The sequence below is a fragment of the Equus asinus genome, chromosome 25 (assembly GCF_041296235.1).
Source record: "Equus asinus isolate D_3611 breed Donkey chromosome 25, EquAss-T2T_v2, whole genome shotgun sequence".
Classification (NCBI taxonomy): Eukaryota; Metazoa; Chordata; class Mammalia; order Perissodactyla; family Equidae; genus Equus; species Equus asinus.
Window position 1 is genome coordinate 24,046,939 of NC_091814.1, and position 51,771 is coordinate 24,098,709.

At 50.6% G+C, this 51,771-nt stretch overlaps 2 protein-coding genes and 1 long non-coding RNA gene across 25 annotated transcripts; all 3 read left to right on the forward strand.

Moving 5' to 3' along the window:
* The first annotated feature begins 10,730 nt into the window (after nt 1–10,730).
* LOC123275621 (low affinity immunoglobulin gamma Fc region receptor III-like) lies at nt 10,731–23,073 on the forward strand. 21 transcript variants are annotated; one of them, XM_070497838.1, is made up of 8 exons: nt 10,758–10,913; nt 11,724–11,876; nt 15,338–15,482; nt 17,534–17,659; nt 18,113–18,133; nt 18,473–18,730; nt 20,769–21,023; nt 22,120–23,073. In XM_070497838.1, exons 3-8 carry the CDS (start codon nt 15,350–15,352, stop codon nt 22,296–22,298), a joined length of 972 nt encoding a protein of 323 aa, XP_070353939.1. In that variant the 5' UTR covers nt 10,758–10,913; nt 11,724–11,876; nt 15,338–15,349; the 3' UTR covers nt 22,299–23,073. The 21 variants fall into 21 exon arrangements, with proteins under 21 accessions (XP_070353957.1, XP_070353951.1, XP_070353939.1 ...); XM_070497855.1 differs by lacking the exon at nt 11,724–11,876 and adding an exon at nt 16,912–16,967 and having other exon boundaries at nt 10,761–10,913; XM_070497852.1 differs by lacking the exon at nt 10,758–10,913 and adding an exon at nt 11,193–11,294 and having other exon boundaries at nt 11,724–11,976.
* A 4,833-nt stretch (nt 23,074–27,906) lies between these two features.
* On the forward strand, nt 27,907–48,041 carry LOC123280557 (low affinity immunoglobulin gamma Fc region receptor III-like). Of its 2 annotated transcripts, none has more exons than XM_070497861.1 (6): nt 27,907–28,204; nt 41,726–41,851; nt 42,305–42,325; nt 42,665–42,922; nt 44,944–45,198; nt 46,299–48,041. In XM_070497861.1, the coding sequence occupies exons 1-6, from the start codon at nt 27,922–27,924 to the stop codon at nt 46,475–46,477; spliced, it is 1,122 nt and encodes a 373-aa protein (XP_070353962.1). In that variant the 5' UTR covers nt 27,907–27,921; the 3' UTR covers nt 46,478–48,041. The 2 variants fall into 2 exon arrangements, with proteins under 2 accessions (XP_070353962.1, XP_070353963.1); XM_070497862.1 differs by having other exon boundaries at nt 42,668–42,922.
* LOC139042078 (uncharacterized) lies at nt 28,358–35,829 on the forward strand. Of its 2 annotated transcripts, XR_011498299.1 has the most exons (5): nt 28,437–28,587; nt 29,995–30,053; nt 32,876–32,975; nt 34,556–34,716; nt 34,836–35,829. It is a non-coding gene; the product is annotated as an uncharacterized lncRNA (long non-coding RNA). The 2 variants fall into 2 exon arrangements; XR_011498298.1 differs by lacking the exons at nt 32,876–32,975; nt 34,556–34,716 and having other exon boundaries at nt 28,358–28,587.
* Nucleotides 48,042–51,771: the final 3,730 nt, after the last annotated feature.

Sequence of the window (51,771 nt, forward strand, 5' to 3'; positions counted from 1 at the left end):
GATCCCCGGCCGGGAAGGATTTGGAAAGTGGGGGCGCGGGGAGGAGGGGCCTGACAGGCGTCGGGGTGTTGGAGCAGTAGGGGGGTGGGGAGGGTGGAGGTGGAGGGGTTGGGGCTGGGGTGCGGCTTGGGGCTTGCAGGCTGGGGTGGCGGCGGCGGGCTTGGCAGTGTCCTCGGGGCGTCCTGGGGGCGGGGGTGGCGGCGAGGATTCGTCGTGGTGCCGGTGCTGACGCGTGGTGGACTTGGTGCTGGCGCCGGGGGAAGGGGGGGAGGGGCGGGGTGGGTGGACTGGGTGGCAGTGGCGGCGCAGGTGGTTTCGGTGGTGGAGGGCCCGGCGAGCGTTGGCAACCGATGGCGGCCGAGCGGGATCAGGTGAACACACGGCGGGCGTGCATGGTGACGATCTCGCGGAACTCTTTGGAAAGACTCGAGGGCGCGCCATCAGGACACGGGGACCCTCCGGGAGAAGGCGGTGGGTCACCCGTAGGAGCGGCACGTTCCTTCCTGCCGGCAGTGCCAACGCCGCGTAACTTGCCGGCCGGGGTCAGAGCGAGCCAGAGAGCGGGGAAAGGTGGCGGAGCGTGAGGAGGTGGGGCGTGCATGGGCCCGCGTGTGCTGCGGGAGAGTGTCCCTCGAAGGGAAACGCGTGACTCGAGCGGGGTCACGGGAAGGAAAAGAAGAGGGACAAGGAAGGAAGGTGCGCGGGCACGAGAGTGGCTGGGCCGTGAATGTGTCAGGGCACGGGGGTTTGGGGGGCGGGCGTTTGGTTCCCGGGGTGCGTGTTTGGGGGCGGAGGGGGGGGGGACTTTTGTCTCCAGGGCGAGAGCGAGGGCCCGGGGCGGGCGGAAGGTGTTGGTGTGTGGGGGCGGCCTCGAGCGCAGGAGAGAGGCAGCCTAAGCTGGACGTCGGGGCCGCGGGACCAAAAGGGGACGGGGTGCTGCATGGGCCGGGAATCGAACCCGGGCCTCCCGCGTGGCAGGCGAGAATTCTACCACTGAACCACCCATGCACCGGTGGCCGGCGCCACCAGGCGCCGCCCCAGCGGCGCTCGCCACCAGCCGCCCGACACTGGTCACGGCCCTGCGGGGCCATCTCCTCCATCCGAGCCAGTCGGCGGACGGGGCAGCTGGAAGAGAGGCTGCGGGGCCCTGGAGGGCGCTCGGGGGCGGGCGCGGTAGGAGGGGGGTGCGGAGCAGGGAGACCCGGAGGCGCGGTGGCACCTGTGCGCCGAGGCGCGGAGGAGCCGCGACAGAGCGGGGCGGCCTCGGCCCATCCCGCGCCTTGTGTCCGGCCCAGGGCCGCCGCGACCCTGCCGGCGTCGCCGGAGGAAGCCAGGAGCCGCGCCCAGCCTGGCCCGCGCTCGAGTGCCAACGAGGGGCGGCGATCTGTGGCGGGCGACGTTCCCTTCGACGACCCACGGGCCCGTGCCCAAGTCCCCTGGGCGGCGGGCTTCCCCGCGGGTGCGCTGGGCGCGTGGCCGTGCGCGGGCGCCAACGGCGCGGCCTGCCGGACGAGAGCAGGGCAGGGCAGGGCAGGGCAGGGCAGGGCAGGGCAGGGCAGGGCTGGGCAGGGCTGGGCAGGGCTGGGCTGGGCGGGAGGGCCGTGGCGTGGGGGCGGCCGTGGGAGCCGCAGGCTGGGGAGCGCCGCCTCGGCCGCCCGCCGCTGAGCGGCGCTCAGGCCAAGAGACCCGAGGGGCCTGAGCCTGGCGCCTGCGCTCTGGCCGACGGCTCGCCCGCAAGGGTCCGGCTCCGGGGTGCGTTGGTGGCGAGGCAGGAGCGCGGTCTTGGATGGCGGGCGCGCTTTGGCAGAGTGGCTGCCGGCCGGCGGGCCGCCCGCGGAGGAGGCGCGCCGTCGTGTCGTCGTGGGTTTGGGCCCCCGAGGCGCCTTCGCGCGTGCAGACGGGGCTTGGCCCCGGCCGTGGGCCCGACGTGGCGTGTGGGCGACGGGGATCCAGGGCTTCGGCTCGCTGCTCCCCGGAGCCAGCTTGCCGGGTTGGGCCCGCGTGCCAGGCAGGCCCCGTGCAGGGAGGGCGCTGTGGTGGGCTGGCGAGCAGAAGGCCGGGCTGCGTGGGGCCCGGGAGGCAGGCATGTGTGGCCCGGGCGAGGCCCCGAGGTGAAAAGTCGTGGTGGGCACCACAGGCCACCGAGATGGGGACGGCGACCTGAGCAGGGTGTGGAGAGGATGGGCGGGCCGGGCGGCCGGGGGCTGTGGGAAAGGACAGCGTGTTGGACGGTGTGCCGCCCGTTGCGCAGGCGTGGCGCTCCAAGAGCGAGGCGCTGTGCGCCAGGCAGAAGTCGGAGGGTGACCCGTGGAGGGCTTTGCTCACGCAGGGTCGGGTGGGGTGGGGTGGGGTGGGGTGGGGTGGGGTGGGGGAGGGGGAGTGGGAGTGGGAGTGGGAGCGCGAGTGGGAGGGAGGGCTACACAACCCCCCTAATGGGGGGGCTCGTGTGCGGAGGGGGAAGGGGAGAGCAGGCGAGGAACGATGGGGCGCGAAGTCCTGAAGCCCCCGCGTGTGGGGTCCGGTGGGAAGGGTGTGTGAGTGAGTGGGCGGGGGCGCGCGCGCTGTGTCGGGAAGGCCGGTTGCCAGTGGGTTCGAGGCGCTGGGGCAGCCTCCTGGGCTGAGTGCGCCAGGCCCGCGCAGCGGCGGGCGTGAGAAGCGGGTGGGGTGGAGAGGCGTGCGTGTAGGGGCCTGGAGTTTGGCGCGGCGGCCACAGGCCGGAGCGCCAGCCCGGGCCGGCCAGGAAGGCGGCCAAGGGCGGCGCTCGGGTGTGCGGGAGGCCCGGGTAGGCGGGCGTTGGTTGGGCGGGCCAAAAGGTCGGCGTGTCAGGAGTGGGATTCGAACCCACGCCTCCAGGGGAGACTGCGACCTGAACGCAGCGCCTTAGACCGCTCGGCCATCCTGACGGCGGGCCTGGGCGCGTGGCCGCTCGCCTGGCTGGGAGCCGACGCGGCCGGCGGGGCCCTTGGCCGCCCGCGGCGCCTGGCGGGCGTCTTTGTGGGCGCGCCACGGACGGGACGCGCGCGCCGGCCGACGGGGAGCAAGGCCAGCGGACTCGCCCGGCTCCACCGCCGCCGCCGCCCCGTCGCCCACCCCGGGCGCCGGCCGGGACAAGGCCGCGGCCCGGCGCGCGCCCCCCTTCTCCTCGCCGCCTCGCTGGCCCTCTCGAGAGGGCCTCTTCCTCGCGGCGCGATCTCCGCACGGGAGGCAAGAGGCGGCGCAGACTCGGCATTTCCAGCCGCCGCCGCCAAGGCCGGGAGCGCGGTCGGTGTCGGGGTGGTGTGCCGTTCCGGGTGCGTGTCGCGGTCCGCTTTGTTGTATGACCCGGTCGTTTGGCTGTCGGGTCGCCTGGGGCACATGTGCCGGGCACCGGTGGCGGGCAGGTCCTCGTGGGCGGGGTCGGCAGCCGCAGCCGTCGTCATTAGTATCGTGTTTAGTCGTGTGCATCAAGGCTGCCCCAGGTAGAAAAGCCCATGGTTACCTGGGCTATGTCCCCAAGTATATCACTCGATGGATTTTATGTTGTGGATTAAGGCTGCCCCCGGGGGTGAAGCCCAGGGCGTTCTCGCCTACATGTGGTCTATATGACCAGATTCATATTTAAAGTTAAACGACCACACAATAACCAGACCCCATCTGCACTGAAACCATTTAATGACTTTTTACATCATCTTTTCTTTTTCCAGTAAAAATAAGTCACATACCCATGCTTTATAAATTTAGCCCTACTCTCAACCCATGTTTTCAGCAGCAGCTCTGACTGCCCATGGGTCTTGTTCCCATGTTATTCCACATTATTCTCTAAAGAAAAGCACACTACTGCCAGACCTTGAGAGTCCAAGGAATCTTTCTTTTCCACTCTTCTGCTCGCCAACCCCGCATCATTTCTGGTGGCCCGTTCGTGGATCTTGCTTCATTGGCTTGTGAGCTCAAGTTCTGGTAAGTGCCCTTTTTTTCCCCTTGTGTCTTTCTCTTTTTTAAGGATGGATCTAAATTCACTTCTCCATGGGGAACCTTCTTGGTCAGCTGTATGAATCCACATTTGCTGCCCTGGCTACTCTATGGGGCAAATCATGGCATTCAGCTTGAAGAGAATCAGTACCTTAAGCCTCAGGGTGATGTAGAATGAATTAATCCATTCTTTCCTAATCCCATCTGTAATATATAAATTTTATGTGGGCACAGGTCAACCACTTAAGTTATTAGGACGGTCGCCAATCTCCAAGACTCCTGTGGAAGGTTTCTTTTCCTAAGGCTGGATTGGGATGCCTCCCTATGGCTCCTGACCACACTCGGAACTGCGGGAAAGTCCCAATCGGGATTCCGGTTCAAGGAAAGTACCAGACTCTAACATTTGGTTGAGTATGGGAACCCCTTCTTTGGAGAAGGGCTCCAGGATGCAATTGGGTAGAATGTACCCCAGACCGGCAGAAAATTCCTCACTGTTTTTCTCTATCCTTTTCTCTCGGGGACCATTCACCAGGCACCTATTGCTGCCAGGCATAATAGGGAAGATACACAAGGGTTGCCCTCATCATCCCTTGCTACAGGAACCCCAACAGGGGGGATCTTCAAGGTAATGGCTCCTTTTCTCTCGGGTGCCGTTCACCAGGCACCTGTTACTGCCAGGCATAATAGGGAAGGTATACAAGGGATGCAATGCTGGGGGACGCCCCCATCACCCCTTGCTATAGGAACCCCACAGGAGGAACAACGGGCAGGATGCTGCCCTAGGTTCAGGGGGTATTTTCAAGGTAATGGATCCATTTCTTTCCTCTCTCTTAGAGTTGCAGTGGCCATTTTGGTCTCCTTTTGAGCTTTGCAACCAGGAAACAAAGAAATCTTTAGAGTCAAAGGCTCCACCCCTGGGAGCCCCTCCCGCACTCTGGTTTCCTGGCCTGATCACCCCAGGGACCCCAAGTGGGGTGCCCTCTCTTGACGGTTGATTCATTGAGTATTTTAGTCACCTACTGAGTCGGCTATGAGGGTAGGAGACCTGTGATTCATTCTGTGAGCTGTCCTGCTGGGGTTGTGTGCCCTGGCACGGGAACTGTTGTGTGACTCTTATCTTGATGACCCTCAGGAAAAGGCCATGAGGGCGAGGTCTGATCTCTTCTCTTCCTTTCTTTGTCTGTCTTGTTCATCATCTCCCCTGTTGTCACCAAGTCGAGGTTAAGTTCAGGCTGGCCCTGAGTAGAACCTGGACCTTGTGTAAAATTGAAAACTTGAAATGCTTTTGCCAGGGACTTAACTCTCAACCCTGGTGCTGGGAGCCCCAGCCTCCAGCCAGTAGTGAGTTTCAGGCCTTTGCTTCCTGCTTCCCTGGCTCCCCTTGTACTGGCTCAGGGACAAAATGCCCAGGCTGAGAGGGACTTGACTAAATCTTACAACTATGTTGACACCTGCAATCAGCTTCTGCACCCTTTCTCCAGCTGCTGTTAGTTGGACACCGGCTTTACCACCATGGGGAATACCCTAAGCATCCCCGGAGACTGACCAGACTGACTGCTCAGGTGCATTTTAACTAATTTGAAACACTTTCAATTGGATGGGTTATGCCCCAGAAACTCCATCTTGGAGAAAACTTGAAGGGTTTCTCTGTGCCTTTATGATATAGTTGGACAGGTAGATCAACCTAGAATGTCATTCAAGTTACAATCCAGTTTCTGGGAAATCAAGAGCAACTGTCCTTAGAAAATCCTTGCAAGAGTGGAAATACAGCTCTAGAGGCAGTTCAGATTCCGCTCAGTTCCTTTATCTCAAAAAGGATTATCATCTCCCCTCTCCAGGAACTACTATCTAGCCCATCACTAATTCCTAAGACTGAAGAAAAAAAGGAGGGGGGGAATGGCCATAAGCATGCCCTTGCAAAAAATCTAGCATCTTGAGTGTCTTCTCCACAAATATTGGTAAAAAAAACAATAGCTGTGGAGATTCTGTGTATGTGTGTCTGTGTGTATGTAATATATGTATGGTATTTTACCTCCGGATGGTATCCCCAAAATTAAGAGCTCTGTTTAATTGGCTTAAAGTAAGCGCTTACATGAATTCTAAATGTAGTAGAAATTAATCCAATGTCTTTCAAGTTAACGTGATGTGAATTAATCTTTGGTAAATGAAAGCTTGTTTAAGTTTGATGGTTTGATTGAAAATAGTCTTGTTGTCAGAGTTGTCGGTATTTGCATACGATGCATGCATGCAGCCTGGGTTTACTAGTCAAATAAGTTAATGTCGTCTCTTAGAAATTCATCAGCAAAATAATAGCTTTAAATGATGACCAGTTTTGTCTAATGTCTCATGAGGTTTTCGTAGGTAATCTGAACTTAATTGTTGGAAACAAATAATTTAAATAGATAAAAGTGGGTACAATAACTGTTTTATGGTCTGTGTACATGGAGAAAAAAAAAGCTTCCAAATTCTTTTTGATAACAATCTTGAGTTTTGTCAAGTTAAGTTAAATGATAAAAATCTGAGTATCTGGGTCATTTTTGTATTGGATAGAACACAAACATTATTGCTAAACATATCTAAGTTATCTACTTTTGGCTTCTTATTGCAGAGGGGTTAAAAGTCTTTGGGTCTGTTACTGTAAAGCGGCGTATTTCTAGAAACTATGAAGTGTGTAGAATGCTGACATAAAAGACAATTCATAATTGCTTACCTTTTTAGCGTTTACTAGGGTCTGTTAATGGTTAAAAGTTCTAATTAACATATATAATTAAAGCTTCTGGAAATTAATAAGGAAAACAGCTCTGTATTCAAGGAAAGTTAAAATGTATGTTTTCAGTAAAGAGGGTATAAAGAATGGAAGTATTTTTGTTTGTTTGGTTAAGACAGATAAATTTGTCCTAATGTACTAGAAGGGAAGAAAGCAAGCATGGGACAAATTCTGAATATAAAAAGAAAGTTGTAGAAGGTTTGTGAAAGAGAAATTCAGAAAGGAGTTTTATGCCTGGTCAAGTAGAATAAGATTAAAGTAAGTCCAATTAAGTAAATGAATTTTAATGTTAAAAGTAAGCTGATGCAGAAATTAAAATTTGGTTTTCTCTCAAAGGATAAGTTTCTTGAACTTTTGGCCTGCTCTAACTCTACCTCAAAGACAGAAAATCTATGTTTTGTTAAAATAATTTCCTATGTTCAGAAAGCAAGAGGTCTCTTCTAAAATTTTTTGACTGTGTTGTTTGCTCTTGACTGTTTCTGTTGTCACTTTGAATGGATACCTGAGCATTGTTTCACAGTGAGCATTGTTTCCTATTTGAACAAGTACTTTAAAAACTTTTGATATTTTTGACAAGCTTCTCCCTCAAAAATATTCAAATCCTGAATAAAGGCTTTCTTTTGACCTCGTAGAAGGAAGAAAAATTTCTCTGAGGATTTTCAGAGGGCCCGAGACTTCTCAAAGAAATTTGTTCTCTCTCTTCCTATAAGGAGGAAAATACTAAACTAATTAGGCTTATTTGGTCTATTAAACTACATGGGAAGTATTGTCAAATAAGCGACGATAAACTTTCTTACGTGGTATTATGTGGGTGAATGTTATTAATATAAGTGTCTTAAAATTATATAACATTCCTAAAATTCTGATCTGCCCTGGTTATCAGTCATAATTCTAGTTATTATCTGGAAGTGTTGTATGTCCCAGAAGTAGCCAAGTTTCTTTGTGAATTGCCCTTTTGAGTCTTTTGTCCATTTACAGATAGTTGCTGTTTTGCTGTGATGCATTTTGCTTTTGCAAATATGTTTCATCTTCAGAGAAATTCCTGGAAAGGATTCTGACACAAGGGTTCTAAACTACAGGTTTCTGATAAACTTTCAGATTGTAAAACTGGACTGGGTAAGAAATTATAGAATTCTAATGGAGAAACTGAGCTCATAGATCTGCTAACAGAAGATTAAGCTCAAGAATTGATTATACAGGACTGTGTGAACTGATGAGGATGATTATAATTTTTTTATGACTTCTGTTTGAAATATTGTTGAGTTTTGATGTGTTGTTTTACTTTCTCAGATTTAAGGAAATCTTTTCTCTTATGCTAACTATGATTTACAGCAATTTAGTGAAATTATACCTTTATGAGCAAGACTGAAACATTTATCTTTTTCTCCCTACTTGATCCCTCCAGAATTTGGAAACTCTTTATGAGTATGGTTATTTCATGGCAATATAGTTATTTGCATAAGCTCACTAAGAATTTGGTCTCCTTATAACAGGACACATTGGTTATCTTACCAAAGCCTTGACTGGAATGTCATATTTGAGAGAAACATACAGGCTCAGATATGACAAGACAGCTTTTCAGGAACAAAGATTGGACTTTCTGGAAATAAAGCCACTTGGAAATATGGGCCTGGTACATTGTTTACAGAGATTCTGGCACTCTTACCTGGTAAGTAAGGAAGCTTGCTTATCTGGCAGGTGCAAGGAACCTCAGAATATTTTGGGGGACCTCGAGAAGAGAGAAGTCCACCCAAACCTGTAGGTATTGCAGGCAAAATCTGATGGCAAGTCCTTGGCTTGGCTTTTCTGACCTCGAGAGGCCTTTACAGTTCAATCTGAGATTCCTCATAAAACAAATTCCAGCAAAGCAGATGTAAGAGAGCCTGTATAATTAATTGGTATTCTTGCTGCATTTATGTAAATAATTGGACCAAGTTGTATTGAAACTACACTTTATTTGCAAACCAGTTAATCTTAATTTATCTACATTGTAAAAATGAGGGTGACTTTAGAGAGAAAAAAATATGTTTCAGTAGAAACTATGGTACGCATTCATGGATATTATATCCTAGCTCTTCTCTTTTACAAGATTCATCTACTACTAATCATAATGTCTCCTTGTGGCCATCCATCTCTGATACCTGGGAGCTCCCTGGCTGCAATGAAACCTTTTCCTTCAGCTCTACTGCCCAAATACTAACGAGATTTGCCTTGTCACAGGTGGACCATAAACAATGAGTTCCTAAGTTAAAGTCCCCAACTTATTGATCCACACAGGATGGACTATAGCAAATTTGGGATGAATATGTTTGCCTCACTCCTACTAGTGGTCAACTCAGTCAAAAGGCCACTCTATGTTGGGAACAAACTGGTCACACCTGTGATACATGGCCTAATAGCACCCGACATATGGGATAAATTCCCCATTACATGTGTTCTCATATCATAGCCTTAAAAAAATACTGATTGGTTTGGCACTGACTGGGATAGACGGCCCAGCATACATTGCTTAGCCCTTAATGGCACTCAGTGGTTATGTGGCTCCAACTTACGGCCTTGGCTGCCACCTGGATGGATTGGACGATGCACCCTAGGCTTTGTCTGGATGCAAGGTAGAACTACATTTACGATATCTCCTCCTGCTAACCTACCCAACCTGCAACAGCGCTGGACCTGCTGTGTCTTCCACTGGTATGACCATGTTGCCTCAATTTTCCTTCCCCAATTAGGAATCAAAAGTGTCATCTTGCACATGGAAGTCCTAAACAAATTCACTATGAAGGCATTAAATGATACACAACATAGCCTTTTGCTGCTCGATTTAGAAGTATCCCAAATGCCCAAGGCAGTCCTCCAAAACCAAATGGCACTGGATGTCTTGACAGCAGCACACGGGGGCACTTGCACCATTATAAAAACCGAATGTTGTGTCTATATTCCTGACTACCATCAAAATATCTCTGGCTTCCTATCTGATATGAGCCACCAAATTAAATCCATGTCTGACCCTACCCTACCTCTAAATGATTGGTTGAACTCTTGGTCAGGACCAGGTTTCTGGACTACTATCAAAACCTTATTCGTTGGGTTAATCATATCGCTTGTATTTCTTATTATAATTTGTTGTCTATTTCATTGTTTGTCTTCTGCATGTCAACAAAGTTTCACCTTCTGGACCACCTCTCGTCAAATGATTCTCTCATCTCCAGAGGATCTGTATACCTTGTCAGCCTTGGGCTCCACGGGTGCAACCTTCTGGTCCGCTGAACTGCCTACCTGTACCTATGGCCCCATTTAGGGACAGCTCTATGACCTTGTACAGCCAGAAGTAGTTACAGAATATTGACCATCGTCCATATCCGCAAAAGATTTCGGGACCAAATGGGTTCGGGGGGATTTTATGATGTGGATCAAGGCTGCCCCAGGGAGAGAAGCCCAAGGTGACCTGGCCTACATGCGAATCTATATGACCAGATTCATATCTAAAGTTATACGACCACACAATAACCAGACCCCATCTGCACTGAAACCGTTTAATGACTTTTTACATCATCTTTTCTTTTTCCAGTAAAAAGTCACGTACCCATGCCTTATAAATTTAGCCCTATTCTCAACGCATGTTTTCAGCAGCAGCTCTGACTGCCCATGGGTCCTGTCCCCATGCAGCAGCTCTTTACTGCCCACGGGTCCTGTCCCCATGCTATTCCACACTATTCTCTAAAGAGCTCTACTGCCAGACCTTGAGAGTCCAAGAAATCTTTCTTTTCCACTCTTCGGCTTGCCGACCCCGCCAGTGAGTATCCCTGCCTGTCACGCGGAACACCCGGGTTCGATTCCCCGATGGGGAGGCAAGACGTCCCTTTTTGGTGGCTGGCGCCGCTCTGCTTCCGGCCGCTTGCCCCTGAGGGCCCTTCTTCGCCCTGCCGCGCCCCGCCCTCCAGCCCCCGAGGGCGCTTCTTCGCCCTGCCCCGCCCTCCAGCCAGGCGCAGGCCGCCAATCCGTGCCGGGCCTGCCCACGGGGAGCCCTCCCCGAGGCCCCCTCGTCGTCGGGCGCTCCTTCGGCACGGCCGAGCCAAGGCTTCCTCTGCTCCCCGCCGCGCCCGACGAGCGGCACGCCCCAAGCGGTTGGCGCACTAGGCTCCGGGCGACGCGACGCGCAGCTGCACAGCTGCCTTTTCGTTCGTGGTTTTTGGGGCGGGTGGGTCCCCTCTTGGCGCGTGAAGCTGCCTCGCCGAGCAGCCGGTGGAGAAGGGCTGGGGCGAGCCGGCCGGTGGAGGACGTGTGCCCGGCCGCGGGTTTGGCGGGGCGGTCGGCGTCGGGGTCCGCTTTGTGGAATGGCAGCGAGGGCGCCCCCCAGAGGCGGTCCGTCCCGGCGGACGAGGGCTGCCGCGCCGGGCGCGACGCTGGGGGGGCGCGGGGCGGCGGTTGGTGGGGCCGGTGGCAGCGCCGCGCTGTGGGCGGGCGGGGCCTCTGAGCAGGGCTGCGCCAGGCGGCAGCGGCGGCGGCGAGTCGGCTGTGGCTGGAGCCCCGGGTCGGCATCTCGGGACAGTCCGGGCCGTGCGGCGTTGGTGGTATAGTGGTGAGCATAGCTGCCTTCCAAGCAGTTGACCCGGGTTCGATTCCCGGCCAACGCAGCGGGCCGACCTTTTGCCGAGCTGCGGGGCCCTCCTGCCCCCGGAGGCGGGCGGCGGGAGGCATTCATGCGGCTGTGTGTGCGTGTCCGGGCAGGAGGCGCGCGCAGCGTTTTGAGGACGCGGCGAGCAGGAAGCAGGCGAGGGCGCGTGCCTGGGCCTGGGCGGCGGGCGGCTGGCCTGCGCAAGGCAGGGGGCCGGCGGCGAGGGAGCGGCGAGCGGGCGGGCTACGGGCCCCGGGTCCAGGAGGCACAGACAAGGCGGAAGGCCTGACGCTCCCTGGTGGTCTAGTGGTTAGGATTCGGCGCTCTCACCGCCGCGGCCCGGGTTCGATTCCCGGTCAGGGAAGCAACTTTTTTTTTCTTCCTCTCTGCCAGCCGGCCGACCGACCTCCCGATCCCTGGCGTGGTGCGGGCGGCCGCGACCCCTCCCCCCCACCACACACACTTTTAGCCTACGCCAGAGGTCGCATTCTTGTTGCTTTTACCCTGTGTCCTGGCACTCCGACAAGGCCGCCTGGCACCCTCCACGTACGTTACTCGCCCTGCCACTCCGGCTCTAGGCATTTCAGTTGGGTTTTTAAGAGACCCTTCATTTTCTCAATAAGAACAGCAGCTTCTGGATCATAAGGTATATAATATATCCACTGAATATCATGTGTTAGCCAAACACTGAACTAACTCACCTCTAAAGTGGGTACCGTTATCACTTTGGATCTGCTGAGGAGTGCCAAAATAGAGTTGTATAATTCCCAAAATTTTAGGAGTTCTCTATCCGGTAGCCCGCCTATGTGAGTGGGCCACCCAAAACCCAGAAAATGTATCTACTACAGTACAAATGTAAATCTTTCCATGATGTGAGGGCAAAGGTCCAATATAGTATATTTAACATATTTGTGCAGGATAAAGCCCATGCTTGATTTGCCCTATTTGGGGGTGGGGAATTGTTTTTTTATTCTGAATTTGGCAAGTAGGGCATTGATGAGGCACTCTCGAGCTGATCCCATGTTACAGGTAACCCACGCTGCTGTGCCCACTTGGAAGCAGTTTCTGCTCCCAAGTGACTGCTTTTCTGGTGGACCCATTGGGCTAGTTCTGAAGAAGAAGCTGTTGTAACGACTGATGTGGTTGTAGCCAGATGATCCGCATGCTGATTATATAGGTGTTCTGTAGAGGTAGGCAACACATGAGCATCAACACGGAACACAGTAATAATCATTGAGGAACTCCACAGCCAGATGTCTTGCCATAATGGCATTTCCCAAATTTCTCCGTTACCAAGCATCCATTCATGTTTATCCTATCTTGGCGTCCAGACTACTGACCATGAGTCAGTGTATAAATAACATTGTCCTCCTAGCTCTTGCTTGATGGCCTGGTAAACTGCATACAGCTCTGCATATTGGCTACTCATTCCCTTTCCCTGGGTTTCTAAAGTTTTCTGGGATGCGGGGTTATAAGTGACCGCTTTCCAGCACCGAGCTCCAGCTACCACTCGTGCTGAACCATCTGTAAACCAAGCATGCCGTTGCTGTTCTGCCGTTAATTGCTGAAAGGGTAGTCCCCATCCAATGGGGGACTCTTGTTCCTGAGGGCTTTCCTTATTAATTTCTGGGGAGCCTTGGAGTGTGGGATCAAATACTTGTTCATGCAACAATGCTTGTCCCTTGGGCCCTGGTTTCATTCTATCTTGAATATACCATTTCCATTTAATTACACTAGCTTCTTGAGCATGCTCAGTTCGGTGGGATGCAGGTGTCCCTTGGATCCAATAAGTATTTGGGGTCATAATATAACTTCATGTCCTATACTCAGTGCTTCACTTTCCAAGAACCCCCAATAACGTGATAATAACTTGCTCAAAAGGGGTATAACATTTGGCAGCCTCCAGTAGCTTCCGAGTCCAGAACCCCAAAGGTACCTTTATCCATCCTGTTTTTGCCAAGTACTCCAATTTGCATATCCACCTGCTGTGTGGACTTGCAATTCAATAGGCCAGGCGGATCTCTCATACTGGCCATAAATCTAAAGCCATTTGTATGGCCTGCTTAGCATTTTCAAAAGCATCCTTTTCTTGCTGGTCCCATTGAAATTGATATTTTTTCCGGGTAACTGGATATAGAGGGGCTAAAATTTAACTTAAATGTGGAATGTGTTGCCACCAGAAACCAAACAGACCGATAAATTTTTGAGCCTCCTTTTTGTTTCAAGGAGGGGCAAAGCTCAAGATCTTTTGCTTCACTTTTGATAAAGTTTCTTGCTGTCCTTTATTCCAAACTATCCCCAGGAAGGTAACAGTTTGTGCCAGTTCTTGGATTTGGGCGGGATTCGTCTTCCATCCTTCCTCCCGTAGGACTTCTAACACTGATTGTAAAGCACAAGTTACCCTTTCGTGACTTAATCCCTGAATTAAAATGTCATCAGTGTAATGTATTAACTGTGTACTTGAATCTACTGAAGTGTGAGACAGTGTTTCCGTCACCTCTCTCTGACAGATAGTTGGACTATGTATATATCCTTGTGGCAATCTAGTAAACGTATATTGTCATCCCAACCAGGTGAAAGCAAACTGTGATTGAACTGCCTTAGCAATAGGTATAGAAAAGAAAGCGTTTGGGGCTGCCTGGTGGCTCAGCGGTTAAGTGCGCACGTTCTGCTTTGGCGGCCCGGGGTTCGCTGGTTTGGATCCTGGGTGCGGACATGGCACTGCTTGGCAAGCCATGCTGTGGTAGGCGTCCCACATATAAAGTGGAGGAAGATTGGCGTGGATGTTAGCTCAGGGCCAGCCTTCCTCAGCAAAAAGAGGAGGATTGGCAGCAGATGTTAGCTCAGGACTAATCTTCCTCAAAAAAAAAAAAAAAAGAGAAGAAAAGAAAGCATTTGGTAAATCAATTACTGCTTACCACACACCAGGATGTCTTTGTATTTTTTCTATTAAGGTGACCACATCAGGCACAGCAGCAATTAAGGGAGGAGTCACCTTGTTTAGTTCTCAATAATCTACTGTCATGTATCAGAAGCCATCACTTTTTTTAACATGCCAAATAGGATTATTCCATTCTGTGGTTATGGGTATCAATACTTTAGTGTTAAGATATTCTTGAATAGTATCTGAAATTTCCTCTTGACCCCCTGGAATTTTATATTGCCGCATATGTACAACTGAGGTGGCAGGGGGTAGTTCCACCTTGTGTTTAATACATCCAATGATGACAGAAAGGGTAGAGTATGTCAAGGAACGTATCCCAAATTGATATTGTCCATCTGTTAACTGTGATGTTAATCCCTTTAAAATGTCGATGCCAATTATATATTCTGGAATTGGAGCTATCATCACCAGATACGTTTGCTTTGGTAGCTGTCTTATCTGTATGGTCAAACGTGTGCCTACTGCAGAAATTTCTTTTCCTTCTAAACCTGTAATACGAATTTTTTGACCTCTAAATTTTATAGGATTGCCATAAATCAGGGTGGCCTCTGCCCCCATATTCACCAATGCTCGGGTCACTGTTGTTGAACCATTCTTCCAAAAAATTGTTAGAGCTCCATGAGGATGGGCATCCGTTTTAACAGCAGCCCTAACCTCCTGTACAGCGGTTTGGCCCTCATGTCAAGCTAATAAATCAGCAAAAAGAGGGTCAGCCGAGGGGGTTATATTTCGTTTACTTGGGGGTACCTCCTTTTTCTCCGGTGGAATTCCTCCTGAGGCTTTTCATACATGCAAACCCTTTTCCTTGAACAAACGCCACAGATCCCTAGTTTCTGCCCCATCAACCTGTTCTTTAGGAACCCCTGCCTGTAGAAGGGCTGACAACATATCCTTCTGAGAAATTCCTTCCTTTCGCTTTTGCAAGTCCTCTTGGCGACTGCCAACTTCCTCAGAAGCGTTTGCTCAATCTCCGAAATCTCCTAATTGTGAAATCTTTTCCAATACCTCTGAAATAAGGGTATCAGTTTCCTTTAACAATAGTGTCATAATGACTTGTTTATAGGTGTTTATAGGCATGTGGAGCTGTTTTGATGATACGATTACGTATTTGGACACTAAAAGGCATATTTGCCAATGCATCCGCCACTCCCAGAAAAAAAGGTCACTTCATCGCCTCTTCCTTGATCCGTTGACAACAATCCCTCAAGGTATGCCGAGGCTGATCAGCATCTGGCCACACGTCATCAGTGGGATATTTGTCCTGGGCCCCCCGAACAGACAAGGATAACAAAGTAATGCCATCAGCTGCTCGATTGTCTTGAACATCATGGGGCACTACACCCCGGTCTCTAAAAGCACTATGCACTGTAGGCTCTGTGGAAACAGTAACAAATTTATAGGCATCTCCTGAATCCAGTTGTATTCGGATATCGGAAATTTCTTACTGGGTAAAGTCTTCTACTACGTCTCACCACACTTCCCAATCTCCCTGTTGTTCTAGGTGGTGGCGTCGTGGGGGTCTAGCAGGGATGGTCCTGGCCGGCAAAGCCTCCTCATCTGAGGAGGGATTCTCATCATCATCCCAGATGTCGCCATCCTAATATCAGGGTCTCAATCAGGGCCAGCCAGGGCAATTGCCATATGAACCTTTTTTACATTCACTTGCCCCTGGCAGTGGTGGTGCTTATACTTTGCCAGACTCACAGCCGCCTTTTTGGCAACATGTTGATAGGTCCTAGCTTGATCCCCTCACACATACTTCTGACATTGCATCATGGCTAGCCGAGACTGGCAACCAGACAGCTCTTTCTCCAGTAATACTTTTTCTTTCAATATGTGGTCCCAATCTTCTATGGCCCTACGGAAGGCGTGTAACAGGCACCACCCTCTTCTAGCCGAGAAGGCAGTGTCATCTTTTCCTTTTACTGTCTGCAATGCCTTCATTATATGAATAGGCTCCCACATAGGGAGCTTATTATCCCATGCCTCACACAGTACTGATCTATGACCCCATTCCTGGGCCAATGCAGAAAACTAGGGGTGCTCCCATCCCAGGACCTCAATAGGAGCTTTAATGATCTCTGATTTCTTAAACAAGAAGGCCATAAGTGCAGATCCTGCTGACTACCCCAAAAAATGTTTCCCACAACAGTAGGGGATAAGAAATGACAGGTACTGCCGAAGCTACTTCGTTGTTTAAGCAATCAGAGTTTGTTTGTGAGGGGAATAAAGTGGGGAAAAGAAGGCAGAGAGCTACAAATCAGTACTTACAACATCCACACCACAATCAGCTGGGCAAGTCCCAAAAGGTTTACAGCAGGCGGGAGTGCCGATTATTCAGGTCTGGGGCACAGCATCCTCTCCTCAGTGAGACTCTCGTTTGTTCTGTGCATGTTACTCCCTTTGATCCTAAGGTTATCTGGGTTCTAACTCAGGGTTTCAGGTATTTGGATACTTTGAGTGATTTCTTCTTGTTCCCACTGATGGGATGTTTCTATAGTCCAGTCAGGTGTCCCTCAGGGTGGCCAGCCCAGACAAGAAACATGACGCACGACACGTTCTTATTAACTTGAGCCTTGGGGTCACGGTCGAAGTGGCCATCTCTGGCCCTAAGCATAGACACATTCTCTCATGTAGGGCCCAGGGCCCAGTGTCTCCGGAAGATGGGGAAGTCAATGAACTCTGCACACCAGGTATACTACACTTTATGGCTTTCTTAGCAAAATTATTTCTCACACTTGAAAACTTTCTTTTGGCTTAGAGGGGCCAGGGGTGAAGGGCAGGTGAAAGAAAGATAGCCCTGCCTGCAGGGTACTTAGAGACTTCCTTGGATGGAGTCTTTCCTGCAGATAACTGCTCCACTGTGTTGTGGTCATTTAACATTGATTCTTATTGGTTGCACAGTTAATGGGTTTCTTCATCTTGCCTGTGTTGAAATTCATTTAAAACTTCCTGTCTACTGGCCAGAGAGGCAGCACAGGGAGTGTGGTCGGAAGGGGCTGAACTGAGAACCCAAGACAAGGGCTCCATTGTCAGCTCTGCTTCCTGGTGTTTCCCCTCGTCAATTTCCTCACCAGCACAAGAACCCCTGCCCAGGGTTTTCACAGGACCAAACAAGGTGATACATGAAAGAAAGATTTGTCTGTAAAGCAGACTCAACTGCTCCTCTGATTTGTTACTGACTGATTAGCAGAAATGGAGTCTGGTGACTTATGAAACTGAATGAAAGGATGTAACAATTTCCTTCCTCTTTTCTAAGTTCATCTCCCAAACGCCACTGGACTCAGGCCCAGTTCTGGGATGACTATGGAGATCCCAATGGTTACAAATGTACATCCTGGTAACCTGTGGCTGCTTCAACCACTGCCTGTTTTGCTGCTGCTGGGTGAGTGAGGGTCATCGTGGAACAGGGCAGTTTCAGTCACTTCTGTGAGGGCGCCAGGGGTCAGTGTGATGAGGGGCAGCCCTGGGCCCTGGAAGCGGGGGACAGATTGAAAAGGGGCAAAAGAACCCTGAATTCTTACCATTCCACTGGTTCCTCAGATTGGAATTCAGAGGTTCTTTCACAGTCCCTGCCCCACACATTCATGTTTCCTTTGTAGCCATGTGGAGAGACAGGGCTGAGGTGAGGAGGAGGTGAGAAATGAGTACTCTTATAAGAGGACTGGAAACAGGCTGGAAACTGGAAACAACGTGACTAGAAACAGGCTCTGAGATGGGTCCTGGGGAAGAAGGAGCCCAACATCACCTCCCTCTCCCTCTCTCCACACCCACCCTGCTACATTTGCTCCCCTCATCCTTCCTGCTCTACACTGATCCATTGTCTTCTCTTTTATAGCTTCTGCAGACAGAGGATCTGGTGAGTTTGCTCTTTGTTTCCTTGGGTTTGTGGTGTTATTGCCTCACAATGTGAGGCTCTATTTCCCATGTAGGGAAATGTCTGTTCCACCAAGAACCAGGCTTGGGTTCAGCAGGGGTGGTTCCCCCATTTTAGTGGGACCTGGGATTTGATTCTTGGTCGGATTCCCATTGGATCCACCAAAGATCTAAAGGGAATGAGGCTGCTGGAAGTACACAGATCTTTAATTGGGTCTGCAGTAGGACTCTCTGGCCCCTGGTCTCCCCTGGGAACTCCTTTGGAATCTGTGGTCCCTCCAAGGTTATTTATTCCCATCCCTTTCTGCTCTCTGTCCCTCAGCAGGTCTCCCGAAGGCTGTGGTGAGCCTTGAGCCCCCATGGAACAACGTGCTCCGGGAGGATTCTGTGACTCTGAAGTGCCAGGGGGCCCACACCCCTGAGGACAACCCCACTCAGTGGTTCCATAATGGGAGCCCCATCCCGACCCAGGTCCAGCCCAGCTACAGCTTTAAGGCCCAAGAGAATGACAGTGGAGACTACAGGTGCCAAACGGGCCAGACGAGCCTCAGTGACCCTGTGCATCTGGATGTGATTTCTGGTCAGTGGAGGAAGGTCTGGGGAAGGTCTGGGAGGACAAGGAGAGATGAAATCTGTTGATGTGGTAGAAATTTTTAGGAAACAGGTGTGGCCTGTTTACTGGAAACCATCGCTGTGAATGGTTTGACGTAGTTCTTGCCCACCCATTTCCCTTTTCACCAACCCCCTTTGCTTGGTGTGTGTGGTCGGGGTGGAAGTTCCTAAGAGATTCCTCAGAACATGTTAGGCTGTTTGGCCTCAGTCCTGATTGAGTAGGAAGGTTACTCGGCCATAAACAAGCAGCCGGAGGTGAGAGAAGCAGAAGGAAATTTCTGCTCCATAAAACCATCCTACCCTCATGGCAGTGTGGTAAAACTCAGGGATTGAAGGCAACCAGACTGCAAAGGTCCTAAGCTGAGAGTGTGCCTGGCAGCTGAGGAGGTCGTTCTGCCCATGCTGCAGGAGACCAGAGGGAGATATGGAATCTGGAAGATGAGGTCAGAGGGGAGGGGGCTGGGAAGGGGCCAACCATGTGGCAGCTGGTAGTCTGGTATGATGACTTGGACTGATATTCCTGAAGGAGATGAGAATTCATTAGATGGGTTTAATTAAGGGAGTCACAGGATCTGACTTAGGTTTATGTAAATATCTGACAGTGTTCAGTTTAATAGACTCTGTAGGGAAATGCTCCTACACACTGTATTACCCCCCTTCCAATGTCTGAAATATGAGCCATTTATATTGTAGTTGACTTCAGCTGCATCTTGGTGCATAAACCCTGAAGATGGTCACATGTGAGCTTTCAGTGTATTAATTCTGTTTCACATCAGGAGGGTGATTTTCTGGTAGTCTTTTAAGGTCCTGTGCCAGAGATGCTGGTGGTGGAGTCACTTTCTGTTGATGGTGCTCAATGGAAAGGGAAATAAATATTGACTCAACCTCACACACCTGACCAATGACATCACAGCTACCCAACTCTTCTCTTGGTGCATTGCCACCTCAGAAACAGCTGGTTGTACTTCTGAGTCTTCCTACAAAAATGTAAAAGTATAAATTTAGCAAAACTTGGTTCTGAAAGGTCATTAGAGGGAAACCACCTCGTCCCATCCTCCATTGTGCAAAGAGATTAAGCCCGTGAGCCCTAGGAGCCCAGCGAGAATCAATCGGGCCACAATCAGAATCCTGAGTTCAGATTTCTGTCTCACGCTGTCTCAACCACAGTACCTTGCCTTTTGTATACAGGATACTGTTTTCTTAAATGAGTTTTCATTTAAATATGATGTAATAAATTCTAGTATTTCTTTTTATAATAAATAGAGTAATTTGATTTTCTTCTCTATTTGGTTTATTGAAACACTCTCTGTAGCCCTCCAAGGTAGCCACATTTCAGAATCTGATTCCTGTGCCCTCACTGAAGGGAGGCCTTGGTTGGGAGTGGGACTGTTTGTAAGGAGGGAGGAAAAGTGATTTTAAGTTAAAAAGCTTTCTTTAATGCTCCTCTTGTTCAGAGTCACAACTGAATACTGAATTCGTAAGGTCACACGTTTCCATTTTAATGTGGATGGAAGATTCCATTCAGGGTTGGTGAGGCATTATTAAAGCTCTGCTTCCTTGCTAATATGGTTAATGGCTGCTCACCTTCGTTTTCCAAAAGAGTTCAAAAGTTACCATTAAATTAGTAATCCCCTGACCACAAATGCTGTATCCACGGAAACTGAAGGTTTCAGGTCCTGTTCAGCAACCTCTACAGTTACTGAAATGCACTCATTTCCTTATCCTGTACAGTGTTTTTAATTCCTCAAAATCACCCCACACCCCTGGCCCTGGGATTGGGGTTCCTACTATTCATCTTTGGAACTTCTGAAAACTATCCTTTAGAGGTCCCACAGATAATACCATATCTTCCCTGTAAGAGAGCACTAACTCTTGCCATGAAGAATCTTCAGTTCCTCTGCTCAACATCTTTTCAAATTCTGTAAGTAATGTCACCCCACGCATGAGGCTCCAAGGGCCTTGGTATCCAGCCTTAGAACTTTTCCTTCCCATATTGTGTCTTTCAGACTGGTTGCTGCTCCAGACCCCTCGCCTGGTGTTCCAAGAGGGGGAGCCCATCCACCTGAGGTGCCACAGCTTGCAAAACAGGCCTCTGTTGAGCATCACATTCTACCAGAATGGAAAATCCCTGACGTTTTTCCATAACACTTCCACCTTCTCCATCCTACAAGCAAACCGCAACCACAGTGGCAAGTACCACTGCTCAGGAACTATAGAGAGGATGCAGCACTCGTCACAGCCTGTGAACATCACTGTCCAAGGTGAGAACCAAGGCTGTTCTAGGAGCTTACAGCCTTGGAAGGATGCGTAGGGAGAGGATCACTCATCTTTTTTGAATTTCAGTACCTGCCTCCTCCTGAGTGGGCCTCTTTGATGTCAACAGGAACCCTAAAAGTCCTAGCTGGACCTGATGGCTGTGTGGCTTTGCAGCTCTGTCTCAGCTCATTCCTCAGGGATTACAGAAACAGGTGTGATTCACCTGAAGTTTTAACTTTCAGGGGACAGAAGCCACCTTTTCATCCCCCCAAATGCATCCACCAGACATAACCACTCTCCCTGTTCCCACCTCATTCAAACCACTCCACTTTGCCATATGGCCCTCTTGTCTCTAGGATTCTGAAGCTTCTTGTGCCTCCCTGCTCACCCTCTCAGCCTATGCTCCCATCTAAGCTCCGGGCATCCATGTCGGCATGAGGATCTCTCTCCACAAGCAAAGAACTAGGCTTCTGTCTGCTCCTGAGAAACTGTGTGTTGTGAAATCCATATGATGCCCTTTCAGGAGGCATCACAAGCTATAGTCTTGATCCGTGAATACCACCCAGTCCTGGGCTCAGAGGAGGTGGCAAGTGACAATGTGTTGATGTGGTCTGTGGATTCCCCAGTTCAATATTTCCCAAAATAAACTCCTTGAGAGGCTTTTCAGAATGAATGATTGTGTGGTCCTTAATGCAGAAGATGCTGAGTACTCTGTTCCTCCCATTTATATTCATAATGCTTGTTAAAGACTTCTAGAAGTCGTATTGTAAAAAAAAAAACTTTTTTAACTTAAGTTTTATAAGGCATCTACCCAACCTAGGTGACCACAAAACCTTTTTCCTGTTTAACTTCTATTAATGTCCCTCAGAACACATGTGCAAGGTCACCCTTTGGGAAATGCTGATCCAGAGCTTTATTTGGGAAGGCTAGACATGAAGAGATCCTAGGAAGACTTCCTGGGCTCCTGTCTGCTCTTGGCCTTGGCCTTAGCCCCTGGCTTGGGTGACTTCACAAAGGCTCCCCAACAGGGACCTGACTGTTTATTCCAAATTACTGCCTTAACAACTGTCAATCATCTCATCCCTCTGCCTCTCTTATTAGGTCCGGCAACTGTATTCTTCTTTCTCCATTGGTTTCAAATCGCTTTCTGCCTGGTGATGGGACTCCTGTTTGCAGTGGATACAGGGCTGTATGTTTCTGTGCAGAGAGACCTTCCAAGATCAGTGGGAGATGGGAAGAATTGCAACGTGAGATGGAGCCAGAGCCCTGAAAACAAATGAGGTCTGGGCCAAGGAGACTCCAACCACCCTTGTGACCTGTGATCTTCAGAGCTAAATGCCAACAGGCCACACCCTCACTGAGCTCCTGAAGGTCAAGGCACAGTCCAGCCCACCTAGCTTGACAAGGACTCACAGCAAATGTGTTTTCATAGCCCCTAGACAGAGGCTCCTCAAATCTAGAAAAACTCAGTAAATCCTGCCTCTCCTTTCAATCAATCCAGCAATCTGAGCGCTTCTCAGGACTGTACTACCAGCACCTCGGTCCAAGCCAGCATCATGTCTCACTTGGGTTACTGCAGTAGCTCCCTGACGGGTCTCCCTACACTCACCCTGCCACCCTACAGTCGATTCTCACCACACCGGCCAAAGTGATCTTTTTAAGATGTGTGTTGTCTCTTTCCCTTCCTTGCTCAAAGCCATGCCAGAGCTCCCCCTTGCAATTAAGAGGAAAGCTAAAGCCTTTGGAACGTTCTACTAGGCGCTACATGATCTTGCTCCTCACTGCCTCTCTGACCTCATCTCCTGCTCTTCCTTGCTTCCTTTAACACACCAATTCTACTTCTGCCTAGGGCTTATGTTATTTCCTGTTTCTGGAAGGTTCTTTCTTACAGATATCTACATCGCACTTCATTATGATCTTTCCTCAAGTGTCACCTTATCAGTGAGGTCTCCTTGATCCTTTAGTATAACCCCAGTCTCCCACCATCTCCTAATCCCCTTGTTTAATTGTTTAATTGACAATTGTTTAATAAACAATCTCTTGTGTAATTGTTTACTGTGTGACTCCTCCTCCCATCAGCCTGTGAGCTCCGGGAGAGCAGGCCCTGTGTCTATTTTGTTCACGACCGTATTCCTGAGTCCGGGTCAGTGTCTGGCACATGATAAAGGAGTCAATAAATATTTGTGGAATGAGGAAATTCTTCAGCATTTGAAATCAGAGAATTTTAAACCTAGAAAGTCCTTGGAAATGACACAGTCCAATCTCCTCAATTTAAAACTGAGTGAGCTGAGGCCCAGATAGTTGAAATGACTTCTTCAAGGATAGACAGGTAGTTGGTGTCACAGACCATCATATACGCAGTTTTGGGTCATACTACACATCTTGTTCTGCAGCTTGCTTTTCATACTCAGTCTTGGGTCATGAGCATGCCTCCACTTCACAGTGTCTATTTCAGTCATCACTTTAATGTCTGTTCTACTTTTAAAGATAAATGGATACATGGAAGCATGTTGTAAAGTTAGCACTGCATATATAAGCTCCCCTATACTCCAACCTCTCTGACTTACAAAGTAAAGAAGTGAACGAGATCGGAAGAATGCCTGTGTGATGCTGTGGTTGATGTGCAGGCACGGAGGTGCTTGCTTTAGGGCTTTTCCTGGAACTCTTGGTGCTGGGTGGGTAGGTGGGGTTTTGAGGCTGCTGAGGGCTAGGAGCAAAGGTTAGAGGAGCTTGGACAAAGCAGTCCCTGAACAGAGCAGGGCACAGACCCACGGCCAGACCACCTTTTCCCTTCTGAGGGGAGGACCCTTCTCTTGCAGGTCCTTGGACAAAATGTCTGGACTCTGACATCCAGGCCTGTCTGGCCTACACTGTGAGAGTGAATGAATTGCAAGCTGGCAGCTTCTCTTGTTCCTGGAGTTATGAAAGAGAATAGGTTCCTTCTTTTTGATGATGGTTTCATTTTCCACTCTGGAAGTCATTCACTGCACTCTTCTTCATGTATTCCCTTTTTTCGTGGACTGATCACCTTCCAGTACAGCTGATGTCTGTAGCAGAAGACTTTGCCAGCTCTTTCTCAGTGGTACACTGGGAGAGGGTTGACCAAGAAACCCAGTCCAGAAGGGGGACTGACCTCTGTATCCTCACCCCCTCCTCCCTCTTCAAAGGCCCCGGGAACTTTCCAAAGGGTTCTGAGCCATTTGAGGAGAAAAGAGCCATTATCGAGCATGGGTTTTTAGTTTCTCTTTTTAAAAATTAGTTTCCCTTGAATCAGGCAAATAACGATATATTATAACAAATACACTGTTAAAGTTCACCATTAGAAAGTATCACGTTCCCGTTAGATCCCATCCTCGTCAGTACAGTGGAAGCCCCGCCTGTCAGCTGGGAGACAGGAGCTTACAGAGACCTTTTGCTTCTCTTTCCTCCATTTCCACATTCACGTCTCCGGAAAGGCTCCTCCTTTTGGCTTCTCAGCAGAAGTCCACGCCCGGTAGAAACACCAGAAAGCTCAAATAGGATGTTCTGGATTAAAGAAAGTGAGATACGGTGGAGACCGCAGGACCGACGGGAGCTAGGTGGCTTCGCAGAGCAGCGAACTCACTCACCCTCTGGCTTTCAGGGCATAGGATGGACTGTGGCCTGCAGGAGGTAACTCCCCACCTGAATCCTGGCCACAGGGAAAAATGCACACGGTGCCTTCCAACCTGCCTCTGGGTACGATGCTCCTCGGGTCTGGACAACAGGAGGGACATTTCACCACAGTTCATCTGCGTCTTCCTTCTCTGATTGCCGAGTTCTCTCCCAGGAGGGGGCAGGGGGACGAGGTCACCCCGGAGTCGGTGCGCCGTGGCGCCAGGTCTCTGCTGCCTTCAAGAAACCCACTTCGTAAATCAGGAGGAGACTAATCAAAAGAACCCAGCCTTCAGCTAACGGCTTTCGTTTGTTTCAGCGTTATAAATGCTGCAATGGAAAAAGAAAGAAACAATTAGAATAGCGGATTGAAAGAAAACATTGAGATGCATTGGCCAGCAATCGAACCCCAGCCGTGACCCCTGGCAAACAATTGTACCACTGAACCACCCCTGCGCAGATGACCGCCACCACCAGACGCCAGGCCAGCAGCGCTCCCCACCAGCCGCCCGACACTGATCACTGCGCTCTGTGGCCAAATGCTCCAACTGAGCCAAGCGGTGGACAAGGGAGCTGAAACAGGCTCCAGGGATTAGGAGGGCGCTCGGACTGGGGACAGGCGCTGAGGCCCCAGGGCACTCAGGCACCGAGACAGAGCAGGGCTGTCCGGCCCATCCCGCGCCTTCTCTCTGGACCAGGCCGCCGCGACCCTGCCGGCGTCGCTAGAGGAAGCCAGGAGCCGCGCCCAGCCTGGCACGCACTCGAATGCCAACGAGGGGCGGCGATCGGTGGCGGGCGACGTTCCCTTCGACGACCCACGGGCCCGTGCCCAAGTCCCCTGGGCGGCGGGCTTCCCCGCGGGTGCGCTGGGCGCGTGGCCGTGCGCGGGCGCGAACAGCGCGGCCTGCCGGGCGAGGGCAGGGCAGTGCAGGACAGGGCAGGGCAGGGCTGGGTGCGAGGGCCGTGGCGTGGGGGCGGCCGTGGGAGCCGCAGGCTGGGGAGCGCCGCCTCGGCCGTCCGCCGCTGAGCGGCGCTCAGGCCAAGAGACCCGAGGGGCCTGAGCCTGGCCCCTGTGTTCTGGCCGATGGCTCGCCCGCAAGGGTTCGGCTCTGGGGTGCCTTGGTGGAGAGGCAGGAGCGCGGTCTTGGATGGCGGGCGCGCTTTGGCAGAGTGGTTGCACGCTGGAGGGCCGCCCGCGGAGGAGGTGCGCCGTCCTCGTGAGTTGGGCCCCCTAGGCGCCTTCGCGCGTGCAGACGGGGCTTGGCCCGGGCCAAGTGTGCATGTGGGCGACGGGGATCCAGGGCTTCGGCTCGCTGCTCCCCGGAGCCAGCTTGCCGGGTTGTGCTCACGTGCTAGGCAGGCCCCGTACAAGGAGGGCGCTGTGGTGGGCTGGCGAGCAGAAGGCGGGGCTGCGTGGGGCCCCGGCGAGGCCCCGACGTGAAAAGTCGTGGTGGGCACCACAGGCCAGCGAGATGGGAAGGGCGACCTGAGCAGGGTGTGGAGAGAATGGACGGGCCGGGCGGCAGGGGGCTGTGGGAAAGGACAGCGTGTTGGACGGTGTGCCGCCTGTTGCGCAGGCGTGGCGCTCCAAGAGCGAGGCGCTGTGCATCAGGCAGAAGTCAGAAGGTGACCCGTGGAGGGCTTTGCTAACGCAGGGTGGGGTGAGGGAGGGGAAGTGGGAGTGGGAACGGGAGTGGGAGTCGGAGTGCGAGTAGGTGGGAGGGCTACACAACCCACAAAGTAGGTGGGTGTGCGGAGGGGTAAGGCGAGAGCAGGCGAGGAACGATGTGGCTCGAAGTCCTGAAGCCCCCGCGAGTGGGGTCTGGTGGGAAGGGTGTGTGAGTGAGTGGGTGAGGGCGCGCGCGGTGTTTCGGGAAGGACCGTTGCCAGTGGGTTCGAGGCGCTCGGGCAGCCTCCTGTGGTGAGTGCGCCAGGCCCGCGCAGCGGTGGACGTGAGAAGGTGGTGGGGTCCGGAGAAGTGCGTGTACGGGCCTGGAGTTTCGCGTGGCGGCCACAGGCCGGAGCCCCAGCACGGGCTGGCCAGGAAGGTGGTTGGGCGTGCGGGAGGCCCCGGAGGCTGACGTTGGTTGGGCGGGCCAAAAGGTCAGCGTGTCAGGAGTGGGATTCGAACCCACGCCTCCAGGGGAGACTGCGACCTGAACGCAGCGCCTTAGACCGCTCGGCCATCCTGACGGCGGGCCTGGGCGCGTGGCCGCTCGCCTGGCTGGGTGCCGACGCGGCCGGCGGGGCCCTTGGCCGCCCGCGGCGCCTGGCGGGCGTCTTTGTGGGCGCGCCACGGACGGGACGCGCGCGCCGGCCGACGGGGAGCAAGGCCAGCGGACTCGCCCGGTTCCGCCGCCACTGCTCCGTCGCCCACCCCGGGCGCCGGCCGGGACAAGGACGCGGCCCGGCGCGCGCCCCCCTTCTCCTCGCCGCCTCGCTGGCTCTCTCGAGAGGGCCTCTTCCTCGCGGCGCAATCTCCGCACGGGAGGCAAGAGGCGGCGCAGACTCCGCATTTCCAGCCGCCGCCGCCGCCGCCGCCGCCGCCAGGGCCGGGCGCGCGGTCGGGGTCGCGGTCCGCTTTGCTGGATGAGGCGGTCGTTTGGCTGTCGGGTCGGATGGGGCACACGTGCCGGGCACCGGTGGCGGGCAGGGCCTCGAGGGCGGGGGTCGGCGTCGGCAGGCAGCCGGAGAGCGGTCGGGCGCCGGGGCGGCCGCCGCCGTCCTCGTTAGTATAGTGGTGAGTATCCCCGCCTGTCACGCGGGAGACCGGGGTTCGATTCCCCGACGGGGAGGCAAGACGTCCCTTTTTGGTGGCTGGCGCCGCTCTGCGTCCGGCCGCTTGCCCCCGAGGGCCCTTCTTCGCCCTGCCGCGCCCCGCCCTCCAGCCCCCGAGGGCGCTTCTTCGCCCTGCCCCGCCCTCCAGCCAGGCGCAGGCCGCCAACCCGTGCCCGGCCTGCCCACGGGGACCCCTCCCCGAGGCCCCCTCGCCGTCGGGCGGCGGTCGTTCGGCACGGCCGAGCCAAGGCTTCCTCTGCTCCCCGCAGCGCCCGACGAGCGGCCCGCCCCCAGCGGCTGGCGCACGGGGCTCCCTGCGACGCGACGCGACGCGCGACGCGCGCTGCACAGCTGCCGGGACGGGCGGCGGGTGGGTCCTCTCTCGGTGCGCGCAGCTGCCTCGCCGAGCAGCCTGTGGAGAGGGGCTGGGGCGAGCCGGACGGTGGAGGGCGGGCGCCCGGCCGGGGCTTTGGCGGGGCGGTCGGCGTGGGAATGGCGGTCGCTTGGTGGCGCGGCAGCGAGGGCGCCCCCCAGAGGCGGTCCGTCCCGGCGGACGAGGGCTGCCGCGTCGGGCGCGGCGCTGGCGCTGGCGCGGGGCGGCGGTTGGTGGCGCCGGTGGCAGCGCCGCGCTGCGGGCGGGCGGGGCGTCGGAGCAGGGCTGCGCCAGGCGGCGGCGGCGGCGGCGGCGGCGGCGGCGGCGGCCGGACGGCTGTGGCGCGAGCCCCGGGCCGGCGTCTCGGGGCAGGTCGGGCTGTGCGGCGTTGGTGGTATAGTGGTGAGCATAGCTGCCTTCCAAGCAGTTGCCCCAGGTTCGATTCCCGGCCAACGCAGCGGGCTGACGTTTTGACAAGCTGCGGGGCCCTCCTTCCCCGGAGGCGGGCGGCAGGCGGGCGGCTGTGCGTGTGTGTGCGCGTGCGTGCAGGCAGGAGGCGCGCGCAGCGTTTTGAGGGCGCGGCGAGCAGGAAGCCGGCGAGGGCGCGTCCCTGGGCCTTGGCGGTGGGCGGTTCGCCTGCGCAAGGCTGGGGGCCCCGGTGGCGAGGGAGCGGCGAGCGGGCGGGCTGCGGGCCCCTTGTCGAGGAGGCGCAGGCGAGGCAGGAAACCCGACTGTCCCTGGTGTTCCAGTGGTTAGGATTCGGCGCTCTCACCGCTGCGGCTCAGGTTCGATTCCCGGTCAGGGAAGCCGTTCTTCTTTCTCTCCGCCTGCCGGCCGGCCGACCTCCACATCCCCGGCGCGGCGGGCGCGCCCACGACAGTGCTCCCCTCCACATAGTTTTATCCCGCGCCAGAGCTCGCTCGCTTCGCCCCTTGCCCCCTGGTCTCGGCGTCTTGACACTGCCACGCGTCTCCCGCCACGTCCTGTCCATGCCACCTCCACCCCAGCCAATCTTTTGGCCCCCGCTCGCTCCCTGGAGGTCTCCCCTCGCTCCCCTCCTTCCTCAAAGTCGCGAAGGAGACTTGCCGCGTCCGCTTCTCTCCCGCCGTGGCCAGGAGCACACAGCCTCGGTTGCCGCACGTGCTTCGACTCTCCAGCAGCCCTGATGCGGCCGGGACAAAGCTCGCGGCCCACAGGAACCCCCTTCCTCGCTCAAGTGGGGCTGCCGGTTAGGGATTGGGCCGGGAGAGGACAGGGGTCTCCCTGCTCAGCGAGGGCCACCTGCTGTGGCCTGTGGTCCCTTCTTTTGCCCCTCACGCCCGCTTTCCCGCCTTTGCCAGACCGTCACTGGTCTGTATTAGCGCCATTAGTTTAAGGTTATTGTAAGTGTTTACTCTTGGTCAATTACGTAGGAGGAAATGATAAACCTGGTGTGTAACTTTTGTGAATTTTTATATTCTCAAGCTGTGTTAGTCTTCTAACAATCATCTCCTTGCTCATGTACACCTTAGTAGTTTGAAGTTGAAGCTAGAGCCTTGCAAACAGTATACTACACTTAGTCCAGGAACATCTTGATTGCTGTCTTGGTGTTTCCTTGGCAAGTCTCCCAGTTGGCCTTGTTTGGGTCTGGACCTGTCCAGACCTTTCTTGTTTTCTGCAGGTGGTTAAGGGCAGCTGTACGGCCTGGTTGTGAGGTCAACTGAGGAGTGTAGCTTCGCCTCCTTTTTCTTCTCCCACGCTGCCTCTGAAGTTTCTGCAGCCTTACAGTTCGCCTTACCGTTCCCTTTACTGTACTGTTGTTTATTTGAAAAGAGCAGGTAGTGCTTCCTGTGTTGTACTCCCCACACTGTTGGGACCTGAAGCCCAGTTTTTCAGTGTCTGGCGCATACCCAGGCAGCGGCCAGGAGCCGGTGTATGGCTGGCTGATTTGCGGGGACTGAGTTTAGGTGGAAGTGTGGGAGTGCCTGTTGGCAAAGTTGGCCTTCGCTGTCGTCCTTTCTCTAGTAGGAGGGTTCCACCCCTGGCTCTCCCTCAAGCGGATACAGACTGGCTGTGGCATCTTAGGACACTCTGCCTTCCCTTTCCTGTAGTATGGATGCTCCGTGACTTCTGCTTTGTTGTATGAATGTTAACTTTTCAAAGATGTATTTTAAAAATTGAAAATAATTAGAGTCTCTTTCCTAATTTTGTAGATGTGTCCTTTGGAGGAGCTGGTATCATATTAAACATGTACTGTTTCTCTACATTGCTGGTATGTTTCTTCTTTCTTTTTTGATATTTGGACACTACAAGTATGACCTGGTTTTGGTCATTCATTTGCTCGTCCAATTACTGACACATATTGTCAGAATATCATGTGGTTCTATGGGATCTGGCTTATAGGATCTTAGGCTCATTGTTTCTTTACTCCTCTGTACATCTCAATACACTTGTGTTGGTTCAAATATTTAAACCTACATAATTCAAATCATGGTCCCATAGCCGTTATGATATTGGTGTGTGTAAATTCTTCCCTTGCATGACAAAAGTCACGTGTTTTTACTTGAAAAACATATAACTGGTTCCATTCACCATACACAGGGTCACATGGTAAAGATAAAACGAAAACATTTGCAATATCTGGACCAGGGAAATCAGTTTTATTCTTCACTTGTTTTCTCAGAAATCAATACAAAAAGGAGACGGGAACAGTGGAAAAAATCCATGAAGTCCATAATGGTATTCATAGAAGAATTTCAAATACACAATCTGTATGTGAACATATTTAGTCTCACTAATAATCTATCAAATACTGATGAAAACAAGCTTGTGATGTTTTAAATACCTTTTCCCATTGTAATATGAATGGTTTCATACAAATGTGAAATCACAAGAGTAAAACTCCGTAGAACATTGAGAGGGAGCAGGGCCCTGCTGACACCTTGACTGCAGACTTCCAGCCTCCAGAACTGTGAGAGAATAAATTTGTGTTGTTTTAAGCCAGTCAGTGTGGTAATTTGTTCTGGCAGCCCTAGGAAAGGAATGCGGTTTCCATAGCCACCATCTAGATTTTACAATCCACATTCTACGTACATCCTTTATCACATATCCACCTATGTATTCGAACTTCTAGTTTGTGATATTTTTAGCCTTATCAGATATTATCCACATTTTAAATATTTAACAATTCAGTGTTGCTGAGGGTCTAAGGAAATGATCAATATCATCCACTTTGTTGGAAGTAAACTTATACTCCCAAGTTTTTATAGAAAAATTTAGATCTATCTAAATTTAATTTTTCCAAGATTTTTTTTTGAAAGATTTAATTTTTTCCTTTTTTTCCCCAAAGCCCCCCGGTACATAGTTGTGTATTCTTAGTTGTGGGTCCTTCTAATTGTGGCACGTGGGAGGCCGCCTCAGCGTGGCTTGATGAGCAGTGCCATGTCCGTGCCCAGGATTCAAACTGACGAAACACTGGGCCGCCTGCAGTGGAGCACACGAACTTAACCACTCGGCCACGGGGCTGGCCCCTCCAAGATTTTTTTAATGCTTATTTTGGTGAGGAAGATTGGCCCTGAGCTAACATCTGTTGCCCATCTTCCTCTTTTTTTTCTGTTTTCTCCCCAAAGCCCCACTACCTAGTTACATATCCTAGTTGTATCTCATTCTAGTTCTGCTATGTGGGACACTGCCACAGCATGGCTTGATGGGCGGTGCTAGGTCCGCACCCAGGATCCAAACCAGGGAACCTTGGCCGTCTAAGCAGAGCAGGCGCCCTTAACCACTTGGCCACGGGGCCCACCTCGGGATCTATCTAAGTTTTAAATGTGTTTATCTTTTATCAAACAGTTGCATTGAAGAAATTTATCTTCCCAAATGTTTGCCCTAGTGGGCAAACTTGTATGTTCATTGTTTCATTATTTCTATTATAGAAAACTAGTAAATATCCCACGTGTTCATAATTAAGAACCTGTTAACAAATATACAACACAATGTAGCTGTGTAAAAGTGTGAGTAGATAAGTACATATGTCAGTTTTACTTTTGTGGTAGTCAGCTTCCCAAACAGCTTCTAATGATTCCCACTTCCTGGTTCCAAACCCTCTGCTGTCTCCTCCCACATTGTATGAGAGTTTCTCCATGTGAACAATAAAATGTACCTAAAATGAAGGTATGTCACTTCCAAGATTAGGTTAGGAACGACCATGGTTTCCACCTTGGGCTCTCGCTCTCACTCCCTCTGTCTGTCTCTTTCTCTCACTCTCTCTTTCTCACCTTCCTAACCTTCTTTGGGAGGAGCCAGTTGACATTTTGAGGAAACACAGGCAGCCTATGGAGAGGCTCCAGGGGGAGGAACCAAGGCTAGGTAGTGGAAAACCACCTGACTGAGTTCAGGATTGGATCCTCCGGTCTAGTTGAAGCTTTGGATGACTGTAAGCCCAGCCAACAGCTTGAGGACAACCTCGTGAGGACCCTGAGCCTGAACCAGGAAGCTTAATGGTCCTGGATTCCTGACTCCAGACTGTGTCGTTATAAATGTTTGTTGTTTTAAGCTGCTAAGTTTTGTGGTAATATGTAGTCATAGATAAGTAGTACAAATAGTATGTTAAAAAGTAAATTGGGGGCCAGCCTGGTGGCATAGTGGGTAAGTTTGCAGTCTCCACTTTGGTGGCCCGGGGTTGGCTCCCCAGATCCCGGGTGCAGACCTAGCAGTGCTCATCAAGCCACACTGTGGCAGCATCCCACATAAATTAGAGGCAGATTGGCACAGATGTTAACTCAGCAACAATCTTCCTCAAGCAAAAAGCAGAAGATTGGCAACAGATGTTAGCACAGGGCCAATCTTCCTCACACACACACATATGAAAGTAAATTGTACCATTGTATAATCATACTATATTATGATAAATCATTATATATATAATTTTTTTGTATGAACACTTGAACTTCATAACATAATAAAATGGCGAGTAGGGGCTTATGTAATTTATTCTGCTGTATTATTTAAACATTTTTACAATTAACTTTTTTTATTGATGTATAGTTGAGCTTTCTTGATGTATAATTGGCATATAATAAAATGTACATTTTTAAGGTATAGAATTTGATAAGTTTTGACATATGGAAACATCACTAGATCAAGATAATGAACAGCCTCTGTCTGGGCCACGGTTTCCTCGTTTATAAAATGAAAGGTGGGTTTGGATTTCAGCATTCTATTCGTATGATGGTATAAATGAAACTTCTGCCCTTAAATTCTGGTGTCAGCAGCTTGAATCAGCTGCCAGCTGATGTCACATTTCACACTTTTTTCTTCTCTTTCTGCATAGGGGAAACCTACCACACAATTTATCATAAATTCCCATTTGGGGGAAGGAGGAGGGCCAAAGTGGTGATTAGGCACATGTGTGTGGTGATAGATTGTAATTAGTCTTTGGGTGGTGAGCATGATGTAATCTACACAGAATTTGGAATATTTTATGATGTACACCTGAAATTTACATAATTTTATAAACCAATGTTACTGCAATAATTTAAAAAAATACATGAAATTCAAATTTGGAAACAAGATGCAGACGCTTCAGTACCCTTGCATCCAGAGTGAATGGGCATGTTCTGGTGATGATTTAGGTGATGCTAAGTTGAACCACCAAGATCCAAGATTTGGCATTAACAATTTCATTATGAGAAGGAATAACGGCAGCATGTACGAAGGATTGTGATAACGCTAAGTTAACAATTCAGGTCATGCTGATGAAATATTCCAAAGGAGACTGGAAAGAAAGCTGGGATAAAGAGAGTTTAGAGAGCCTAGTTGTACATGGGAAAGTGAGCAGGCTACAGAAAAATAAGGGAACTTTTGTGCCCAAACTTCTACCTCCAAAGAAGGCTGGAGAGGGCACAAAGGCATTCGGACTGGGGACTCTCAGAAGCCTGGAAGTTCTAGGATCTCTGACTCTAAGAGAGAGAGAGGAGATCACAGAGGTCTAACCATATGGGAAAGGAGAGCAATGCTTCTAAGGAGGGTTCAGCAGGATCTCGTGCACTCGGGTGACACTTGAATTCCTCAGCTGTCTTCAACCCCATCAAGGGTATAGGGTAGCTCTGTGCAATGGGAATATGGGAACCATGCATCTAATTTTAAAATTGCTAGCAGCCACATTTAAAAAGGTAAAAAAAACAGGTGAGATTAATTTTAATAATATATATTATTTAACCCAATATATTAAAAACATTATCATTTCGACATGTAATCATAAAAATATTAGTAAGCTATTATATATTCTTTTTTCCATCCTAAGCCTTCAAAAGCCAGTGTGTATTTATACTTCCAACACATGTCAATTTGGACTGAGCACATTTCAAGTACTCCACAGGCGTAGGTGACTGGTGCCTACTGTCATATTGGCTAGCAAAGGTCTAGAGGAAGCACAGTGGATAAAACTGTTAATTCCCCAAGAGAAGTCAAGATCAGACCCTGTGCACAGGCGCTAAGATCTTAGATCACCCAAGACTTCTACCCTTGTCCCCCTGTACCTGGGGTCAAGAATGGCCACATATTTGGAGTAAAGTGTGACTACCCAGGCAACCACGAGTCTGTCAGCTGCGGTTAACACACTGACAACTAACACAGGGCTTGCAACCACTCTTTTGCTGACAGGGATCAAGAGGGAGCCCCAGAGAACCACTCTCCTCTACACGCCAACTCTTATAGCTTCACTGGCATTATCCATCTTGAGTATATCATTGTGTCCTTTATGCGTGTTTATATCAGTCAACACAGGAAGCATCAGTGTCCAGGTCATTGTCCACATCGAAATCTCCATGAGGCTCTGCACACGGATATCTGACTGCAACAGCATAGGAGACTGCAGACCAGAACTGCCCAGCTGAACCCAGTCAATCGACAGAACCAGAAGAGATCATAAGAAGCTGGTGGTTTTAAGCCATTAATTTTGAGGGGGGTTTGTTATGGCACAATAAACAAGTAAGACATTTAGGTTAAAAGTCTTGGACTCATTCTGTTTTTTTCTTTTCTTTTCTTTTCTTTTTAGGAAGATTAGCCTAGAGCTAACATCTGCTGCCAATCCTCCTCTTTTTGCTGAGGAAGCCAGGCCCTGAGCTAACATCTGTGCCCATCTTCCTCTACTTCATATGTGGGATGCCTGCCACAGCATGGCTTGCCACGCGGGGCCCTATCCACAACCCGGATCCAGGCTGGCCCCCATTTGGCTCATTCTTGACCCCTCTTTTTCTATCACTCCCGTAGCCAATCTGTCAGGAAATCCTGTCGGTTCTATCTTAAAATAAACCTAGAATTTAACACTTCTCACCACTTCCACCGCTACTCCCCTGGTTCCAGCCTCCATCTTCTCTCGCGTGGATCACTGCAGTAGCCTCTTCACTTGTCTCCCGCTTCCGCTCTCAGCACCTTACAGTCTGTTCTCAACACAGCATTCAGAATGATCCTTTTACAGCACCTCAGCTCATGTCACTCCTGTGCTCAAAATCTTTCCCTGGTTCTTCCATTTTATTCAGACTAAAAGGAACGATTTCAGAGTGTTTACCCTCGATCTGGTCTCCCATGTTCTCTCTGACCTTATCACTTACTGCTCTCTCCCTTACTCACTTCCGCTCCTCCAAACAGTTCCTTGAACATTCCACGCATAAAGCAGTTTCAAGCTCTCAAAAGACAAGAAAACAAGCCCGAAATGGAGGGCCTTATGTTAAGCCCCATGTCACTAAACCGAGACCCAACTTCATTACCGTTTTGGCTCTTCCAGAAGTGGAATCTTAAACCAGTCAGTCAGGAACCACCTGATCAGCACTAGTTAGGTAAGCTGCCTGATAGAGCCCTACAATCCCTAAAGGAAAGGAACATTGCATTTGCCAATCTGCTCCTTTGGCTCCTATCACTTCCTGTGCCTGCCTCTTCTGGCTATACAAGTCTTTCATTTTGTACAGCTCCTGGGAGCTCCTTTCTCTCTGTAAGTTTGGATATTGCCTGATTTGAATCGATTTTTGCTCAAATAAAATCTTTAAATTCTTAATATGCCTCAGTTTATCTTTTGTTTTTTTTTTTTTAAAGATTGACACCTGAGCTAACAACTTACCAATCTTTTTTTTCTTTGCTTTTTCTCCCCAAATCCCCCCAGGAGATAGTTGTGTATTTTTAGTTGTGGGTCCTTCGAGTTGCAGCATGTAGGATGCCGCCTCAGCATGGCCTGATGAGCAGTGCCACATCCACCCCCAGGATCTGAACCCCTGACACCCTGGGCCAGGGAAACGGAGCCCACATTTAACCACTTGGCCCAGGGCGGGCCGACCTCAGTTTATCTTTCAACAGATCCCTTGACTGACTGTTCCATCTGTATGGAATGTTCTCTCCCTAGGTATCCACTAGCTCAGTTCCCTTCATCTTTCAAATCTTTACTCAATGTCATCTCCTCACCATATTTAAAATTGCAATCCACGCCCCCTTCCAATCCCTTCCCTTGCTCTTTTCCCCCATATTCTTATCTCATATAATATTATATACTCTACTTATTTAATAGGTTTGTTTTTTATTTTATATCTTTCCCTAATGGAAGGGAAGCTCCCTGAATTCAGGGATCTTGTCTGTTTCATTCATTAACGTACCTCAGGTGTTTAGGACAGTCTAGCACGTAGTAAGCACCTTATAGATATTCCATGAGTGAATGAAAATCTGTTGTTTGGTTGCCCTGAGGCTTTTTCCCAGGCAACACTCACAGTTATACCTGAGGACACCCCTAGGAGCATTGTTTTGTACTTTGTCGTTCTAATGAGTCAGAAAAATGTATAATCCCAGGTAAAACCATGTTCCCATTCACAATCATGCTCAGACACGTTTCAGCTGTCCTACCTCAGAGAGAATGCTCTGCCTGTTGATGAAATTCTTCTTGAGGTGGGAGAAGCTTTCCTATGTATATTTTTGTGAGTCATGACACCCCTATTCTTGCCCTTGTTCACAGGCAGTCTTCCTCCTCAAACTGTTGTAGATCTTGTGCACAGAGCTTGAAGTCCTCTTTAGCCCCACAAAAATGCCACTCCTGGGACTGGAATGCTGAATAGAGTTTCTATAAGTTCTGAGAAATGTGTTGGGGTAGGTGGCCAGGAAATCTTACACAAGGCATTGTTAAAAACCCAAGCCTGGGATAGACACAGTTCTGTAAAATTTAATCTGAGAGAGCAGAAGAGGTTACCAGGAAACAGGTGGACATGAAGGCCCTGGATCTTCTGGAAGAAATGAATCTTCCTCTGCCCATCTCACATTTAAACATTAGGTTCAACACACATCTACCTTCAAAAGTCTACCTGAGACTTCATAGCAAATTCTTTTCTTTTCTATGCATTCTTCTCAAGAGCTATTCTTCTATAAAGCCTGTCTCTGAAGGCTGCAAATACAACTTCACTTCATGGCTTCTTTATCAATCCCATCGACTTCATTTCCTAGGAGAAATATACCACACACCCACACACACAAAACAAACCCAAACCACAAAACAAGCAAGCAAGCAACCTCAGGCTCTCCTAGTATATTCGAGGAGTCATTATACTCGGTGTCATTGTACTCTCAAATTCATGGGCTCCTGCCTGTGTGTGTGCATTTGCACCTTTCCCTAATTCTCTCTGGAAGGGACAAATATCCATCTATTGGCGTTTGAGGTGCCACTTAAAGTTTTAATGTGTTCTGAGGGTAAGGTTATCATTTCCTTTTTAGATTTCCTCCTCAAAAGCTCCTTGTTCTTCCATTGTTGTAGTCTGAATTCCAATTTCTTTCCTGTCTCTACTGCACAGTGGGGTGAGACCATGTTACTCTCTCAGCACAGTGTGGGTAGGAACAAGCCCAAACCGGGGAGCACGTCCATGGTCAGATGCTGAGCGAAGTGGGACAGGTAAAATATTAGCGTATCGGGGCAAAAGCAGAGTTAGGGGCATGAAACACACTGGAGCTGAGGTTTGGGAAGAAACACACCTTATTCACTACTACTGATTGCTCCAAAGTCTTAGCGTGTTTCGTTTGCCCAGACTCCCTAATATCAAATCCCTCTTGGGTAGTAAGTCTTGGTTCTCTGGGACTCCTTTTTGCTGGGAAGTCTGTAGCTAGAGTTTTCTATCTACTTGAATATTAAAAAAGAACTTTTCTGATCTTCCGAGAAGGTGAAACTGTATCACTTCCAGTTTAGATTTTCCCTTGTTTCTCAAGGCCTCCAACCCAGCATGCTCCGAGGACATTGTTATTTGGGTGACCCCAAATTATCATTCATTTCTCACTTATGAGCAGAGACTTGCCAGCTTTTATTTGCTGTATTAGGGTTTTTCAGAGAAACAGAACCTATAGGATATATCGAGATACACTTAAGGGGAGATTTATGATATGAATTGCTCATGCTGTGACAGAGGTTGAGAAGTCCCAAGATCTGCTGTGTACAAGCTGGAGAACCAGAAAAGCTGCTGGTGGTGTTCAGTCAGAGTCCAAAGGCCTGAGAATCCTAGGCCTGATGGTGTAAGTCCCCATGTACGTCTGAAAGCCCGAGAACCAGGAGCTCTGACGACTGAGAGCAGAAGACGGACGTGTCAGCTCATTCAGAGAGAGCTGGAATTTGCCCTTCCTCTGCCTTTTTGGTCTATTCTGCCCTTAAAGGCGTGCGTCATGCCTGCCCACACATAAATTACCATCACACTTGTCTTACCGCTTTTCATACTTGCAGCCATCTCCTGGGAGTGGAGGAGGGCACGTGTAGTAAAACGTAGCATGGTTTCACAATTTTCCATTTGTTCTCATTTAGGCTGTTTACACTGCTTGTGTTTCCTTTTCATTAGCCCACAGCACCTCTTGAGCGATGCTTCAGTGGTAAATCCCTCTTATGGGCCAGTCTTTCCCCTTCAACTGAATTGAATCTGAAAAGTCACTTAATAGAATCCTAAGTGTGGACTCCCTTTCTCCTTGGGCCAAAACAGAACCTCACAGAGGAAGACTCTCCTATAAATAAAGAAGCAAGAGCGGTCCTATCTTGAAATGGCTCGACATTATCAGTTCTCTATGGTTGCCAAAGCCCCAGTCGTCTCAAAGGGGAGAGCTTGTTAATGAAAGGACATCAAAGGAGGAACTGCCCTTTGAGAACATAAGCCAGGGAAGGATGTCCTGGGAATGGGAATGTGATTCTCCCTAAAGAATGCAGAAGCGTTACATTATGTAGGTGAAAGGAAATACCTGCGTCCACCTGAAACAGCCCAGAGCCTTATGCTTACAATTTCAATGGGAGAAACTTTCAGTGGGAGAAAATGCTGTGAACGACAGGGTAATCTTCTGCTTGGCTTCCTGTCCTTTGTCCATGGCAAGTAGCAGCGCACTGCCATCTTCCCCAGGCTCTGGGTCCCTTCTTCTCCAGCAGGCTGCATTGCTGGTTGTAGGTAATCCCTGTATCTTTGGCTCCTGCTGGGGGCAAACTACTCCAACACCTTCTTCTCCCCATTTTTGTGTTATATATATATTTTTTGAGCTTTACTGAGATATAATTGTTATACAAAAACTGCATATATTTAATGTCTGCAATTGGATGAGTTTGAGCATATGGACACACCCATGATACCGTCATCAGAATCAAGGTAATAAACATATCCGTCACTTCCGAAAGTTACCTTTTGTCCCTTCCAGTGTCTCCTTGATGAGATTTCGACCATAAAGATTTTGACAATAATGAGTCAATCCTTCCAGAAAAACTCAAATGCTAAAAACCTTGGTAATGCTCATGCATTTTGACTTGAACATTTATTAGGTACCTGACAGTGTCCATTTTACAGATGAAGCTTTGAACATTTAAGTACCTTGTCCAAGATCTCATAGTCTGAGTTAAAAAGTATTTTTTAAACCATGGTAAAAAGAAAAAACACATAACAACTAACCAGCTGTCTTAACAATTTTTAAGCGCACAGTTCAGGAGTGTTAAGTCCATTGACATTGCTGTCCAACAGGTCTTTACAATTTTTTATCTTGGAAAATTACAACTTTGTAGCATTCAGCAACAACTGCCCATTTCCGCCTCCCCAGAGCTTGGCAACCACCATTCTGTTTTCTGTTTCTGTCAGTTTGACTACCTTAGATACTTCACACACAGTATTTATGTTTTGGTGACTGGCTTATTTCACTTAGCATGATGTCCTCAGGGTCATCCATGTCGTAGCATGTGGCAGAATTTTTTTTAAGGCTGAGTAATATTCTATTCCTCGTGTGTATAAACCATATTTTGTTCACCCATACATCTGTCGATGAACATGTGGGTGGCTTCTATCTGGTGGTGATTGTGAATAAAGCTGCAATGAACATGAATGTGCAAATATCTCATTCAGATCTTGCTTTGAATTCTTTTGGATGTAAACCCAGAAATGAGGGGCCTGCCCAGTGGCGCAGTGGTTAAGTTGCAGGTTTTGCTTTCACGGCCCGAGGTTCATGGTTTGCATCCCACATGGGGACATCACATCACTTGGCAAGCCATGCTGTGGCAGGTGTCCCACATATAAAGTAGAGGAAGATGGGCACAGATGTTAGCTCAGGGCCAATCTTCCTCAGCAAAAGGAGGAGGATTGGCAGCACATGTTAGCTCAAGGCTAATCTTCCTCAAAATAATAAAAAATAAATAAATAAATAAACCCAGAAATGGAATTGCTGAATCATGTGGCAATTCTATTTTTAAGTATTTCAGAAACCTCCATACTGATTTCCATAACAGATGCACCATTTTACATTCCTAACAGCAGTGCACAAGGGTTCCAATTTCTCCACATCTTCACCAACACTTGTTATTTTCTGGGGATTTTTTTGTTTTTTTTAAGTGGCCATTCTAATGAGTGTGAGGTGATATCTCACTGTGATTTTGATCTGCATTTCTTTAACAATCAGTGAGGTTCAGTATCTTTTCAGATGCTTGTTGGCTATTTGTATATCTTCTTTGGAGAAACGTCTATTTAAGTCTTTGCCCATTCTTTAAGCAGGTTATTTGTTTGGCTTGGTTTTTATTTTTTTGTGAGAAGGATTGGCCCTGAGCTAACAACTGTTGCCAATCTTCCTGTTTTTGCTTGAGGAAGATTGGCACTGAGCTCACATCTGTGCCAATCTTTCTCCATTTTGTATGTGGGATGCCACCACAGCATGGCTTGATGAGTGGTGTCTAGGTCCACGCCCGAGATCCGAACCTGCAAACTGCGGGCCGCCAAGGTTGAGCACTCAGACTTAACCATTATGCTACCTGGCCGGCCCCTGTTTTCGCTGTTGAATTGTAGAAGGTCTTTGTATATTCATGATATTAACCCCTTATCAGATATATGATTTGCAAATATTTTCTCCGATCCCATGGCTTATCTTTTCACTCTGTTGACTGATATGCAGAAGTTTTTAAGTCTGATGTAGTTCCCTTTGCCTACTTTTGCTATCCAGGGGTGAAGGGCAGATGAAGGAAAGATAGTCCTGCCTGCAGGGTACTTAGAGACTTCCTTGGATGGAGTCTTTCCTGCAGATAACTGCTCCATTGTGTTGTGGTCATTTAACATTGATTCTTATTGGTTGCACAGTTAATGGGTTTCTTCATCTTGCCTGTGTTGAAATTCATTTAAAACTTCCTGTCTACTGGCCAGAGAGGCAGCACAGGGAGTGTGGTCAGAAGGCACTGAACTGAGAACCCAAGACAAGGGCTCCATTGTCAGCTCTGCTTCCTGGTGTTTCCCCTCGTCAATTTCCTCACCGGCACAAGAACCCCTGCCCAGGGTTTTCACAGGACCAAACAAGGGGATACGTGAAAGAAAGATTTGTCTGTAAAGCTGACTCAGCTTCTCGTCTAATTTGTTACTGACTGATTAGCAGAAATGGAGTCTTGTGACTGATGAAACTGAATGAGAGAATGTAACAATTTCCTTCCTCTTTTCTAAGTTCCTCTCCCAAATGCCACTGGACTCAGGCCCAGTTCTGGGATGACTGTGGAGATCCCGATGTTTCCAAATGTACATCCTGGTAACCAGTGGCTGCTTCAACCACTGCCCGTTTTGCTGCTGCTAGGTGAGTGAGGGTCATCGTGGAACAGGGCAGTTTCAGTCACTTCTGTGAGGGCTCCAGGGTTCAGTGTGATGAGGGGCAGCCCTGGGCCCTGGAAGCTGGGGACAGATTGAAAGGGGGTGAAAGAACCCTGAATTCTTACCATTCCACTGGTTCCTCAGATTGGAATTCAGAGGTTCTTTCACAGTCCCTGCCCCACACATTCATGTTTCCCTTGTAGCCATGTGGAGAGACAGGGCTGAGGTGAGGAGAACATGAGAAATGAGTACTCTTATAAGAGGACTGGAAACAGGCTGGAAACTGGAAACAACGTGACTAGAAACAGGCTCTGAGATGGGTCCTGGGGAAGAAGGAGCCCAACATCACCTCCCTCTCCCTCTCTCCACACCCATCCTGCTACGTTCACTCCCCTCATCTTTCCTGCTCTACACTGATCCATTCTCTTCTCTTTTATAGCTTCTGCAGACAGAGGAGCTGGTGAGTTTGCTCTTTGCTTTCTTGGGCTTATGGTGTTATTGCCTCACAATGTGAGGCTCTATTTCCCATGTAGGGAAATGTCTGTTCCACCAAGAACCAGGCTTGGGTTCAGCAGGGGTGGTTCCCCCATTTTAGTGGGACCTGGGATTTGATTCTTGGTCGGATTCCCATTGGATCCACCAAAGATCTAAAGGGAATGAGGCTGCTGGAAGTACACAGATCTTTAATTGGGTCTGCAGTAGGACTCTCTGGCCCCTGGTCTCCCCTGGGAACTCCTTTGGAATCTATGGTCCCTCCAAGGTTATTTATTCCCATCCCTTTCTGCTCTCTGTCCCTCAGCAGGTCTCCCGAAGGCTGTGGTGAGCCTTGAGCCCCCATGGATCAACGTGCTCCAGGATGATTCTGTGACTCTGAAGTGCCAGGGGGCCCATACCCTTGAAGACCACCCCACTCAGTGGTTCCATAATGGGAGCCCCATCCCGACCCAGGTCCAGCCCAGCTACAGCTTTAAGGCCCAAGAGAATGACAGTGGAGACTACAGGTGCCAGACGGGCCAGATGAGCCTCAGTGACCCTGTGCATCTGGATGTGATTTCCGGTCAGTGGAGGAAGGTCCAGGGAGTGTCGGGGAGGACAAGGAGAGATGAAATCTGTTGATGTGGTAGAAATTTTTAGGAAACAGGGGTGCCTGTTTACTGGAAACCATCGCTGTGAGTTGGTTGAAGTAGTTCTTGCCCACTCATTTCCCTTTTCACCAACCCCCTTTGCTTGGTGTGTGTGGTGGGGGTGGAAGATCCTAAGACATTCCTCAGAACACGTTAGGCTGTTTGGCCTCAGTCCTGATTGAGTAGGAAGGTTACTTGGCCACAAACAAGCAGCAGGAGGTGAGAGAAGCAGAAGGAAATTTCTGCTCCATAAAACCATCCTACCCTCATGGCTGTGTGGTAAAACTCAGGGATTGAAGGCAACCAGACTGCAAAGGTCCTAAGCTGAGATCATGCCTGTCAGGGTTGAGGAGGTCGTTCTGCCCAAGCTGCTGGAGACCAGAGGGAGCTATGGAATCTGGAAGATGAGGTCAAAGGGGAGGGGGACGGGAAGGGGTCGAGCATGTGGCAGCTGGTAGTCTGGTATGATGACTTGGACTGATATTCCTGAAGGAGATGAGAATTCATTAGATGGGTTTAATTAAAGGAGTCACAGGATCTGACTTAGGTTTATGTAAATATCTGACAGTGTTCAGTTTAATAGACTCTGTAGGGAAATGCTCCTACACACTGTATTACCCCCCTTCCAATGTCTGAAATATGAGCCATTTATATTGTAGTTGACTTCAGCTGCATCTTGGTGCATAAACCCTGAAGATGGTCACATGTGAGCTTTCAGTGTTTTAATTCTGTTTCACATCAGGAGGGTGATTTTCTGGTAGTCTTTTAAGGTCCTGTGCCAGAGATGCTGGTGGTGGAGTCACTTTCTGTTGATGGTGCTCAATGGAAAGGGAAATAAATATTGACTCAACCTCACACACCTGACCAATGACATCACAGCTACCCAACTCTTCTCTTGGTGCATTGCCACCTCAGAAACAGCTGGTTGTACTTCTGAGTTTTCCTACAAAAATGTAAAAATATAATTGTAACCAAACTTGGTTCTGAAAGGTCATTAGAGGAAAACCACCTCGTCCCATCCTCCATTGTGCAAAGAGATTAAGCCCGTGAGCCCTAGGAGCCCAGAGGGAAACAGTAGGGGCACAATCAGAATCCTGACTTCAGATTTCTGTCTCACGCTACCTTGCCTTTCATATACAGAATACTGTTTTCCTAAAGGAGTTTTCATTTAAATAAGATGTAACAAATTCTAGTATTTCTTCTTATAATAAATAGAGTAATTTGATTTTCTTCCCTATTAGCTTTACTGAAACATTCTCTGTAGCCCTGCAAGGTAGCCACATTTCAGAATCTGATTCCTGTGCCATCAGTGAAGGGAGGCCTTGGTTGGGAATGGGACTCTTTGTAAGGAGGGAGGAAAAGTGATTTTAGTTAAAAAGCTTTCTTTAATGCTCCTCTTGTGCAGAGTTGCAACTGAATACTGAATTCGCAAGATCACACATTTCCATTTCTAATGTGGAAGGAAGATTCCATTCAGGGTTGGTGAGGCATTATTAAAGCTCTGCTTCCTTACTAATATGGTTAATGGCTGCTCACCCTCATTTTCCAAATATGTTCAAAAGTTTGTAATCCCCAGACCACCAATGCTGTATCCACACAAACTGAAGGTTTCAGGTCCTGTTCAGCAACCTCTACAGTTACTGAAATGCACTCATTTCCTTATCATATATAGTGTTTTTAATACCTCAAAATCAGCCCACACCCCTGGGCCAAGGAGTCGTGTTCCTACCATGCATCTTTGGAACTTGTGAAAACTTCTGTCCTTCAGAGGTCCCACAGATAATACCATATCTTCCCGGTAAGAGAGTGCTCACACTAGCCATGAAGAATCTTCAGTTCCTCTGCTCGACATCTCTTCCAATTCTGTGAGTGGGTAATGTTGCCCTATGCATGAGGCTCCAAGGGCCTTGGTATCCAGCCTTAGAACTTTTCCTTCCCATATTGTGTCTTTCAGACTGGTTGCTGCTCCAGACCCCTCGCCTGGTGTTCCAAGAGGGGGAGCCCATCCACCTGAGGTGCCACAGCTGGAGAAGCAACCCTCTGTACAAGGTCGTATTTTTCCAGAATGGAAAATCCAAGAAGTTTTCCCCTGTCAATTCCAGCTTATTCATCCTAGGAGCGAGCCTTAGTCACAGTGGCGAGTACCACTGCACAGGATTTATAGGGCAGATGCTGCGCTCCTCACAGCCTGTGAACATCACTGTCCAAGGTGAGAACCAAGGCTGTTCTAGGAGCTTCAAGCCCCAGAAGAATGGGTAGGGAGAGGATCACTGATCTTTTCTGAACTTCAGTACCTGCTTTCTCCTGAGTGGGCCTCTTTCATGTCAACAGGAACCCTAAAAGTCCTAGCTGGACCTGATGGCTGTGTGGCTTTGCAGCTCTGTCTCAGCTCATTCCTCAGGGATTACAGAAACAGGTGTGATTCACCTGAAGTTTTAACTTTCAGGGGACAGAAGCCACCTTTTCATCCCCCCAAATCCATCCACCAGACATAACCACCCTCCCTGTTCCCACCTCATTCAAACCACTCCACTTTGCCATATGGCCCTCTTGTCTCTAGGATTCTGAGGCTTCTTGTGCCTCCCTACTCACCCTCTCAGCCTAGGCTCCCATCTAAGCTCTGGGCATCCATGTCGGCATGAGGATCTCTCTCCACAAGCAAAGAACTAGGCTTCTGTCTGCTCCTGAGAAACTGTGTGTTGTGAAATCCATATGATGCCCTTTCAGGAGCCTCACAAACTATAGTCTTGGTCAGTGAATATCACCCAGTGAATATCACTCCTGGGCTCAGAGGAGGTGGAAAGTGACAATGTGTTGATGTGGTCTGTGGATTCCCCAGATCAATATTTCCCAAAATACATCCCTTGAGAGGCTTTTCAGAATGAATGATTGTGTGGTCCTTAATGCAGAAGATGCTGAGTACTCCATTCCTCTCCATTTATAATCATAATGCTCATTAAAGACTTCTAGAAGTCGTATTGTAAAAAAAACTGTTCATCTAAGTTTTATAAGGCATCTACCCAACCTAGGTTACCACGAAACCTTTTACCTGTATAACTTCTATTAATGTCCCTCAGAACACATGTGCAAGGTCACCCTTTGGGAAATGCTGATCCAGAGCTTTATTTGGGAAGGCTAGACATGAAGAGATCCTATGAGACTTCCTGGGCTCCTGTCTGCTCTTGGCCTTGGCCTTAGCCCCTGGCTTGGGTGACTTCACAAAGGCTCCCCAACAGGGACCTGACTGTTTATTCCAAATTTCTGCCTTAACAACTGGCAATCTTCTCATCCCTCTGCCTCTCTTTTTAGGTCTGGCAACTGTATTCGTCTTTCTCCGTTGGTTTCAAATCGCTTTCTGCCTGGTGATGGGACTCCTGTTTGCAGTGGATACAGGGCTGTATGTTTCTGTGCAGAGAGACCTTCCAAGATCAGTGGGAGATGGGAAGAATTGCAAAGTGAGATGGAGCCAGGGCTCTGAAAACAAATGAGGTCTGGGCCAAGGAGACTCCAACCACCCTTGTGACCTGTGATCTTCAGAGCCAGATGTCAACAGGCCCCACCTTCGCTGAGCTCCTGAGGATCAAGGCACAGTCACAGCCCACCTAGCTTGACAAGGACTATTGCTGTGGCAGATGTGTTTTCATAGCCCTTAGACAGAGGCTCCCCAAATCTAGAAAAACTCAGTAAATCCTGCGTCTCCTTTCAATCAATCCAGCAATCTGAGCGCTTCTCAGTACTGTGCTACCAGCACCTCGGTCCAATCCACCATCATGTCTCACTTGGGTTACTGCAGTAGCTTCCTGATGGGGCTCCCTACACTCACCCTGCCACCCTACAGTCGATTCTCACCACAACAGCCAAAGTGATCTTTTAAAAATGTGTGTTGTATCTTTTTTTATTTTTTTTTGAGGAAGATTAGCTGTGAGCTAACCACTGCCAGTCCTCCACTTTTTGCTGAGAAAGCCTGGCCCTGAGCTAACATCTGTGCCCAACTTCCTCTACTTTATACGTGGGATGCCCACCACAGCATCGTGCTCAGCGGTGCCATGTCCACACCCGGGATCCCAACCCACAAACCCCATACCTCTGAGAAGCAGAACATGTGAACTTAACCGCTGCTCCACCGGGCTGCCCCCTGTGTGTTGTATCTTTCAGTTCTTTGCTCAAAGCAACGCCAGAGCTCCCCCTTGCAATTAAGAGGAAAGCTAAAGCCTTTGCAATGTTCTACTAGGCACTACATGATCTTGCTCCTCACTGCCTCTCTGACCTCATCTCCTGCTCTTCCTTGCTTCCTTGAACACACCAATTCTACTTCTGCCTAGGGCTTATGTCATTAGGTTCTTTCTTACCGATATCCACATCACACTTCATTATGATCTTTCCTCAAATGTCACCTTATCCATGAGGGCTCCTTGATCCTTCAATATAACCCCAGTCTCCCACCATCCCCTAATCCCCTTGTTTAATTGTTTAATTGACAATTGTTTCATCAACAATCTCTTGTGTAATTGTTTATTGTGTGTCTCCTCCTCTCATCAGAATGAGAGCTCTGGGAGAGCAGGCCCTGTGTCTATTTTGTTCACGACCGTATTCCTGAGTCCAGGTCAGTGTCTGGCACATGATAAAGGAGTCAATAAATATTTGTGGAATGAGGAAATTCTTCAGCATTTGAAATCAGAGTATTGTAAACCTAGAAAGTCCTTGGAAATGACACAGTCTAACCTCCTCATTTTAAAATTGAGTCAGCTGAGGCCCAGATGGTTGAAATGACTTCTTCAAGGATAGACAGGTAGTTGGTGTCACAGACCATCATATACACAGTTTTGGGTCATACTATACGTCTTGTTCTGCAGCTTGCTTTTCATACTCAGTCTTGGATCATGAGCATGCCTCCACTTCACAGTGTCTATTTCAGTCATCACTTTAATGTCTGTTCTACTTTTAAAGATAAATGAATACATGGAAGCATGTTGTAAAGTTAGCACTGCATACATAAGCTCCCCTATACTCCAACCTCTCTGACTTACAAAGTAAAGAAGTGAACGAGATCGGAAGAATGCCTGTGTGATGCTGTGGTTGATGTGCAGGCATGGAGGTGCTTGCTTTAGGGCTTTCCCTGGAACTCTCGGGGCTGGGTGGGTAGGTGGGGTTTTGAGGCTGCTGAGGGCTAGGAGCAAAGGTTAGAGGAGCTTGGACAAGGCAGTCCCTGAACAGAGCAGGGCACAGACCCGCGGCCAGACCACCTTTTCCCTTCTGAGGGGAGGACCCTTCTCTTGCAGGTCCTTGGACAAAATGTCTGGACTCTGACATCCAGGCCTGGCTGGCCTAGACTGTGAGAGTGAATGAATTGCAAGCTGGCAGCTTCTCTTGTTCCTGGAGTTATGAAAGAGCATAGGTTCCTCCTTTTTGAGGATGCTTTCATTTTCCACTCTGGAAGTCATTCATTGCACTCTTCTTCAAACATTCCCTTTTTTCCTGGACTGATCACCTTCCAGTACAGCTGATGTCTGTAGCAGAAGACTTTGCCAGCTCTTTCTCAGTGGTACACTGGGAGAGGGTTGACCAAGAAACCCAGTCCAGAAGGGGGACTGACCTCTGCATCCTCACCCCCTCCTCCCTCTTCAAAGGCCCCAGGAACTTTCCATAGGGTTCTGAGCCATTTGAGGAGAAAAGAGCCACTACGGAGCATTGGTTTTTAGTTTCTCTTTTTGAAAATTAGTTTCCCTTGAATCAGGCAAATAAGGATATATTACAAAAAATACACTACTAAAGTTCACCATTAGAAACTATCACGTTCCCGTTAGATTCGGTCCTCGTTAGTACAGTGGAAGCCACGCCCATCAGCCGGGAGACAGGAGCTTACAGAGACCTTTTGCTTCTCTTTCCTCTGTTTCCACCTTCACGTCTCTGAAAAGGCTCCTCCTTTTGGCTTCTCAGCAGAAGTCCACGCCCGGTAGAAACACTAGAAAGCTCAAATAGGATGTTCTGGATTAAAGAAACTGAGACACGGGGAAGACCCAATTTGTAAGGCCGCAGGACTGATGGCAGGTGGGTGGCTTCGCTGACTAGTGAACTCACTCGCCCTCTGGCTTTCAGGGCATAGGATGGACTGCGGCGTGCAGCAGGTAACTCCCCACCTGAGTCCTGGCCACATGGAAAAATGCACACGGTGCCTTCCAACCTGCCTCTGGGTACGATGCTCCTCGGGTCTGGACAACAGGAGGGACATTTCACCACAGTTCATCTGCGTCTTCCTTCTCTGATTGCCGAGTTCTCTCCCAGGAGGGGGCAGGGGGACGAGGTCACCCCGGAGTCGGTGCGCCGTGTCACCAGGTCTCTGCTGCCTTCAAGAAACCCACTTCGTAAATGAGGAGGAGACTAATCAAAAGAACCCAGCCTTCAGCTAACGGCTTTCGTTTGTTTCAGCGTTATAAATGCTGCAATGGAAAAAGAAAGAAACAATTAGAATAGCGGATTGAAAGAAAACATTGAGATGCATTGGCCAGCAATCGAACCCCAGCCGTGACCCCTGGCAAACAATTGTACCACTGAACCACCCCTGCGCAGATGACCGCCACCACCAGACGCCAGGCCAGCAGCGCTCCCCACCAGCCGCCCGACACTGATCACTGCGCTCTGTGGCCAAATGCTCCAACTGAGCCAAGCGGTGGACAAGGGAGCTGAAACAGGCTCCAGGGATTAGGAGGGCGCTCGGACTGGGGACAGGCGCTGAGGCCCCAGGGCACTCAGGCACCGAGACAGAGCAGGGCTGTCCGGCCCATCCCGCGCCTTCTCTCTGGACCAGGCCGCCGCGACCCTGCCGGCGTCGCTAGAGGAAGCCAGGAGCCGCGCCCAGCCTGGCACGCACTCGAATGCCAACGAGGGGCGGCGATCGGTGGCGGGCGACGTTCCCTTCGACGACCCACGGGCCCGTGCCCAAGTCCCCTGGGCGGCGGGCTTCCCCGCGGGTGCGCTGGGCGCGTGGCCGTGCGCGGGCGCGAACAGCGCGGCCTGCCGGGCGAGGGCAGGGCAGTGCAGGACAGGGCAGGGCAGGGCTGGGTGCGAGGGCCGTGGCGTGGGGGCGGCCGTGGGAGCCGCAGGCTGGGGAGCGCCGCCTCGGCCGTCCGCCGCTGAGCGGCGCTCAGGCCAAGAGACCCGAGGGGCCTGAGCCTGGCCCCTGTGTTCTGGCCGATGGCTCGCCCGCAAGGGTTCGGCTCTGGGGTGCCTTGGTGGAGAGGCAGGAGCGCGGTCTTGGATGGCGGGCGCGCTTTGGCAGAGTGGTTGCACGCTGGAGGGCCGCCCGCGGAGGAGGTGCGCCGTCCTCGTGAGTTGGGCCCCCTAGGCGCTTTCGCGCGTGCAGACGGGGCTTGGCCCGGGCCAAGTGTGCATGTGGGCGACGGGGATCCAGGGCTTCGGCTCGCTGCTCCCCGGAGCCAGCTTGCCGGGTTGTGCTCACGTGCTAGGCAGGCCCCGTACAAGGAGGGCGCTGTGGTGGGCTGGCGAGCAGAAGGCGGGGCTGCGTGGGGCCCCGGCGAGGCCCCGACGTGAAAAGTCGTGGTGGGCACCACAGGCCAGCGAGATGGGAAGGGCGACCTGAGCAGGGTGTGGAGAGAATGGACGGGCCGGGCGGCAGGGGGCTGTGGGAAAGGACAGCGTGTTGGACGGTGTGCCGCCCGTTGCGCAGGCGTGGCGCTCCAAAAGCGAGGCGCTGTGCATCAGGCAGAAGTCAGAAGGTGACCCGTGGAGGGCTTTGCTAACGCAGGGTGGGGTGAGGGAGGGGAAGTGGGAGTGGGAACGGGAGTGGGAGTCGGAGTGCGAGTAGGTGGGAGGGCTACACAACCCACAAAGTAGGTGGGTGTGCGGAGGGGTAAGGCGAGAGCAGGCGAGGAACGATGTGGCTCGAAGTCCTGAAGCCCCCGCGAGTGGGGTCTGGTGGGAAGGGTGTGTGAGTGAGTGGGTGAGGGCGCGCGCGGTGTTTCGGGAAGGACCGTTGCCAGTGGGTTCGAGGCGCTCGGGCAGCCTCCTGTGGTGAGTGCGCCAGGCCCGCGCAGCGGTGGGCGTGAGAAGGTGGTGGGGTCCGGAGAAGTGCGTGTACGGGCCTGGAGTTTCGCGTGGCGGCCACAGGCCGGAGCCCCAGCACGGGCTGGCCAGGAAGGTGGTTGGGTGTGCGGGAGGCCCCGGAGGCTGACGTTGGTTGGGCGGGCCAAAAGGTCAGCGTGTCAGGAGTGGGATTCGAACCCACGCCTCCAGGGGAGACTGCGACCTGAACGCAGCGCCTTAGACCGCTCGGCCATCCTGACGGCGGGCCTGGGCGCGTGGCCGCTCGCCTGGCTGGGTGCCGACGCGGCCGGCGGGGCCCTTGGCCGCCCGCGGCGCCTGGCGGGCGTCTTTGTGGGCGCGCCACGGACGGGACGCGCGCGCCGGCCGACGGGGAGCAAGGCCAGCGGACTCGCCCGGTTCCGCCGCCGCTGCTCCGTCGCCCACCCCGGGCGCCGGCCGGGACAAGGACGCGGCCCGGCGCGCGCCCCCCTTCTCCTCGCCGCCTCGCTGGCTCTCTCGAGAGGGCCTCTTCCTCGCGGCGCAATCTCCGCACGGGAGGCAAGAGGCGGCGCAGACTCGGCATTTCCAGCCGCCGTCGCCGCCGCCGCCAGGGCCGGGCGCGCGGTCGGGGTCGGGGTCGGGGTCGTGTGCGGGCCGCGGGCCGCTTTGCTGGATGACGCGGTCGTTTGGCTGTCGGGTCGGATGGGGCACACGTGCCGGGCACCGGTGGCGGGCAGGGCCT

Bases quoted from the DNA above. Each gene is read 5' to 3' on its own strand.
- LOC123275621 (XM_070497838.1), top strand. From the start codon at position 15,350: ATGTGGAGCTGTTTTGATGATACGATTACGTATTTGGACACTAAAAGG. The intron at 15,483-17,533 runs GTATGCCGAGGC...CTCTTTTCTAAG, and splicing joins GTTGACAACAATCCCTCAAG to TTCATCTCCCAAACGCCACT. The intron at 17,660-18,112 runs GTGAGTGAGGGT...TCTCTTTTATAG, and splicing joins GCCTGTTTTGCTGCTGCTGG to CTTCTGCAGACAGAGGATCT.
- LOC123280557 (XM_070497861.1), top strand. From the start codon at position 27,922: ATGGCGGTCGCTTGGTGGCGCGGCAGCGAGGGCGCCCCCCAGAGGCGG. The intron at 42,923-44,943 runs GTCAGTGGAGGA...TGTGTCTTTCAG, and splicing joins GCATCTGGATGTGATTTCCG to ACTGGTTGCTGCTCCAGACC. The intron at 45,199-46,298 runs GTGAGAACCAAG...CTCTCTTTTTAG, and splicing joins TGTGAACATCACTGTCCAAG to GTCTGGCAACTGTATTCGTC.